Source organism: Mus musculus, chromosome 5 (genome assembly GCF_000001635.26).
Source record: "Mus musculus strain C57BL/6J chromosome 5, GRCm38.p6 C57BL/6J".
In the NCBI taxonomy this organism is placed as follows: domain Eukaryota; kingdom Metazoa; phylum Chordata; class Mammalia; order Rodentia; family Muridae; genus Mus; species Mus musculus.
The window spans coordinates 39051912-39112859 of NC_000071.6; the positions used below are offsets into that span (position 1 = coordinate 39051912).

The window sequence follows — 60948 nt, forward strand, 5'->3', positions numbered from 1 at the left end:
CCATCATTAGAGTAGATCCCACAGTCTTGGTCTGTCATAGGTCAAAGGAGCAAAACAAAGATTGGGAGAACTCACTCTTGAGACCACAATCTGGTTTTCAAGACCTTTGCCTGAAGGTCCATTCTATTTTTGCAAGTCAAAGCAAAACATATATATCAGCTTTCTCCTGCTCTATGCATTCTGTCTGGGATAAGGTCTCATTTTTGCTCCCAGGCAAATGCAAGCTAGCAAGAACAAAGGTCATGTTCACAGAAAGTCAAAAGAACGAGAATCTCATCAATAATGTAATGGCTAAAAATCTAGATAAATATTACCATCATTGAATGATCTCAGGTCTCTACAGGTCTTTGTGACCTGGCTTAGCTTTCCAGCAGCCTGGTGTTTAGTTTCTTCCGATGCTGGGCGCTTTCAGGAATAACAATATATTCCTCTGAGTTGCTTGTGGATCCCAGATCCCGAGGTGTATCTATCAAGAGGTCAAAAGTTCATTTCCATTACAGGAATAAAGATACAAGAGTCTTCCTGACTGAGCTGGTCTCTGATCCCTCTGGCTCCTCTCTCCTCAGGCCGAGGTCATTACAGCTGAACATAGTGAACAATGTGTCCTTGGAAGCAGCATTCTTATTGCACCAAGGAATCTGCTCCATCAGGGGAAGGAATACAAGGAAATTTAAAAATCATCGTGCACCGGCTGCTTACAATTTGTTGACAAATAAGTAGGAGAGTCAGAACTTATCACTTTTAATTCAGAATATATCACCCTGCTCCTATAGGCCCAGCTCAGTGGGAGAAGGGGCAGTGGAAATAAACAGATATAAGGTGAGGTATTGGCATCAGACAGCCTTTGACCAGAGACGGATTATGCTTTTTAATGAATGTCGTGAAGTTGGTGAAGTTTGAATACCATTTCTAAGGGATATAGATCCAGGAAAGCACTTCTTCAGTTGTATGCACTTTTGTTTTTGAAGTAGAAACATCACTGAAGAAAACAGCTCCCATATGTTCTCACTTTGAAAATTTAGAATAATTAGTGTGCTTTAACGAGTCAGTAGATCTGTCTTCCATGTGAGCACCATACGGCACATGCAGTAAATTGGTGGTTTTCAAGTGTCGCTGGCAAGCCTTGCCTGGGACTGAAGCTCAGGTGGGTGGAGGCTGTGACAATGGGAACTTATTTATTCTGCCTTAAGTAGGTGGCTGCGTTTTTGCACTGCTCTGGTTTGCCACAGATCATAATAAACAGCTCATTACCAAGCCCCCCTTCACAAAACCCCAAAAGAACACAGTGAATGTGTCAAAAGGAAATAAATATTTACTGAAATAACTGACAGACTCACTCACAGATATATGCCAACTTCATGTTTGTATGTGTTATTTTTACTGCATTTTTTTCTCTCCAAGCCTTTCTAGAATGTCTTTTTTTCCTGATGGAGTAGCTTCAACGTAAACTAACTTCTGTATAAACTTCTTGCCCTGGTCTTTATCAATGTTTGGGACCTTGTTTCATAAGCAGGGAAGCCTGTCATGGATTTTGAAGTACTTTTGAATTTTTAAAACAACCTCTTATTCTAAGGCTTAAATCTAACTGTCCAGAGGTCAAGGTTGAGTGAAGTGCGTTTGTTTGGCTGCCTTTTTATCTCTTCTACAACAAGCACCAAATTACTATGCATCCCTGCAGAGCTGACGACCCTCAAATGGGCATGCGTTCAGTATCAGGGGTGTTGAAACACTGTAAGAGAGAACAGAAATAAGAGGCTGTGTCTTACGTGAGGACCAAGGCAATCTTATCTGAGAAAGAAGCATTTGAGATGAGTCCAGTAGACCCAGGAGGTGCTTGGGTCTGGGGAAAGTGACTGGGGAAGAGAGTCAATGCCAGTGTAGGGTGATGGCATGCTTGAAAGACCTGAGAGGGAAGAAAGAGTCAATTATTTGGAAAAGAGATGAGAAAGACTAGGGAGGAGAAAGAGAAGGCTAAGGAAAATTGAAGAAACCTATACTGAAATGAAAAGTTTAGGACTTCAAGATGGGTCTGCAGAGGCGGCTCATTGGTTAAGAATGCATACTGTTTCTACAGAGGATCCAAGTTTGGTTCCCAGTAACCACATCAGGTGGCTCCCAACTCTGTGTAACACCAGCTTCGAAGGATCTAACACCATCCTCTTTTATGAATACCCCCATGTGCCTGTGTGCCTCTCTCCCCTGCAATTAAAATTAAGTTAAAACCGTGTATGTGTATGTGTGTGTGGGGGGGGGAGAGCAGGGGGGTTAAATGAACTAAAGTGATTAATGATTGTTCTACACTTGTTCTACACATGGAGTGATGGAGCTGAAGGTATCTGATTGGTCAGATAGAAATTCTTGCCTTTGCTTGAGAGAGGGTTTCAGCATGGGCCTATGCTTGAACTCATGGTTTTCCTCCTTCCATGGCATTCATTCCCCTGAATGCCAGGCTCACAGGAATGAGCCACTATTCCTGGCTGGAGCTATTGCCTTTCATTAGACTTTTCAACTTTTGCCATTGAGCTATGTAAAGGTAGAAGATACCAGGTAGAAAGCCACCAGCAACGCAAAGGTAGGTGGCTTAGATTAAGGAAAGCAAATTGCATCCAGGGTCACTGATTATTGCTCTGTGACTAGGGCGGGTTTTGAAAATTTGTGTCAATATTCTTTTATATGTAAATTTATGGTTCATTGATTTTTGTAAGTGAGTTGTAATCGAAGTCCATTTTGTTCATTAATTGATGAATTAAAGTTTTCGACATACAGTCATTTTATACCTTTACTCCTGGTATTTTCAGTTCCCCATAGCATCTCTGTTATAGACCTAGATCTATTTCCTTTCTTGAAGAATCTCATAGCTCACTCTTTTCTGTGCCATTAGACTCTGGACAAATGTTTCCCCATGAATCAGTTGCTTTTGATGGACTCAACAGTACTACTTGAATAATGAGCTTTTATTCACACTACTGTCCATTTCTCCTCTTCTTACACGCGCGCGCGCGCGCACACACACACACACACACACACACACAGTGTTCTAGAGAAGATGAGTATTATATGAAGGAGTCTCAGGTGTCTCAGAGGAAGGTACTCACTGATAAGTGGAAATTAGCCCAAAAGTTTGGAATACCCAATATTCAATTCACAGGTCATATGAAGCCTAAGAAGAAAGAAGATCAAAATGTAGATGCTTCAGGCTTCTTAGAAGGGTGAACAAAATACTCACAGGAGGAAATATGGAGACAAAGTGTGGAGCAAAGACTGAAGGAAAGGCCATCCAGATAATGCCTACCTGGAGATCCATCCTTAAAAAGTTGCCAAATCCTGGACACTATTATGGATGCAAAGAAGTGCTTGCTGATGTAAGCCCGATATGGCTGTCTCCTGAGAGGCTCTACCAGAGCCTGATAAATACAGAGGCAGATGCTCAAAGCTAACCACTGGAGTGAGCGCAGGGTCCCCGATGGAGGAGTTTGAGAAGGGATTGAAGGAGCTGAGGGGGGTTGCAGCCCCATGGAGGGAGCAACAGTGTCAACAGGCCAGACCCTCCTGAGCTCCCGGGAACAGGACCACCAACCAAAGAATACACATGGAGGGACCCATGGCTCTAGCTGCATATGTGGCAGAGGATGGCCTTGTTGGACATCAGTGAGGGGAGAGGCCCTTTGGTCTGAGGTTGTTTGATGTCCCAGTGTAGGGGAATGTCAGTGAGGGAAAATGGGAGTGGGTGGGTGGATAGGGGAGCACCCTCATAGAGGCAGGGGAAGGGGTATGGGATAGGGACTTCTGAAGGGGAGCCTTGGAAAGGGTAAAACACTTGGAATGTAAATAAAGAATATCTAATAAAAATTTATAAAAGGAGAGAATCCTATTAAAAAGGTGAGAACTCAGGCTCTTCAGTGACATGTTTGTTAATAGAGTCACTTGGGTTCACAGTCAAGCCCATAGGAAAGAGAGAACTGAGTCTTAGCTAAGAGCTGGGATATTTGTTTAACACAGAGGAAAAAAAATATTGGTAATCAGCCGAGTCTGCTACAGACCATCTCAAATGACACCTTGGTTCCAGACTTGCCTGAGATGATAATGGAAACACTGGTCAAACCTTCCTTTGAATATGGCGTTTAGTCATAATAATTGGTTCATAATATGAACACTATCCTATATATTCAAACGTAAAGCTCCAGGATGCTCTGAGATTGTGTAACAATGAGTTAACTCTCCCCAAGCCTCTTAGTTTATATTTTCTTTCAGAGAATGAAGCAAAGGTATTGGTATTTCTCTCAGTTCATTTCCTGGTCTCTTGGGACACACATGTGATCTTTGAGGTCAATGTTGTAACTCCTTTTCTGAATCCAAAGATGACAGAAGTAATTTCAATAAATTCTCGTTGATCAATAGATGAATAGGTATATATGTAGATTGGATATGCTCTCTCTCTCCCTGTCCCTGTCCCTCACCTCCCCCCTTTCTCCTAAAAGTCACCGTGCACAGAACTCTGGGAATGAAAGAAGAGACACTGATGGATTTTTGGGTGTGTCAAAGCAGAGGGTTTTTTGTTTGTTTGTTTGTTTGTTTTTTTTATCAGTGTTTGAGAACATATGAAGATAAGCCCAACCTTCAAAATCAGTGCATGTCGATGCCAGAATTCTTTTCCCTTCTTCCTACTGTCTTACACTGGTCTAGTTCACCTCATTCTACATACAACACACTTAGCCCACTTCCAGGTCAGCCATATAAAAGCAAACAGCAAACACAAGATATTGTTTTCTTACATTCAAACAACATATAGACTTAATTTCAACTCAACCACTTTACCTTGCTCACTAAAATGAAGGTTCAAGTTTGTAGGGTCACATTCCATAAAAAACAGGTGGGGTCTATAACTCTCTTTTCTAAAAATTAGATTGCAGTGGATAAAGAGATAGAGATGAGATAATTGAAAGAAGAGTAGAGACACGGTGAGCCACTTTTAACAGATGTCATTTAATGATGGATCATTACATGCCTGGTTTAATCATCTGAAGTATGCTATTATCTTCATCTTGTGGATCCAAACTATGGCAGAACTTGTGCAGTTGGGGCTTGTTTAAGATGATAGATTGTGTGCTGCATCAGTGGAGATAATCTCAGAGCTAACTGATCCCAATACTTGGCTTTCTCTTTAGTTTTCTTTGCTTCTTCCTCTATGACACTTATTTTACAATCAAGCCAGGTATCTCTATGAATGTATGGCTTCCCCAGGTAAGGAGATGGCACCCCAGCAGCAGCTGATTAGACTAGAGTGGCTGTAGCTCTCCCCAAATTACTTGAACTGTCTAGGCTGGAGTTTTCCCAGTGATCCCCCATAGCTTGTTGTTATTTGACAATAGTTGGGAGCTGGAAACAGCACTTATCAGCTGCTCCACAATAACAAATATTTCGCGTTAGAATAGAGAGATGAAAAGGAGAGCACATAGGAGTTCTTCCCGTGGGGACAGCAGAGAAAGCATACTGTTCTGGGACTGGCTCTGATGATTGAGATAAGCGTAATCAAACAGGAAGGGCAAAGTGAGAACAGGTGAAGAGGAGAGCAAGAGGCAGGGTTTTGCTTGCAAGTCTATTGACTGTGTCCTTTGCCTTATAGAAGAAGCTTTGTAATTTTATGAGGTCCCATTTGTCAATTCTTGATCTTAGAGCATAAGCTATTGGTGTTCTGTTCAGGAAAATTTCCCCTGTGCCCATGTGCTCGAGGCTCTTCCCCACTTTCTTTTCTATTAGTTTCAGTGTATCTGGTTTTATGTGGAGGTCCTTGTTCCACTTAGACTTGAGCTTTGTACAAGGAGATAAGAATGGATTGATTTGCATTCTTCTACATGCTAACCACCAGTTGAACCAGCACCATTTGTTGAAAATACTATCTTTTTTCCACTGGATGGTTTTAGCTCCCTTGTAAAAGATCAAGTGACCATAGGTGTGTGGATTCATTTCTGTGTCTTCAGTTCTATTCCATTGATCCACCTATTTGTCACTGTACCAGTACCATGCAGTTTTATTTTATTTTATTATTTTTTTTAATCACAATTTCTCTGTAATACAGCTTGAGGTCAGGGATAGTGATTCTGCCAGAAGTTCTTTTATTGTTGAGAATAGAATGACTGAGAAGCACCTAAAGAAATGTTCAACATCCTTAGTCATCAGGGAAATGCAAATCAAAACAACCCTGAGAATCCACCTCACACCAGTCAGAATGGCTAAGATCAAAAACTCAGGTGACACAGGGCGTGGTGGCACACGCCTTTAATCCCAGCACTCGGGAGGCAGAGGCAGGCAGATTTCTGAGTTCAATTCGAGGCCAGTCTGGTCTATAGAGTGAGTTCCAGGACAGCCAGAGCTATACAGAGAAACCCTTTCTCAAAAAACAAAAAAACAAAAAACAACATCAAACAAAACAAAACAGAAACAAACAAACAAACAAACAAAAAAACCCAAAAACTTGAGTGACAGCAAATGCTGGTGAGGATGTGGAGAAAGAGGAACACTCCTCCATTGCTAGTGGGATGGAAAGCTGGTACAACCATTCTGGAAATTAATTTGATGGTTCCTCAGAAATTGGACATATTGCTACCAGAGGACCCAGGTATACATACCACTCTTGTCATATACCCAGAAGATGCTCCAACATGTAATAAGGGCACATGCTCCACTATGTTCATAGCAGCCTTATTTATAATAGCCAGAAGCTGGAAAGAACCAAGATGTTCCTCAACAGAGAAATGGATACAGAAAATGTGGTACATTTACACAATGGAGTACTACTTAGCTATTAAAAACAATGAATTCATGAAATTCTTAGGCAAATGGATGGGACTAGAAAATATCATCCTGAGTGAGGTAACCCAATCCCAGAAGAACACACATGGTATGCACTCACTGATAAGTGGATATTAGCCCAGAAGTTTGGAATACCCAAGATACAATTCAGAGACCACATGAAGCTCAAGACAAAGGAAGAACAAAGTGTGGATACTTTGGTCCTTCTTAGAAGGGGGATCAAAATACCCATGGGAGGAAACACAGAGACAAAGTTTGGAGCCGAAACTTAAGAAAAGGCCATCCAGAGACTGCCCCACCTGGGGATCCATACCATATACAGTTGTCAAACTCAGACACTATTGTGGATGCCAACAAGTGCTTGCTGACAGGAGCTTGATATAGCTGTCTACTGAGAGGCTTTACCAGTGCCTGACAGACACAGAAGTGGATGCTCACAGCCATCCATTGGACTGAGCACTGGGACCTCAATGGAAGAGCCAGAGAAAGGACCCAAGGAGCTGAAGGAGTTTGCAGCCCCATAGGAGGAACAACAACATGAACCAACCAGTACCCCAAGAGTTCCCAGGGACTAAACCACCAACCAAAGAACACACATGGAGTGACCCATGTGTGGCTCCAGCTACATATGTAGCAGAGGATGACCTTGTGGGACATCAATGAGAGGAGTTGGTCCCGTGAAGGCTCGATGCCCCAGTGTAGGGGAATGCCAGGACAGGGAAGCAGGAGTGGATGGGTTGGTGAGCAGGGGGTGGGGGGATGGGATAGGGGAGTTTTCAGAGGGGAATCAGGAATGGGGATAAGATTTGAAATGTAAGTAGAGAAAATATCTAATAAAAAAGAAAGAAAGAATGAAAAGTTTGTGGAGCAATGGAGGAAGATTGGGACAAGACCTTGGCAGCATCAACGTGGCAGATGCTAGATACATGTGTCTAGCTAGAACAAAATCATCCAAGCAATTTATAATTGCATAAATCAAAACAATAGGTCTTCAGTCACGTCGCCAATGTTCTGAGTGCTCAGGAACCACATGAAAAGTGACTAGCAACTACATGGGATAGCCCAGGTCTAGATAATCACAGAAACTTGTATTGGGCAAGAAGAGGTGAGATTAAAGAGAGCTGGCAGTGACAGTGGGCAGTTATATGGCACATGAGACTTGTGCTGACAGAGCTGTGATTTTAAGTGTCAGAGTTCTCTTAACTCACTCAGCAGGTAAATGACATCAGTCACATACACTTCAATTTTTTTTTAATTATCTGTGACAAAACATGCCTAAAAATTAATGTTCTATTCTAACCAGCTCAAGTGTACATTTGAATATAAGTCATGTTTATACATTTGCATATTAAGCTTGTTCACGTTGTTATATACCCAACCTCTAGAAATGTTACATAATTGAAATTCTGTACTCAGTAAATAACTCCCTATTTCATTCTCTATCCCACAACTCCTACCTGTCACTATATTTTGTATTTCTGTGAATTTAATTGCATTTGATAACTTGTGCAGGTAGAGTATTACAATATTTGAGTTTGGTTGGCTTGTTTGCTGACTGGCTGATTTCATGTGGGGTGATGAAATGGCCCTCCACATGAAAGAATTTCTTTCCTTTTAAAAGATAAGTACTACTCTGCTGTGTTATGGTTTAAAATGTCCCATGCGTTTTCCAAGGGTAAATGTGTGGTGTTTGAAGGGCTATTCAGAGTGGTGTCCTTGGAAGGGCTGTAGGTTTACAAGGAAGAAGAGCCTTGTGGGAGGTCCTGTGGTTATTGAGGGAATGCCCTAGAATTGCAGTGCTTAGGACAGGGCTAAGGTTGATTTGTCTCTGCCCAGTTCTCCTGTGCTCCTGGTTCAACATGTAATCCCTCACTCCCTGGATCCTTAGCAACCCTGACCATGGTATTCTGCCATCAATTGCTATAGCCAGTGTCAGGGCCAAGCCCTTGAACCTCAAAATCTTGAGCTAAACCTTCTTCCTCCTAGTAGCCTTGGTGTTTCGTTACTGTGATAAGTGACTAATTCACACCACAGATATGTACATCACCTGAGTGCCAACAGCTCCTGGCTCCCGTCTTCCTGATAGAGGAATAGGGCAGAATCTGGCTTTCAAGTAGGAAAGCTACCCTTGAGCTGTGCAGGGCATCACTGTTGGACAGTGCAGCCCAGATAGAGTGGATTTGCTTCTGTCTGACCTGACTTGGTCCCCAGCACCAACTGAGGTTAAGGAGGCTTTGAGCAAGTTTGCTACATCTTTTTAGGAGGATTGAAGGCAGCTGTTAGAAAACCATCAATCTGTTCAAGGTGAGTGAGGTAATTCCAAATTACTGAGAATCTCCTGCTGCCTTCCTAGACACTTCTGTGAGGCTCACCAGGCATTCATTGCCATAGAGCCAGATGTGCTAGAAAGCCAGTGATCAACCAATATTGCATTTGTTTTGCCATTTGCCCCCAGATATTAGAAAGAAACTATAGAAGTTAAAAAGGGTTTGAGGGTATGAATAGGTCCCAGTTATTAAGGACTGCTCAATAAAGATTTTCAGTTGGAAGAAAAGCAGAACAAAAAGATTGACCCAAGCAATCATGGCAATGCTCAGGGAGATTGATAAATGAGATTCCAGAGAGAGAAGTCAGAATCACCAGAAAGGCTAGAGAAGGACCAAGTGCTTATTGTAAACAAACAGACATTGGAAAAATAAACTCTTGATTTGGAAAAGGGAAAGATTCCCTGTCCTTCCTTGGATAAGGATTAGTGAGGAGGGTGCTCCATTCCTCTGTATCCCAGGAACCCAGGGTACATTTAAGGTAGGGAGCAAATCTGTTAAATTCCTGCTCCATGCCAGCCTGCCCCTACTATCCTGTAATTGGGAGAACCTAGGCATTGGGACCTTGGAAGAGGCCAGTGGCCTACCTCCTCAAAAGACATGATCCTATTTCTGCCAGTTAGCCAGCTTCTTTCCCACAGTTGAGGCTACAGCTCTGTTAGTGGAAGAACATGACCAGCTGACTTAGGGCCAGGAAATATTCCTAACCAGCTTACACTCTGTAGACAGGCAGAGTCCAGTGCAAAATGTCAGAGAAGCTGGCTGAACAGTGCTCACATGCTAGTGCCTTGTAGTAAGTAGAACTTCTGAACTATGAAATAGGGTGTTTGGCAAAAGAAATATACTGGTAAAATTCTGAGGGCTTGTCTTCATGTGTGAAGTGTCTACATGAAACTCTTACTAAACTTAAAATTGTGTTTATAACCATCCTTTCTTACTATCAGAATTTAAATACGCAATTTTATTCCTTAATCTAATGTGTTTATAATATAAAATAACTGTGCATTTGCAAAAACACATTCTGAACATGAGTCGTAGGTTGTTTCTATATGTAAGTATTTTCTCCTCGTTGACTCGCATTGATATTCTCCAACAGGCACCAGTTGATACACAGAAGTCCCTGGTTTTCAATGTAGTCTTACTTGTTTGTCTCCCTTCCTTAGTTCACACAGTTCACACTTGTATAAAGACCTTCTGCATGTTTCAAGGCTATGGGAACATTGTCTAGTGTTATTTTCTAGAAGACGGGCTCCAGACTTTCTGCATCCCTGTGGGTGGGGACTGAGTTTCATCCTCTTTCCATGTGCACCCAGAATCACCTGGGAGACACCCCCTCCCATGTTCTTCAGTGGCTCCACTCATCAAAGCCATGCATGTCCGCTTCTATTCTGATTCTGTTTTAGTTTTTGTACTACTACCCTCTTTCTTATATGCTCTCTTTGTGCCTCGCCTCTTGCTTTCTGTTAGAATTGCTTCCTCCAGTTTTGTTCTTTGTGAAGGTGCATGCGTCCTGTATGAAGAATGAATATTCAACCCATGTAATCCACAGCAAAGAACACCCTTTTGCCACATACTTAGAAATGTAACACTCACTCACTTACTCGCTCACTCAATGCTGCCCCTCTCATGTCCTCAGCTTCCCAGAAGCATCTTTGTAGTCATGTCCCCAATTTAGAGGGTCACCTACCTTCTCCTTCTGTTGTACATAACTGTCCTCTGAGCAAAGCAGTCACTGTCTTCATTAGCATTTTCTTGGTTGGTATTGATATAGGAGGGCTTAGTCCATCCTGGGCAGTGCTATCCTCCAGCAAGTGGCCTTCGGTTATATAAGAAAGGTAGCTGAGTCAACACTCCTCTATGATTTTTGCTTCAGTTCTTGCCTTGACTTTCTTCAATAAGAGACTGTAATGAGGAGAGGGTAGACACTGTTTGCAGCTCCACAGGGAGGAACTCTTGCTGCACTTTTTTGCTTGGCCTGGTTTGCAAGATGTGTTTAGATCTTTTCCTGCTGTAGACCTTGTGTTACTGATTATTTTTTCCCCTCTGGATTCAAAACTTACATTTGGATTATTCTTCATGAATTTTGTATCAGCCTTTGGAGAATGAGTGTCTGGTAAGTTTAGGGTCCTGCTATGAACCCAAATGTGTTTATCTGGGGGAGATAGTGTGGGAGGCATGGTGTCTCGGGTGTTCTTTCAGAGTAAAACATATCTTGAAGAATCCCGGAGTGGCAAGCACCCAGGCAAGGCTATTCCTGGTTTCTCGTTGGTGTATTCTCTTCCTACATGTGGTTATTTTAGTGGATGGTGAAGTTTTATTTTAATCTCTCTGTGTTGTAGTCTTCTTCTCACACATAAAAGGGTGTATGTAGTCTTGGATTTCAACAGTGGAAATAGCTACAGTATACAAACAGCATAATAAAAATAGCCAATGCTGCAATTTAAAATTTTTCTTTTGTTTGCTCTGCCACCTTGACCTGTTGCAGGCTGGCGCTGACTCTCAGTGAAGGACAGTTCATTAAAGCTTTGTTCTTTCCAATGGAGGCATCCACTGGATCAGACCATCTGGCTCTCTATTCTGTGTTGCCTTGATATCTTCTATAAGAAGGACAATTTTCTTCATGGATGCTGCATTTTGACCCCAGGCTCCTTCTGTTCTATCACTGCTATTAAAGAGTCTTGCCTATAACTATGGTTTTTGTTAAACTAACGTGGTACCTGTTTAGGAGGGATGAAGGAATGAAGGTAGTGCCTGATAGATGGGGTCATACCATGTTTTTCTCTTATTGTTCCTGGACTGTGAAGGGAAAAAATCGTGAAAAAAAAACAAACAAACCATTCTCTTATCAAATGGGGACAATGTGCATGTGGGAGAAGGAGCCTATAGAAGAACAAGGAGCAAGCACGCTGGGCAGAGGTTTTTCAAGTTCGTTAAGAAACATGCTCCACTATGTTCATAGCAGCCTTATTTATAATAGCCAGAAGCTGGAAAGAACCAAGATGCCCCTCGACAGAGGAATGGATACAAAAAAATGTGGTACATTTACACAATGGAGTACTACTCAGCTATTAAAAAGAATGAATTTATGAAATTCCTAGGCAAATGGTTGGACCTGGAGGGCATTATCCTGAGTGAGGTAACCCAATCACAAAAGAACTCAAATGATTTGTTCTCACTGATAAGTGGATATTAGCCCAGAAACTTAGAATACCCAAGATATAAGTTACAATTTACAAAACACATGAAACTCAAGAACGAAGACCAAAGTGTGGACAGTTTGCCCCTTCTTAGAATTGGGAACAAAACACCCATGGAAGGAGTTACAGAGACAAAGTTTGGAGCTGAGACAAAAGGATGGATCATCTAGAGACTGCCATATCCAGGGATCCATCCCATAATCAGCCTCCAAACGCTGACACCATTGCATACACTAGCAAGATTTTGCTGAAAGGACCCTGATATAGCTGTCTCTCTTGTGAGACTATGCCGGAGCCTAGAAAACACAGAAGTGGATGCTCACAATCAGCTATTGGATGGATCACAGGGCCCCCAATGGAGGAGCTAGAGAAAGTATCCAAGGAGCTAAAGGGATCTGCAACCCTGTAGGTGGAACAACATTATGAACTAACCAATACCCCTGAGCTCTTGACTCTAGCTGCATATGTATCAAAAAGATGGCCTAGTCGGCCATCACTGGAAAGAGAGGCCCATTGGACTTGCAAACTTTATAGGCCCCAGTACAGGGGAATGCCAGGGCCAAAAAGTAGGAGTGGGTGGGTAGGGGAGTGGGGGGGGGGTATGGGGGACTTTTGGGATAGCATTGGAAATGTAAATGAGGAAAATACCTAATAAAAAAAAGAAATAGGTTATCTACAGATACTTGTAAAAACCATAAAACCCCCAGACAATGAAGAGCAAATCCTCCCATGTTTGAGAAGGTGGGGGCCTCTTCCATCTGCCCGAATGGTCTGTGCACTGTGTAGCTGCTAAACATTCTGAGCACTGAAGAAATGAGTCCAGACAGACTCATCAGCTCCAGATTCTGTAACTGTTTAAAACTGCTGTGTATCTTGTGCCTCCACCTCTGTTTTCCTCCTGAGTGTGATGCTCTTATCTATGAGATTGTCTGTGTCAGTATGAGCATAAGCTGTTGAAGTGTCTCACTGGGGTCCCTGAGCCTTTAAGAATGCTTATCCTAAAGATCACCAGCATCATGCTCGCGATCTTCAACCCACACTCCCGTGAAGCCGCTGAAGCTCCTTCCTTTACTGCATGCAGCTTAGGTTTCGTGATTTACTATTATTTTTTATTTTGAAGTACTTTTATCATCTGATAGATGCAGGGCCTACTTGCTGCATACTTTGTATCCTGCTTTCTCCATGTGCCAATTCTCTGGAATTTTGCAGTGCATTGTTATGGTAGGCTGAGCATTGGCCATGTACTGTCCCCCACGACTCCCACATTAGAGCCTAAAGCCCCATGTGTCATCAAGGAGAGCTAAGACTTTGAGGAGATGACTGCCTCTTGAGGGTTCCACTTCTTCATGGTGTTAATGCTCTAATTAAAAATGCTAATTAATAAATTCATTAATTAATCTTCTTATAGAGGGTGTTAGAAGGAGATGGCTATACCTTCTCCCATGTGAGGACACTTAAAATGCCATTTTGAAGAAAAGCTCCTGACCAGACACCAAATCTGCTGACATCTGGATTTTAGGCTTTCAATTTTCAGAGCAGTGCAGTTTTGTTACTTATAAAACATCCCATCTAAGATATTTGTTAAGCAGCTCTAGTAGATCAAGGTGATTTCCACTGAGTCAGTGACACCCCCTGAAGCACAGACCCACCTCAGACGTCTCCAGCTTTGTACATGAGTTTGACTTTTCCTTTTTGGCGGATGGTCCTGTTGAGTTGTTGCTACGTGAGTAAATTTGTGTGGCCATACCAACAATCTGGATGGAAGTCCACTCTGGTATCACCAGAGCCTTTCATTATTTCTCCTCTTTTGAAAATTACAAGAGGCTAAATTTGTGTAACTTTCTATATAGTGTATTATATTGCTTTACTGTGGAGGAAGGGTTATATTTTAAACTTGTTCTTGTTAGTCCACATTGCTTAGGAGGCATCTGTAAGACCTTTTCTTGTTTTTCACTATACAATTAATACAATATAATATTGTATTATTATAGGCCCAGAATATAATACTATTCTGTCTGTCTATTGTTACACAATAACATATCCCAAAGCTTAGCGGTGCATAATAGTCTCCATTTGTTTTCCCATACACGGAAGCTGGGCAGTGATAAACAATGTGTCTCTATTCTCTGTGGCATTCACTGAGGTGGCTGAGCCCAGGCTTCTGCCCAGTGGAAACCATGTTCACTCATAGCATGGTTGCTGGGTTTAGCAGAGAGCTTGGACATTGAAAATGGAAGCAGCCTACTCCTTAGGCCTGGGTCTGGCATAGAATCATCTACAAGTATTAGGAAAACGAAAAAACAGCTGTAAGCATAGAGAACACATACTTCCTTTTTGAAGGGAGGAAGTGTCAACATTTTTGTGATCATATTTGGAAAATTACTGCATTTCTTTCTTACATAAGAGAAAGTGTCACCTCAAAAGGACTTAGGATTTTAAAAATATAACATGTGTTAAAATAAAAATGAGGTTCAGAAACTTGGTATTCTGAAAAACGAGGTGTTGAGAAATAGTTGCTGTAAGGGAGTGCAGGTGTGTGGACACATTAATCAGAGCACACATGTGCATAGGCAACACATTAATCAGTGCACACACGTGCATAGGTGTGGACACATTAATCAGTGCACACATGTGCATAGGTGTGGACACATTAATCAGTGCACACATGTGAATAGGTGACACATTAATCAGTGCACACACGTGCATAGGTGTGGACACATTAATCAGTGCACACACGTGCATAGGTGACACATTAATCAGTGCACACATGTGCATAGGTGTGGACACATTAATCAGTGCACACATGTGCATAGGTGTGGACACATTAATCAGTGCACACACGTGCATAGGTGTGGACACATTAATCAGTGCACACTCGTGCATAGGTGTGGACACATTAATCAGTGCACACACGTGCATAGGTGTGGACACATTAATCAGTGCACACACGTGAATAGGTGACACATTAATCAGTGCACACACGTGCATAGGTGTGGACACATTAATCAGTGCACACATGTGCATAGGTGTGTACACATTAATCAGAGCACACATGTGCATAGGCGACACATTAATCAGTGCACACACGTGCATAGGTGTGTACACATTAATCAATGCACACACATGCATAGGTGACACATTAATCAGTGCACACACGTGCATAGGTGTGTACACATTAACCAGTGCACACACGTGCATAGGTGACACAATCAGTGCACACATGTGCATAAGTGTGTACACATTAATCAGTGCACACACGTGCATAGGTGTGTACACATGTGCATAACTGCCCACACATGCACAGACACACAGGTATTAATGCACACATGCATAAACATACACACATAAATACATGCATTAATGCACACACATGCACATACAAACACACACACACACACACACACACACACACACACACACACACACACACATATATATATATATATATATATATATATATATATACACACACACACATATATGATGAAAATGTATATTTTAAAACATCAACTAGGATGAATTTGGATCTGGAATTTTTCATTATATGTGAATAACTGTTGTTGAAAAGAGGAAGGTAATGAATACACGAGATAAAAGTATGAGAATTAAAACTTTTTATACTAATAAACTTTGAGGCTCTATACATAAGCCTCCAAACAAGGAACTGACAATATAGCTGATTCTAAGACAACACAACCTTCCTGTCCAACAGCAAAGACAGTGCATTCCTTCTTGAATCTCATTTCCAGTACATTTATTCTGAATCAAGGGGTTGAATGTAATTTCCTTTAAATATGTTAAATATGAAAGGCAAGCAATACATTTAATTTTATGATGAGGGTATTTATCTCTTTTCCTGGCAATAAAGTATTTTGAGTATAACTTTGGAATATTAAACACCAATGGCAGCAAAATAAAAGTTAAGAATTTCTATATATACAATAGCTTATTTTTATCTAGGAATCTCCATTAAAACTGAGTGGCTCCAGTTTTAAATGAATGATATTAAAGATTGGGGTATGTGTTAAAATGTATTATAATTATAAATATTCATGTTTCCCATAAAGCTTGTAGAACAATCACACCATGACTGAAATTATATATCTCCACACACATTTCCACCTGAATTTCCTAATTATGATTTAAGGTTGGAATATTTCATAGGTATTCTTAGTTGTTGAAATACTTAAATTATATCTGCATTTTTGAGGCAAGGATCTGTTTTATAGTCCAGCCATCCTGGTACTCACTCTATAGCTTAGGCTGGCATCAAACATGTACTAAAACTCTCCTGCCTTAACCTCTGCAGCCCTGGAATTCAAGGCATGATCCACCAATACTGGTTTAAATTGAATTTTTTTATATGTGACTGCAGTCTTTTACATCTTTTATAAGTTTGAACATTTGATTGATTCTATCAAGTCTGAGTATATGTAGCATTAAGATAATGCCCCCTGAGAAACAGGCATCTTCAATTAGTTTATCGCCTACTAAAATGAGAAGACAGATAATACAATATTTTTTAGACCAAATATCAAGAATGTGTGTGTGAGTGTGTGTGTGTGTGTGTGTGTGTGTGTGTGTGTGTTTCTGCTTGCAAATCGCATAAAATCTCAGGCTCTAGAGCTCTTTCTAATCCCTCAGAGGAGAATTTAAAACTTTAGCTTGTAGCATGTTAAGATACTGTCAGTTTGGAAACTATAATTGCAACAAATACATCAATACAGAATCTGATTTGTACTGGTGAGAAAATGTTATGTATGAAATGAGTGTCCTGATATTATCAGAGATTAAATCACTGGAGGCAGCGATGTTGTATTCAAACCAGGACACAAATACAAATATCTTGTGCTTAGTACTGCGTACCATATCGCCATAAGAGGCTTAGACAGTGATACCATCAAAGCACAGGCAGGGCCATGAAGGCAAACTGCTGGAAGCTTTGGGCCTGCCACAGGCATGGAATTATTCTTGCTTAGTGTTCTGACAAGCTGAGAGGCCCCTGTTTTCTGGCCTCAGCAGTGGTCCTTGTTAAAAGTCCACCAGACAAGGCTAGAAAAGTCAGAAACCCAGCAGAACGACTAAGTTTGTGCAGGCACAGACAGTGAGAAACTAGAGTTGGAAAAGTGAGCCTGTAAAACATCTTTACCAGAAAGCAATGATGCTTTCAGGATTACGGGGATCATTTGGAAGTGACAGGGAAGTCACTCACACCACAGTTAGAGGGAGAGTCTACTCTCGACATTATTGGACCTCTAAAGGATCCACAGAGAAACAGATTGCCTTGGTTTCTTTTCTATTGCTGTGAAGAGGCACCACGACCAAGGTAGCTCATAAAAGAAAGGATTTAACTGGGAGCTTGCTTATAGTTTTAGAGGGTGAGTCCATAACCATCATAGTGGGGAGCAGACAGGCATGGTGCTGGGGTAGTTATTGAGGGCTTACATCTAATCTACAAACAGGAGGCAAAGAGAAAGTCTAGGGCTGGCAAGGGCTTTAGAAACTCAAAAACCCACCCCCACTTCTCCCAACAAGGTCACACACAGCCTAATCTTTCTCAAACAGTTCATCAACTGGGGAATCAAACAAACGTTCAACATCTGAGCATATGTCGGCTGTTTTTATTCAAATCACCACACTGATAAACAGTAGGCTGTGCAGTCCCAGATCCAGGACAATGATTAGAAGAGGACAACTGGTTGGGGTCTCCACAATCTCCATATGGAACTGAATAGAAGGCAGCTATGATTTTCAGCCTTGTGATTCAAATTATGTTGTATTATTGACTCACTTATTGTGCCAGAGAAAATTACAGGGATTAGCAAACAGAAAACCTTCGCTTTGCATATTTTCTGACTCACTGGGAGCCTTAGTAGAAGGACCCTATAAATTAGGAACCCTAATCAGAGAAGGGTGAATAAAATATCCAAACTGCAATGGGAGGTCATTTTATGTATTTTTCAAACATTTTGTTAGTTCCACAACATTTAGATGAAAGATCAAGGTTTGGGGCTGGCAAGATGGCTCAGTGAATAAAAGCTCTTGCCAACAATCCTGGTGGCTTGAGTTCCATCTTGCCTCTTACGTGGTGGAGGGAGAGAACTGACTCCCAGCAGTTGTCCTCTGACTTCCGCATGCTCCATAAAAAATCATGATTCATAGTAATAAGTACATAAAAACTCAGGTGGGAGCTACAGCTTTTTATTAAGGGTAATTAAATGTTCTGTTAACTTCAGTCTAGCGAAGGGAACATTCTACTCTTTAAATTATGAAACTCGATGTAGTATCTGTGAACTGAAAAAGACATTTTAAAAAGCCACAAGGAGCCCGGGGTCTTTGTGTCTATGAGGGTGTGGAGAGCAGGCAAAAAGTCTGAACTAGAAGTCTGATCACTTTCAACAGCGCTCGTTGCTATTCTTCAGCATTTGCTTGGTATGAGCCTGACACACTCAAAGGCTCACTGCTAACCCAGATATCTTTCCAGTCTGTAAGGGGGCTACCCGGCCAGCCCTGACCTCTACTGCAACCCTGCTGGGACACTGCAACTGTGCAAAGAAACCGAAGAGAATGAGCCTTCAGCCGGGTTGCCCACTGGGTTTCTTGTTGACCCTTCTATAATGTATGAAATGCAAGTTAACACTATTCTGTACTGCAGAAATCCATAAACAAGCCATGGCCACATAAAACCCCTCACTAAAGACAGGCGAGAACAGTCAGGGTGGGTTCACTTATTAGTTCCCTCAGCCGATACTGCTGCTGCGCAGAAGGACATGAGAACGGTAGTGCTGGACACAGAGAGACAACTCGATGGTAAAGAGCATGGGCATTTCCGCAGAGGACTGGGTTCCCAGCAGTCATGTTGGGTGGCTCAAACCACTTGCAAATCCAGGGGATCCGTTGCCCATTACTGGACTCCTGCATTTGTGAGTACACACAAGCAAACACACACACACACACACACACACACACACACACACACACACACACACACCACCCTTTCTTTCACATATAAAGTAAAAATAAAAAAAAAATAACCAAAATGTAGAATCTATGTCTGACTATGGAATAGATATCCTGTCTCTCCCTTCTTCCTTGAAGAGGCTTTCAGATAACAGAAACAAAATTTCTAATCTCTTCCTTACTAATCTACAAGACAGAGAGAACACACTTTCTCGGGTGAGCCATGTTTACACTCTTTCCCACTGAGTATTGTGTCTTCGTACATGCCATCCGCAAACCTGAAGCATGCCCTTGAGCTCCTTTCTCCATGAGTAACTTTTCTTCTAACTCTAAATCTTTCAGGTCTTTTCACTAGATGTAGACTGTCTATGGACAACCTTAAAATTTCTATAAAAACTTCTTCTTTTAACTTAAATAAAGAAGGAAAATACACATAGAGAACAAATAGCAAACAGAAACTCCAACACCCCACAAACCTATTGAGAGGAAAGGAGAGTGTTTGTGTTGCATTCCTTTTAGTATGCTTAGCTTGCTAAACCATGTGATATTTTTAAGTGGGTTGTGCTAGATATTGATTTAAGCATTCTTATAAGCAAGGCTATATGACAGGGACTATTATGTCTGAATATCCTCTTATCCACACTCAACCATAAATCATTTATCATGCATCATTTAGAGTAAAATATGGCAATTTAAAATTATTGATCAGTTACTTCTGTATGCGAGGCGATGCTTACGAGCTTCTATGAACAGCAGTGATGGAAAAAAGTAGTTAAAAAAGAAAACCAGTATTAGCCTCTATAGTTTTTTTAAAGGTATTATTTATAGTTTTAATTGTGTGTGTGTGTGTGTGTGTGTGTGTGTGTGTGTGTGTGTGTGTGTGTGTTTCTGTTTGCACATGTGATTGCCCACGGAGTCCAGAAGAGGGTGTCAGATTCCCTGGAGCTTGAGTTACAAGTGCTTGTGAGTCTCCATATATGAGTTCTAGGAATCAGATTCAGTTCTGCAGAAGTGTATCTCCTCTTAACCACAGCCAACTCTCTGGCCCCCCACCACTGTATTTTATTATACTTTACACCAGAGTCGCAGAAGCATGTTATAGTCATGGTCTGTTAACCTTCACATCAGCCATGAACTTGATAACCCTACTTTATTCTGTTTTAGAGATAAGGCAATAGTGAAAATTAGAACACTGATTAAAAGTCCTCTTTATTTCAAAGGATGGCTTTTATAAATGTAAATATAAAGTTTTAACTAATTTAATTAATAAATAACAGATGTATTACCTGGTAACATCATCAGGCATTCTTCTTATAGAAATTCAGGTTTAATTATACATAGATAAATAATGATCAGGTCACACTGGCAGAAGGAATTTATTTTTCTAAGAATGTCATATACAACACATTTGCTCTTTTTTTCTGTAGTTATTATTTCTTTCTATAAAGTCAGATTCTATCATTTTTATTAACTTAACCCTGCTAAGTTCTGTGTAAGTACTCTTTATATATAAATAATTTCTATTTCTTGTTCCATTTTTACACTATAAATGAGGATAATACCCTAGGAATTTCATTAAATTGTGATTCACTAAAAATGAATTAAAACTGTACATGAAGCAAAAGTGTAGTCCTTAGAAACACTTATTTTTGTGAAATTACACTGCTTTAATAAAATGTTAGAAATGTACTATGAAATAGTAATTATGACTGCTTTACAAATGAGACACGCAAAACTTAGAGAGGACCGATAAATTGCCAAGTCACTAAACTTCAGGGTTGAAAGAAATTTCATTTAAAATAGCGTTGGCTCTGTTACATTTGGTGTCTCTGATATACATTTGGGAGGGTGGGACAAAAGACAGAAGGAGAGTCCCTTTTCATGTGATGCTGTTGAATTTTCACACCATGAATTTACTGGAACGCTGTGAATAAATTGCTCTCTGACAAAAAGCACATGAGATAGACTGTCTTTGGGCCAATTTTAATTCCAGGCATTATCAGATGTTGTGGCTTCTTTGAAAGCAGTTGAAGGGTGTTCTCAGGTTTGATTCAGTAGAGCTATTTATTATATCTCTAAAGTTTTAATAAAATTGAACTATTTCCGGGGCTGTATATCCGAAATTTCTTTGGATTAAACATGCAGGGTTCTGATACCAAGGGTTTGCTCTTCCTGTCTCCTTCTTGGTTTTGCATTGTTTTTAAAAAAAATCAAGTTGCTTGTGTTCATAATTCATGAAACAGAACACATCTCACTTTTCGGAAAGTGACACTTAAGCAACCTCAGCAGAGTTCTGGAGAGACCCATCACACATACCTGTTAGATTCTGATCCTGTTGGGATGCATGCTAAAACTCCTCCATTTTCCTTTTCTACTAGATACAATCCAAAGACTTGTCATGCCATACCTCTTGCCTTCTCTTCAGCTTCGTATTCCATTACTTTGTTCCTCTAGGTTCATGTTTTTGCAATGCTGGCTAGCTAGTGGTTTCTAGAATATACCTTGCTTTCTTCCAACCTATCGCCCCCTGCCCAGTAGTAGATGCTTCATTCTCTAAGGAGTTAGCTTCATCTCTCTGGCTTTCTTCCATTAGTCTTCACCCAGAATTTCATTAGAGCACACAATGCTCAGAATCTTTAAGTGTCCCTAGGCTTTAAGTTCTGGTTGATTCAAAGCATCAAAGGCTATTTTTAGATCTGAAGAGACCTGGCAGTCTAAGGTTCACATGATGACTTATTGATGTAGGGTCTGCTCTTAAGGAGCCTTCCAGTCTGATGAACAGATGAATGATGTTGTAATTGTACTGATGCAGTAACTCTTACTAATGAGTCTTTCTTCTTCTAGTTAGTCATGGTTAAACTTTCCTTAGTAATGTACTATTGTGGTTTCTGTCTCTTTACTAAAACCTCATCAGGGTCAGAAGAGAGCCAAGTGCTTTGGAAACACAAATATCAATGCGATAATTAGTGTTTAATCATCAACTTGATAGAATGTAGATTCACTTGGGACATGGGCCTCTGGATATGCCCATAAAGCATTATATTCATTGTGTAATGTGAGGTGTAAAGCTTCCTCCACTATGGGCGGCACCATTCCCTAGGGGGAATCCTGGACTACAAAGTGGAGAAAGGAAGCTGAGTAGCAACATGAATTCAAGACCCTCAACTCAAAATAGACCTCAATGCCAGCTACAACCACTGTGCTTTTAAAAGTACAAATCTGGTGCTCTGTTGAACATGGAACTACATTTAAAGGTGAGGATATTAGTGGAGAGATTTGAGATTTGAAGAAATCTCAAAATCTGTTGGTTCAGAAGTCTCTTGCAATAGTCAACTGCTGCAATACAAAACAATGGTTTCTATTTGATTAAATAATTGATGTTTCCAGAAAAATTTAGAAAACAACCCAAGTGTATGGAATCCTTTGGATTTGGATTTGTTGTTGTTTTTAAGGGTATGCATGCCAAATTGAATTTGTTCCCAGGAATAGCAGGTCACCTGCTTAAAGAGTCTAAACAAACACTATAGGACATGTGCACATATAGCAAATTAGTCTGTCCTAGTTCATGGACATTTGCCTCAGCCTGGTATCCTGCTTATACTGTCAACCTCACATAACCTGAAAAAAATATTTAGATTGAGTAGCTGTTTTTATTAGGTTGGTCTATGGCCATAACTATAGAAGGTTATTTTAACAGATTGATTCAGTAGGGTCCTGCCCATTTTATCCCTAGTGTGATGGTTTGAATAATAATGGTACCCATAGGCTCATATATTTGAGTGCATGGCCATCAGGAAGTAGTTCTATTTGAGAGGAATTGGTTTTCAGCCTTCTTAATGCTGTGATCCTGGCCCTCAAATATCAACTTATTTCATTGTTCCTTTATAATTATAATTTTGCTACTGTTATGAGTTACAATGTAAATATGCGATGTACTAACCCCAAAGGGATTGAAATCCACATGTTGAGAACTGCTAGATTAAGAGGTGTGGCCTTGTTGAAGTAGGTAAGGTCTTGATGGTCAAAGTGCATTACTGGGCTTGGGGGTGGCCTTTGGGCTTTCAATAGCCCAAGCCAGTCCCAGTAGCTTTCTCTTCTCACTGCCTGTGGATCCATAGGTAGAACACCTAGCTACTTCCCCAGCACCATGTCTTACTACATGCCATCATGCTTCCTGCTATGATAGCAATGGACTAAACCTCTGAAACCATGTCAGCCACAGTGAAATACATTCCTTTATAAGAGTTGTTGTGGTTATGGTGTCTCTTTCCAGCAGTGGAACACTGGGACAGACACCTAAGTAGTCCTAGGCTATATAAGAACTAGGTGAACAGAAGCATGGAAGTGAGGAAACAACCAGTATTCCTCCATGGTTTCTCCATCAAGTTCCTTTCCTAAATACTCTCAATGATGGGATGGCACGGAAATGTAAGCCAAATCAACCCCATCACTCCTCACAGTGTTTTGGTCATGGTGTTTGTAAGCAACAAACTGAGGCTAGAACACTTGGCTCTCTCCTTTTATAGATGGAGAAGCTGTAGCTCACAGGGCAGGGTAGGAAACAATAGCTTGAGATACACCTCACTCAGTCCTAAATGGGATGTCTTCATCAAACTCCTCCCTTTAGGGATCAGGGATCTATGCAAAAGAGGAGGCTGAAAGATTGAAAGAGATGGGATGGATAACACCAGGGATCCAGACACAGCAGGACTGATGCACATATTAACTCACAAAGACAGCTAGTACAGGTTCCAGCCATATGGGTCCCAGTGAAGTCTCACTGAGTATAGTAACTACACTGAAGGGCAGGGCCCACACCTGGAAATAGATGGCCAACACAAAATGATGTCAGTAGTATTGTTCTAGACTTTTAATCTCCTATGGCTTTGTTTTAGGTGTTTTGGGTTTTTTTGATTGTATATTGTGGTTTCTGATTTTGTTTTTATGAGTTTTATGTACATGCGTTTCTTGTGCTCTTTTGTTGTGTTGTTGTCAATTTTTTTTTTAATTTAAAGACAGGTTTGCCTACCTGTTTGTTTTTTAAAGAGAGACAACGAAAAGGCATGGAGTTGGCTGGGAAGGGTGGTTCGGGAGGATCTGAGATCTGAGAGGAGTTCGGGGAGGGAAAACTAGGGTCAGAATATAGTATATGAAAAAAGATCTCTCTATGAGAAAATCTTGCCCCATGGGTTTACCTAACACTCTTTCATATTCTCTCTTCTCTCCTCTCCCCTCTCATACTTGGACTCACACCCCAAGTCCTGTACATTTCAGGCAAACGTTCTATCAGTGAGGTAAAACCTTACCCCACCTGCCCTTTACACTGTATGCTTAACGTCTTGGTTTTATGGGTCAGTGACCTGGTGACCCGGGATCTGAGGTGTATGAAAATCTTGGGCACTCTCCAGCATCCCCAGCTGATACTGAGAGAACAGTTAAAGTGCTGAGCCCTCCTCACTGATCACAAAGTAGACTTTAATTAGTAGGAGCGGCTGTGCTCACCCAGTAGGGTGCCGGGGAGTCTGCTTCAGAAATAAAACCTCCAGCACAGAAAAGGAGAAAAGGGGCAGCTGGCGCCAGATGGTGTGGAGCTTTAGGTGGTGTGCAGTGAGCCATTTCTGACTCAAGAAGGTCTCATAGGGAGCTGATCTGTGCTAGGCGCCGCTGCCCCAGGGCAGCCCCTGGCTTTCTGTTCAGGGACCTCTGTAGCAAACGTTTCTCTAGTAGTTCTCTGCCAAAGAAGAGGCTTGGACGGTTCCTCATTGGTTAGGAAGCAGAGTGGGAGATCTTTTAGATCTCCTGAAAAGACTGCAGACAGAGGAGTTCTGGAAAAACACTGAGTGTGGGCATCTCGAAGCCCACAAAGTGACATTGAGGACTCTGCCTAGGTTCTAGAGGAATCTGTAGAACAAAGATGCCCCCGTAGACTGTTGTGAACTTGGACCTCTGAACTTCTTGGCGCTGTACCAAGGTCATTCATAACCTTTGGGGCAGTGCAGAAAAACCTGAAAACAGGAAAAGAAGGTATTAGGGACACATGGTCAGGCAGGCAGTTCCTCCTCTGAAATCTATGCTTCCCTCGCAGGAAATTTGCAAATAGTGTTCAACTCCCAGATATCCCTGCTCCAAGGTGTATCCTTTCTTAATTCCACAGAATGTACTAATTGTTGTGTGCCAGGCACTACTCCACATAAAAATGATACAGTCCAGGGGTCTTGATTCCTATTCATTTTCTCTGCCAGTTAAAGTGTTAGCATTCTGTCTAAACTCCACCCCACAGTTACCTGGAAACAGCCAGGTAGTCCTGGCCCACTATAAAAGGAGTTGCTTGCCTCCTCTTCTCTCTCTCTTGCTCCTTCTACCTCTCTCTATTGCCTCTCTTACCTCTCTCTCTCTAGCCTCTTGCCCTCTTGCTCCCCTTCTCTCCCTAATTCCTTTTCCCCCCTCTCTCCACGTGATCATGGCTGGCCTCTACATCTCTACTCTCTCTTTCTGCCTTTCTCTGCTTCTACTGCACTTTTAACTCCCTTCCCCATATCCTGAATCAACTCTATGGCTGGTGCCTCAGGGAGAAGGGGTGCCTTGGCATGGGCCCTGACCCTTACCCCATATTTCACCACACCCCATAGAACATATCTCTATACCTCTCTCTATCTTTTTATAAACACATCATAAAGAATGGAAAGGCAGGAAATCTCAAGCTCAACAGGTAACAGCAGAAAAATCTCAAGCAGGATACCTGCAGACAGAATCATCATTTGGAGACAGGTATTTTGTGGGGGAGGGGATGAGGAAGCACAAAAATGTAGCAGACACAGAGAGAAAGACCCTGCAAAGCAGAATGGAGAGTCAGAAAGTCTAAATATCCAGACTCTTCTCACGGGCTGAGGCTTGTAATGTCTCTGAAGAGTTTTTTGTTTCCCCCCTGATTTAGAGTTGGTCAGTTTAGTGAAATCTAGAATAGTTGATTTTTACACAACTGTTTAGTAACATGTCTCAATCCTGCCCCTCTTATTGAGCCAGTCCATGAGCAGGCCACCTGCTGGGGGGAGCTGGTTGCCTACAAAGCCTTTGTTTTAAACTGCCAGGCTTTTGTCTTGATTTTGGAGGAAGAAGTCAGCCATCTTGGAAGTTCACTCTCTTTATTACTAGCACCTTTCTCTATCTGCCTGTCTGCCTGGGAATCCATGCCATTCCTGTTCTCTCAGTAATACAATAACAAATGAGATCAATATTAAACATGTAAGTACATCAGATCAGTTTGGAAATTAGGAAGTTGTGGCAAGCACTCACACACACACACACACACACACACACACACACACACACACACATTTCTTAGGATCCTAGAGAGGGAAGAATTTGAGAGAAAAGTCACCATTTTTGTTATTATGATAAACCAGCCATCTCTGGGAACATGATGTTGAGATTAGGCCTTGATGCTTAGAAAGCCTTCTGGGGAGAGAAGTAGATACCCCATGGTAAGAGACATTGGTAGGAACCTGCAGGCACAATGGTTTTATGTGCTCACGAAGCAGGCCAGAGGATGGTGAGGATATGCAGGGATTAAGTCTTGGGGTGGTCAGGGCGCATTGTGTTCAGCCCAATTGCCATAAATATGTTGTCAGATCTTAATTCATATCTTAATCTATATCTGTTGGGTTCAGGATGGACCACAAATAGAAGGACAGGAGCTTAAGGTCAGGGCTTAGATATTTGTTTGGAAGGCTAATGAGTATAATCATCTGATAAAGACAGGAATGATGGTGAAAAACTTTGGAGGTGTCTTTTAAAAGATGTTGCCAGTCCGGGCATGACTTGTGTCATGGCTCTCTTGTGTCGACCTTGTATATTTTCTCCAATTTTAACAGATGCTAAAGCAGGGTAAATAACTCCTATGCAGAATAGATCCTAGGGATTCCATGAAAAGCACAGAGAAATATTTAGTATCCTAAGAACATCGACAGTTGAAGGCTCAATAATATTCTGAAAATGCACAAATATTTATAAGCCTTTGTATATAAAAGGATAGCAGGGATCCGCAGGAGGGATGTGACTTTGTTGTTTGTAGACATCAGACTAGGACTGTAGGAGTGGCCTGGGATTGCATTGAATAAATCTGTAGAGAACAACAGAAATTTATTGCCTCCATTCTTGAGAGTAAACATTCCAGATCAAGATGCTAGCAGGGTTAACACATCCTGAAGACTGGCAGGACTTTCAGCCCGTTCCTCAATTCTTTATATCAGTCTGTGGTTACAGAAGTATTTATCATTGCCATTCTTTGGGTGGGTGAGACGGCTCAACTAGTAAATGCTTCTGTGACACAGGTCTGGCAACCAGAATTTGATCCCTGCAGCCCACATAAAGGTAGGAGAAGAGTCTACAAAGTTGTCCTGTGTGTTATACCTAAATCATGTACACTCACAAACAAACAAACAAACAAACAAACAACACCTTGGCTTGTGTTCATATGATGCTAGCTCACTGAGCATTTTTCTCTATTCTCCCTGTTTAAGAATTAGATCATGAATTGTGTTGGATCAGGACCTCTGCCATTAATGACCTCACATTAACTTGACTATATTCATTGAAAATATTTTCAAATGATTTTGATTCTGAGGGATCAGGCGTTAGGCACTTATACTTTTTAAAGGGGAAAACAATATTCATCCTATAGTAAAGATCAATGGAGAAAGTTGATAAGAAGTGTGTGCGTGCGCGCACGGCGTGTGTGTGTGTGTGTGTGTGTGTGTGTGTGTGTGTGTGTGTGCGTGCGTGTGTGCATGTGTGTGTGTGTGTGTCTATATGGAGGACCAGAGGTCAATGTTTTTCACCCTGCTTAATTTCTCTCTACCTTTGTTTTTGAAACTGGGTCTCAACATTAATTAGAAGCTCAATCATTGATATAAATGAACTGGCCAGCAAATACTCTGAATCTTCTTGTCTTCCCTTCTCCATCACTGGAATTACAGGTGTTTCTACTATATCTAGCTTGGAAAACTCAACTACCTAACCAACTAGCTAATTATCCATCTACCCATCTATCCATCTACCCATCTATCCATCCACTCAACCAACTAGCTAATCATCCATCCATCCATCCATCCATCCATCCACCTATCTATCCATCCATCCATCCATTCATCCATCCAATTAGCCAGCCAGCCAGCCAACTAACCATCCAACCAACTATCCATCCAAACAGCTAACCAACTAACCAACCAACCAAAAAACCCCATCGGTTTTAGGGATCAGTCATGTTTAGTTTTTTAATGTTCCATCTTCTGAGCCATAGATGGTTAGATACTCCTTAAACTCAAGGGGTATCTATTTTCAATTAATCAATATTATAGCAATGTGCAGAGTCTGCCTTTTCCAATAACAAGACTTGGAAGATTTCCAATATTTGGAAGATTGTAAGAAGAGGTTGATTGGTATCTAGCTAAGACTGTTAGGGAAGGGAGTATTTATCTTGCATAAGATAGAAATGATCTGTGTAGTTCTCAAGGTTTTTCCACCACAAAAATGTCATGTGGCTGCAATGTGGATGAAGCTTGCATACATGGTGTCTAGTGAAAAAAAAACCAGATACAAAAGACCTTATGGCTTAAGACTTTATATGTAAAATATCCAAAGTAGGCAAATGCATAAAAACTGGAGCATATAAAAGCTTTCATAGAGTGGGGACAGGTAGATACAGGGTCACTCCTGGATTGGAAGAACACTTCTTTAAGGGCTTTTGAGAATGCTTGAAAATTAGGTGGTGTATTCCCAAGCATGTAGCTATACAGAAACAACCACTGAACTTGATGTAAAATGCACTTTAAATGTGAACTTTAGGACATGTGCTTCTTAAAAGCTATCTTGTGATGTGACATTGCTTCCATTTTATCATGGAAACTTAGAGATATCAAATGATAGTGAGGTTCTGATGGGAAATATCAGGGCTACATTTTACTGTTTAATTTTTTTTTACTGCTTACAAAGACAAGATATCCATGGACAGCCTGCTAGAATTTGGTCTTGATAGAGAATCTTTCTCATGGTTAATGCCCATTTCCCTAATGATGTTTTATAACTGAGTCTGCTCAGTGACAGCAAAGGGTCCTATACTTAAACATCTATAAGAAATGTTTCTTTCATGGTAAGAAAAAGCAGAAGAAGACTTCTTTTATTAGCTTTTTTTTTTTTTTTTGCAAAAGAAAGAAAAGTTGTGGTGAGATAAGACAAGTACTAAGGTGGTGTGTGGATAGCTGTGTGTGTGTGTATATGTGTGTGTGTGTGTGTGTGTGTGTATATGTGTGTGTGTGTGTGCGTGTGTATGTGTGTGTGTGTGTGCGTGTGTGTGACTGGATATATGGTATACAACCTTGTATAAGTCTCCCGTTTCTGTAATAATGATGTACCATAAATCACAGACTAGACTGGCAGCCATTTACAATCACATCTGAAGGTAATGAGTTCATATGTAGGTACAGTGTGTTCTTTCAGCATGCTAAAGTCGAACTGCTGACCAAAACAATGACTTTATTGGGTGCTGACTGTCCCCTTTTATTGCTTAGAAGAATTCAGTTCATTGTGTTTGTGGGATGAGCTATTTTCATGCTGACATTCAGGTAAGAGGTGTTCCAAAGTCTTGAAGCCAGCCGTAGGTCCCCATCACTTGACCCCCAGCAGACAATGACTTACTCATAGTGGCTTACTCCTCCAGGGCAGGAGGGGGCACTCTCCCTCAGGAGAACAGAGTTTCTCTCTATGATGTAAGGTTGCCATAGCAGTGATTGTTCTGTCATGTTTTCCAAGTAGCTGGACCTAACTACACTGCATAACTAAGTTAATGTCCTATCCAGAGTCACTTCTACTCTTAGGAAAGAAGATCAGATAGTATGTATGTATACACATCCAGGTGCTCAAATTTCAGGGTGGGTACCAAATATTTTGCCACCTAATGATATGAAATTGTAGTGATCTGAAGTAAGGTCAACTTGCTTTGCATCCAGAGCTTTCACCAAGTCCATGATTTGGAGGGTTGCTCAGAAAGACCTTTCTTAAATACACATAGAGTGCAAGGTACAGAGGTAGCCATAATCTTCAAAGCTGAGGTAGATTTTTGTCCTAATTCAAAGAATTTTTTCCTTCTCTCAACATGTTCAACTGAGTTCTTCACTGATAAGTGACAAAGGCTTAAGGAGTAGTTACCACTTGAGTAGTTAGTGTGCTAAAATTTAGGTCTAACTTTTGAGCACCCAACTGTGTTAGTTGGCTGAGGCTGAAGCAGTAATTTGTGCTCTTACAGTTCTAGAGCATGAACGTACAAATCAAGGTGTGTAGAGTGTATTAACCCAAGCCCATCCCCTCTTGGCTTTCAGACAGTTGTGTTGTGCCTTCATAAGCTCATCTTCTTAGGGGTGTGTATGGCCTGATCTCTTTTTATGATTTGTCATTAGATAAGGGGACAACCTACTGCTCACTTGATATAAATTGATTGATTCCAGGTTTTATTTCCACATACAGCCCAGACGCAAGTGAAGCACTGGGACATTAGGACTTGCGCATATAAACATACAAAAGACATTGTTCAGTTGCCAACACCAATGGGAGTTGAGGCACTTGGAAGTGTATTTTCATATTGCTAGAGAGAGAACCAGCACCCAAGGTCAAATGGCTGGTCAAGGCGCACAGAGGCTCTGGAGCACACACCTCAGAGCTGTCTCACCTACGTTCTTCCATGTGTCCCAATTTGTATAAGAGGTTGAAATTTACCTCTGAGATATTAGAAGAAAAGCTATTAAGTTGGGACACAAGGAAGAGACTCTCAGGAGGCTGTCCTTAAAATCTGCAGCCCCTTTTTAGGGACATAAAATGATTTTTGGTTTTATTGCTGCATGAATGCTATTCAAAGACTTTTTGTTTTACCTCATCCTCTTGTTTTATGATGAATTTGTGCGTGAAAAGACTCATTAAGGACATCATTATTCTGCATTTATCAGTAATGAACTGTCTGTGGCACCTATTAGCAGCAAAATGGCCCAAGTCTCTTTTTGAATCTGTCTACATTCTTCTTCATTATTTACTGCTCCACTCTCATTCATTTAAAATGGATTTTTCAGAGTGCAATTTTACCCCCAATTGTTCTTTTATTTGAGAGACAAATATTAATAGAATTCATAATCCTCAAGGAGGCTGCTTTGAATGTTCCAACATGAAATTGACTTTAAAATTTGATTTGGGCAAGGGGCAGGAAGGCAACACCTTAAATCCCGAGATACCACAGAAATTTTGCATTAATTAGTCTGCTTAATTTTCAGAGAGACTTAGACATGGGCAATAATGTCCTCATTTTACCAAGGAACATAGATGGGTGTTCTTGTTTTGCTTATTGATCCAACATCAAGTCTACTGTCCAGACATGGGTGGGAGGCTCAAGAACAATGGCAAAATTTCCATTACAGACCAGGTTTTCTGAACTCTCCACTTGACCCAGGCTTCTACCTGAACTTGTGAAGCTCTGCTATTGACTCTGCTAACTGTAACCCAGCAGAACCTCAGCTGGAGTCTGTGTAAACAACATCTTCCAATAGAGTCTGTCAACTTCTGTGCAAGAGAAGAGACTGTTTAAAAAAGTATTCCCCACTTGCTTTTGTTTGTTTGTTTGTTTGTTTGTTTTTTCTTTTTGGTTTTTTCGAGACAGGGTTTCTCTGTATAGCCCTGGCTGTCCTGGAGCTCACTTTGTAGACCAGGCTGGCCTCGAACTCAGACATCTGCCTGCCTCTGCCTCCCGAGTGCTGGGATTAAAGGCGTGCGCCACCACGCCCGCCCGGCGCTTTTTTTTTTGAAAAGTTTCTTTTTCTCCTAACTTCCTGCTTACTAATTAACATTCCTTTGGAGGATTATAAAGGGGGGGATACCATGGCCCATGAAGCTCCCCGACACAGTATGAAGTTGAGATCCATGTTCGGCTTCATTCCAGTTAACTTAGGAAAAAGAAAACACAATCAATGATTGACAAAGCCAATTCGTCAGAATTATTTTAAAATATTGATAGCTTTTATGTGTGTGTATTTTGCCCAAACTTCAGAGTGTTAGCATTTCACAAGCAACTGGGGACTTCAATGTTATCATCTGAGGGCTTGAGGCCAGCTGAGTCCTACTTCATTCTGTCAGAAAGAAAGAATGTCTCAGTGTCACACAAAGAAACTCACTATTAAGGCAAAAATAGGCAGGGCAATTCTTTTTTGGGAAAAAAAAAATGTCGTAGCTCACACTGGGCTAGCAAACACACCGTGGCAGGAAGTTCCCTTGGGTTCTATCCAAACACAGGTACTGACCTGTGTCTTTTTTTTTTCCATTTTTTATTAGGTATTTCGCTCATTTACATTTGCAATGCTATACCAAAAGTCCCCCATAGCCACCCACCCCCTCTCCCCTACCCACCCACTCCCCTTTTATGGCCCTGGCGTTCCCCTGTACTGGGGCATATAAAGTTTGCGTGTCCAATGGGCCTCTCTTTCCAGTGATGGCCGACTAGGCCATCTTTTGATGCATATGCAGCTAGAGTCAAGAGCTCTGGGGTACTGGTTAGTTCATAATGTTGTTCCACCTATAGGGTTGCAGATCCCTTTAGCTTCTTTGGTACTTTCTCTAGCTCCTTCATTGGGGGCCATGTGATCCATCCAATAGCCGACTGTGAGCATCCACTTCTATGTTTGCTAGGCCCAGGCATACTCTGACAAGAGACAGCTATATCAGGGTCCTTTCAGCATAATCTTGCTAGTGTATGCAATGGTGTCAGCATTTGGAAGCTGATTATGGGATGGATCCCCGGATATGCTAGTGTCTACATGGTCCATCCTTTTATCTCAGCTCCAAACTTTGTCTCTGTAACTCCTTCCAAGGGTGTTTTGTTCCCACTTCTAAGGAGGGGCATAGTGTTCACACTTCAGTCTTCATTTTTCTTGAGTTTCATGTGTTTAGGAAATTGTATCTTATATCTTGGGTATCTTAGGTTTTGGGCTAATATCCACTTATCAGTGAGTACATATTGTGTGAGTTCCTTTGTGAATGTGTTACCTCACTCAGGATGATGCCCTCCAGGTCCATCCATTTGGCTAGGAATTTCATAAATTCATTCTTTTTAATAGCTGAGTAGTACTCCATTGTGTAGATGTACCACATTTTCTGTATCCATTCCTCTGTTGAGGGGCATCTGGGTTCCTTCCAGCTTCTGGCTATTATAAATAAGGCTGCTATGAACATAGTGGAGCATGTGTCCTTCTTACCAGTTGGGGCATCTTCTGGATATATGCCCAGGAGAGGTATTGCTGGATCCTCCGGTAGTACTATATCCAGTTTTCTGAGGAACCACCAGACTGATTTCCATAGTGGTTGTACAAGCCTGCAATCCCACCAACAATGGAGGAGTGTTCCTCTTTCTCCACATCCACGCCAGCATCTGCTGTCACCTGAATTTTTGATCTTAGCCATTCTGACTGGTGTGAGGTGGAATCTCAGGGTTGTTTTGATTTGCATTTCCCTGATGATTAAGGATGTTGAGCATTTTTTCAGGTGCTTCTCTGCCATTCGGTATTCCTCAGGTGAGAATTCTTTGTTCAGTTCTGAGCCCCATTTTTTAATGGGGTTATTTGATTTTCTGAAGTCCACCTTCTTGAGTTCTTTATATATGTTGGATATTAGTCCCCTATCTGATTTAGGATAGGTAAAGATCCTTTCCCAATCTGTTGGTGGTCTTTTTGTCTTATTGACGGTGTCTTTTGCCTTGCAGAAACTTTGGAGTTTCATTAGGTCCCATTTGTCAATTCTCGATCTTACAGAGCAAGCCATTGCTGTTCTGTTCAGGAATTTTTCCCCTGTACCCATATCTTCAAGGCTTTTCCCCACTTTCTCCTCTATAAGTTTCAGTGTCTCTGGTTTTATGTGAAGTTCCTTGATCCACTTAGATTTGACCTTAGTACAAGGAGATAAGTATGGATCGATTCGCATTCTTCTACATGATAACAACCAGTTGTGCCAGCACCAATTGTTGAAAATGCTGTCTTTCTTCCACTGGATGGTTTTAGCTCCCTTGTCGAAGATCAAGTGACCATAGGTGTGTGGGTTCATTTCTGGGTCTTCAATTCTATTCCATTGGTCTACTTGTCTGTCTCTATACCAGTACCATGCAGTTTTTATCACAATTGCCCTGTAGTAAAGCTTTAGGTCAGGCATGGTGATTCCACCAGAGGTTCTTTTATCCTTGAGAAGAGTTTTTGCTATCCTAGGTTTTTTGTTATTCCAGATGAATTTGCAAATTGCTCCTTCTAATTCGTTGAAGAATTGAGTTGGAATTTTGATGGGGATTGCATTGAATCTGTAGATTGCTTTTGGCAAGATAGCCATTTTTACAATGTTGATCCTGCCAATCCATGAGCATGGGAGATCTTTCCATCTTCTGAGATCTTCTTTAATTTCTTTCTTCAGAGACTTGAAGTTTTTATCATACAGATCTTTTACTTCCTTAGTTAGAGTCACGCCGAGATATTTTATATTATTTGTGACTATTGAGAAGGGTGTTGTTTCCCTAATTTCTTTCTCAGCCTGTTTATTCTTTGTGTAGAGAAAGGCCATTGACTTGTTTGAGTTAATTTTATATCCAGCTACTTCACCAAAGCTGTTTATCAGGTTTAGGAGTTCTCTGGTGGAATTTTTAGGGTCACTTATATATACTATCATATCATCTGCAAAGAGTGATATTTTGACTTCTTCCTTTCCAAATTGTATTTCTTGATCTCCTTCTGTTGTCGAATTGCTCTGGCTAGGACTTCAAGTACAATGTTGAATAGGTAGGGAGAAAGTGGGCAGCCTTGTCTAGTCCCTGATTTTAGTGGGAATGCTTCCAGCTTCTCACCATTTACTTTGATGCTGGCTACTGGTTTGCTGTAGATTGCTTTTATCATGTTAAGTTATGGGCCTTGAATCCCTGATCTTTCCAAGACTTTTATCATGAATGTGTGTTAGACTTTGTCAAATGATTTCTCCTGATCTAAAGAGATGATCATGTGGTTTTTGTCTTTGAGTTTGTTTATATAGTAGATATGTTGATGGAATTCCATAAAATAAACCAACCCTGCATCCCTGGAATGAAACCTACTTGGTCAGGATGGATGATTGCTCTGCCAAGTAGGCAATTAAGGTTAACCAGGCAGGGCAACAATAAACCGGAAGCTGAGAATAAGAGAATGGGTGATACAAATATGAGAGAAGAGTAGTACACAGGGCACAGGGTTTTGTAGTTGATAACTAGGCGTGTCTCTTATTGTTGGTAGCAATCTCCTAATTCCCGTACCTCCCTTAATTAGTTACACAAGTGGATAATAAACATAGCCTACCTTGATGAATCACAGTTTTTAGTATTTTATACTTATTCAACTCATTTACTCCTTATAAGCCCACGAATTGTCTGTTGTCACTCTCACCAATATATTGATACCTCCTTTCTGTTCCTGGCCCTCTTCCTCTACATAGTAATTTGTTGAGAGTCACTTGCACAGGGACATGTGACTAATGACTGTGACTCTGTATTTTATACCCTGAGGGAAAAACACCAGGACCTAGAGTAAGAAGCTATATTTTGCTTTGGAGAAGCTCTGTGACTTTATAGCTACATTTACTCATGAACTGATCAGTTAATAGCCACTTTGAAAAACATTTCCTTAAAGAACTTGGTGTTTTTCATTGTAAACAGCATGTTCGGTGGGTTGGAGATTGTGACCTGAATTTTGGAGACAATCATCTGAACTGATCTTTCCATTAAGGGAAATTAAAATAGTCCCATGATAAGTAGGGGGAAATGACCATATTTTGGGATAAATCCTCCTCATTTCTCGATCACACGAATAACTCCAGTATTCATATATATGTATATATGTGTGTGTGTGTGTGTGTGTGTGTGTGTGTATGTCGACTTCAGATTTCTTGGAACTGGAATCATAAGTAGTTGTGAGCTGCCATGTTTGTTCTGGGAATTCAACCAAGGTCTCCTTTTCAAGAGCAGCAAGTTCTCTTACTGTAACTCAGCCATCTCTCCAGTCCTAAGCTCCACATTCTTTAGAATTTCCCTGATTCAGAATTATGAAGGTATGTAGTTGAAAACGGCGAGTGGTTAAGAGTAGAAAAAAATCCAGACAAATGTTTCCAGTATTGTCATAAACTTTTTCGTTAAGGTCATTTTTATACTTTCACATCTCAGGAAGTCACATGCTCTAGGATGTGCTGAGTCGGTCACTTTTTTCCTGGCAGTCAGGGGACCATGTTGAAACTGCTTAACTCTTGTGGCTGTTTGCAGTCTTTGTGAGCAGACAAGGTTGTATTCAGTCCCTCCCTTCACTTTTTCCACACTGGTCTACTCTTTCTCCCAAGATGCTTGACTTTTGGTTTGTTGTTTGTCTTATCTGAGTCTCAACTGACAGTATTTTGATAATGAGAAGAGACAGAGTGTGGCTTCTGGAGTTGTTCTGGCTCTCTGTGATGGTTTCTTTCTTGGTCACAACTCTTTCCCACTTCCATTTTTGATGCTTTTCTGGCTACCTTAAAGTTGTTACAAGGCCTTTGATAGCTCCCAGATCTGATGCTTTCTGTCACTAATATTTGGTAGTGTGTGTGTGTGAGCACACATACTTGTGTGTGTTTGTGTGTGTTTGTGTGTGCTTGTATATGTGTCTGTATGTTTGTGTGTATATGGGTGTCTGCGTATGCATGTTCCTGTGTTTAAGATTTTGTATTCAGAGGAAGACAGAGGAAGAGAGGAAAAGAAATATTTTCTTTTCCCTCTCTTTTTAGTAATTCTAAAACTAAAGTTGAAGAGAGAATGTAGTTGTGAACAGCAAGAGGCCCTTCTCCCAAGTGGCTGGTTCCCCTCTTTCTGGATATGGTTCTCCTGGACATTCCCTCTCTCTCATGTAGTTTTCTCTACCACAGTTTACTTCCTCTCTCTCTGGTGTGCTAGTCTCTTCTATAATGTAGCCTATTTCCTGTCTCCTTCCCATGTGCTAGTCTTTTCTATAATTTCCTCTCTCTCTTGCACATAGTATTTTCTCTTCTATAGTATAGCTCTGGTTGTTTTCCTGAATTGTGACAGAGGTGCTTTTAAAGAAAAGATTTCCCCCTTAACTTCCAGGAAGAATTTTTTGCTGGGCAACCTAATGGGAAAAACTGCTCCTTTTCATTTCTCCCCTGCTAAGCACCCAGAGTGTCTTCCTGACTTCTATTTACATTCTTCCCTAGGTGGTCTCATCTTTACCTATAGCTTTAAATAACCCCAAGAAGCTGATGACTCCACAGTTTGTATCTTTAGCTTCAAGAACTCTTCTGGGCCAAAGAATTTTATTACAGCCCAGTTGACTGTTCTACTCAGCTAGCTGAAGGAATGTTAGCTGCAAGCCTACCTGACAGAGGCCTTTTCTCCAACATGGTAGGACCACTACATGGAGCTCACGGCAAACACAGCAGTTGTTCTTGGCTACATCTCTTCCTTGCTCCCAAAATCCATGAATTGATTCATGTTGTCTCATCTCTGCTGATCTGCCCTTGTCCAGACCAATGCTATCTAGACCCTTGAGTAGTAAAAATGATTTCTGACTTCTTTCTCACCCTACAGTCTATAGTTGCAGGCTTTGTTTTAAGTTTCCACTGGATTGTTATCATTCCCTCACAATGTTTAAAAATCTCCCAATGATTCTGCTTTGTTCCCAGAATAAAATTTGACCTGTGTGTGCACACAGCCCTTGAAATGCAAGAGCTAGTTTTTGATTTATTTGAAATTGTATTTATTCAATTCATTGCTTGATAATCTCAAACATGTATATAATATATTCTGGTAATTTTTACCTACCCTATTTACCTCCAACTCCCATGTTCCCCAGGCCATCTCTCATATCCGTGTCTTTGTTTTCCATTGTGACACATGAGTTTAATCCGAGCCATATGAGGGTCTTTGGCCTTGGAACCCTCGGATGGACTCATTTATGAGCACACAAATGAAGAAAATCATCACTTCTCAATAAGGTTCATCGTTCCCCCCTAAAAGCGCATACACTTTCCAATAGTACATGCCTCCTGTCCCTTAGTACTTATGTCCAGATCATTTTATCTCCCAATACTTTCTTCTTTCTTCTTTCTCTTGATCTTACTTTTCCTTGGGACATGGCTGACTCCTTCAGTCATTGAGCCTGCAAGCCCATCTTCTGCAAGAAGGTTTTTATGAGCACACATGGAAAGGGCTTTCTCTCCCACTGTCTGCACCTAATTGGTTATTCTCACTTCCTCATAGTCCTTGTACAATCTAAAATACTTTTACAGTTCCACAGACAAGGCATCTTACCAACCCCAAACACATGCTTCAGTCAGCTTACAGTCCATCAAATAGATAAACAAAGACGACACAAAATATATGCTCACAGAACATGTGGTGAGAATAAGTGAAAGAAAGAATGAATCTGTATGATTTATATTTACAGGTGGATCTTTGTTGCTGTAGAGAAGGCTCCTTTTCTTTGCCAAAACTTGACATCACAGCTCCTTTACACAATGGGCATCGTATGACTCGCCTAATTGTTCTCAATTCTTTGTGTGTGTGTGTGTGGGGGGGGGGGCAAAGAACAGTTTTTGTTTGGATTCTGAAGGGTCCATTATACATTGGCAGGTGTTCATGACTGCATTATGACAGAGGAGACACAGCTGAGACAGTGTCATGGAAACATCAAATTTCTGGTTTCATCATATCTAGGGGAACCTTTATCTTCACAGATGATTTTCATGTGCAACTCATCTGGTTTATGCTACCTTTCTTGGCCTTAATGTCCACCAATTATATTTTACATCTTGATACCAAAAAGTATCCCATCTCACGTGTCATACCCATGGCTATCTTTGGCCTCCATAGTCTTTGAAACATGTTGCTCAATGTTCTGACTGTAAAGTTAATGGTATTTATCTTTGGCTTTGAACAGGTTCTGTGCCACTTGTAAGTTGTACTTATTGGACATATAATAAACATGCTCTCCACAATGTTTATAATTGATGTAAGGACCATCAGTATTGTAATAGATCCAGTCCTCACTGGATACCTATGAAGGAAATGAGAGAAACTATGGATAGGATATAGATCAGTGCTGGTCCAGAGAATATCTGCAATTAGATACAGTGAGATTATAGTTGGTATAACCCATGTTAACCTCCAATGATGTCTCAGGTCATTGTATGTCTCCTCTCAATATAAACACCATTTAATCAAGTTTAGACAGGATCGTTGCCTTCACAAAGCCACAACTCAAAGCTTAGTAAGGTTCTTGGCTCACGAGGAAGGCGATTACCTGTTAGCTGAATGAGCAGAATCACGGGAGCTTGCTTTGCCTTTCACTAAGAAGCCTCTCCTTAATAGAACTCCTTAATAGCATTCTGTCCACGGGGAACAGGGGATATTAAAATAAATCCCACCATGGTTTTGTGAGTCAGCAAGGATGTTTTCTCAAAACGTTAACTTCTCTCTTAGTTGACAGCATATGCTTCCCTCTGTGGAACAAAATATAAACTTGAAAATTAAGTCTTCCAAGTGTCCATGGGCAGTTTCCAGGCATTAAACCAAGTTACAGGAATGCAGAGAATCTGGAAATGGAATGGATATGAATCTGCACCTGAAGCCTGAGCCCTACACACCAATCTTTTCCTACTGTTTCCTCAGAACAAGCACCACTCCTGGAGAATTGCTGTATCTGACATGGTTTGAGTATTTCCAAAGTGTTGTATGGGGGTATTACATGGTTGGTTTCATAGTCTTGAGGTTCTATTTTCTTGAAGTATGCTTGGTAGTAATGAGGCAATAAGGGGTACATCCTAAATTTCAGTGGCTGCTTTAGAATAATGCCTCAGGAAATTTGAGCTCTTCTTCTCCTCCCCTAACATTGCCCACTCCCCCTTCTCGCTCCCTTCTTATCTTCCCTTCCTTCTTTTTTCTTCTTTTTTTCCGTCTCCTGCTTTTCTTTCTCCCTTTCCTCCTCCTCCTTTCTTTCACCTTCTCATCTCTCTTACTTTTTGCTCTTCATAAACTGTTTAAGATCTATATTCATAACATGTGTACATCTAAGAATTATGACTACTCTGTACTTATATATGAAGAAGTACAGGTTAGTAAAAAAAAGTAAAAAATAAAAAGTAAAAACATGGCATAAATCAGAAAAATAGATTCTTATCGAATATTTGTTCTTTAAATGTCAATCACTTATCTTGAAAACAATGGTGTCAGATAAATGTTTATACTCTCATTTAAAAGCAAAGATAAAGGAATCAAGATAATTCAACGTTGTAAAATTTGTAAACAAGTGACCCAACATTTGAATTCAAGCTTGTCACATTTAAATAAAGTAACTTGTATTGTACACTGTCTTTGATTATTTTGTTAGAAACTTAAGCTCAATTTATTTCCAAAACATGGTCATTTATTGGGTAGGGCATCATTGTCATGCCTCTATATCCTGCAGCAAGTAGAAACGTCAGCAATAGGGTACCAGAGAGACTATTTCTTCAATATTTTATGCTATTTATGGATAGAATGTTTTTGTCCCCCACACCTGCTAAAGTCATATGCTGATGTATGATAGTGTTTGAAGATGAACCATTCTGAAGACAAGGATTTGATGTAGTTAAGCGAATAGAACAATTGGGATTAAATATTCCATAGGAAAGCTTTTCTTCCTTCACACATTCTCCTCCTCTTCCTTTTCTTCCTTCTCTTCTCTTCCTCCACCCCTTCTCCCTCTAGCTGCTTGTATGAAGAAGATGCCCTGCGAGCAAACACTGAGGCTGATGCCTCAGGATGAAGCAGGTTAGTGAGGTTTCATCAAAGTGTGGACAAGAGATGAAGGAGATCAAGAAGAAACTAATGTGCCCAGCCCAGTGGGAGCCAAGAGACCTTGCAGTCTTCATAGACAGAAGCACTGATACCCTTTCACTAGAAAAGGTACAGTGCCAAGGTACACACAGGCATGTGTAGGCATGCCTTTTAGGGCTCCTTTACTAGGTTCTTATACCTCTGGCCTTCCAACCCTTATTCCACTCTAATCCCTTCCAATCCTCCAACACTAGGTAGGAGAGAAGGAAGGTTAGAGGAGAAGGGGGCCCAGACCTCTTTAAACTATTTCCTGCTGATTACTGGTGTCAAGTTCTTAGGGGCTATGTTAACCTTTGTCCTTAGAATAGCCAATCTCTTCTAGTCTCTTTGCTTGTGACCACTTGACACACCACAGCAGCAGGAACCAGCACCAGCAGAGGGGATGCATCACCTCCTCTGAGCAAGGGCTGTGCCTTTTAGGCCTCTGGCATTTATACCCTCTGAAAGATTTGCAGAATCACAAACTTCACACATTCACAGAAACTATATGCAAGTGGTAAAAATCATGCTCCTAGTAGAAAGATAGGCAAATCAAAGTCAGCAGCTGGGAAGCAGCCTCTTATCCTGTACCTGGGATTAAAACAAAACCACATTCAAATTGCATAACTGGGGTTTTAAAGAAACCAAAATTCTCACTATAAGTGTGTTTGTGGAGATCAGCGTTCAATACCACACTTCTACAGTTCTCCACATTGGTTTTGAGACAGGGTCTCTTGCTGACCCTGAAGTCATTTCAGTTAGAATGGCTAGCCAGTGATCCCTGGGATTTGTCTTTCTTCGCTTCCCAGCAGTACTGGGGCTGCTGCTATGCCCAGATTTTGAATGGGTGCTAAGGATATCAACTATGGTTTTATGCACAGAACCCTATCCTCAGCCACTATTGCATTGTCTTACATTGCACGACCTTCCTGAGACAGTCCTCTTTAAGTAGGTAGTTGAACTGCTAAATACAGGAGCTTTCTATAGAAGCTTTCAGTAGACAGGAGCAGCAGGCAGCAGACAAGAAAAATAGTGTGCATCCTTGGTGTGTTGTTGTCTTCCCCTCAAAATCCTCTCATTGCTATTTCTACTGGTTTCAAGTTCATGTCCTACTAAAAAAGCGTGCTTACATTCTACCAATATTAGGTAGAAACATTGGTTGATCATGATTCTTCCCTCATTTTTATCAAGTTTGTACACCAAAATCACCCTTAAGCCAAACTTCCAAAACTCAGTACATTCTGATCTTGCAGTCTACATGAACAGTAACTGTACAAGACTCACAAACACAGTTTTTTCCTTTATCTTTGTGGACAATAAGCAACAACTGCCTTAGTGACAAGCTTTGTGGGTACCATTTGGATAGATATAGTCAAAGGTGCCGTGGTATACCCAAGAAGGCGTAGCTCTGGGCAACTGAATTTTCCTGTAAAACAGAGGCCCTTTGCTCATGGGTGTTTCATAGCCCAAGCGTCTGCACCATAATTGATCACCATAAATGTTTTAACTAATAAAGGATGTCCATTAAAACAGTGATATATCCAGAAGCAGTTCTATGGATTGTCTTCTATCACAACTTGCTTAGAGTGGTAATTGTAATGCTTTTGGTCTAACTGTAATTACCTAGATACCCCTATGTAATGTATGTCTATAAGTGGAAATATTCCAGAGTGTTGGTCACCTTTAACATTCTCTGGTCCTAAATTTTCTTCACATTGATGCCTTCTGCCACTTTGACCTCTTTTGGCGTATACTTCTGGTCCTGAAATGCTAATTTTCTTCACAGCATCTGATGGAATGCCAGGCACATACCATCCCCTCAATAACCAGCTGTTGGTAGTTTGTACAATCGAAGCTGGATCCAATTCAATGTCTGGAGTTTTTATTTTAACTGTCTGATTCAGTAATGTGCCAAGGCAATTTTATATCATAGATGAAGCTGATTTGTAGAGGGAGAGGGAGCTCTGATTATTGAATGCCCGCCAAGTGGCAAGCCCAGAACAGAGGTTTGGTATGCAGGAGAAATCAAACCCCCTCTTCTCAGAAAGTTTGAAAACAGCAGCTGAGTGATTTTGAGGAAAATTTCCAGGTTACTAGCCGATGTAGGATGAAGACTAAAACCAAATGTGCCTGGGGTTGCAACTAGTGCAAACTCTGTGAGCAAATTATTCAGTGAATCCTCAGGTCTTAAAACCTTGGGCAGAGTGACTAGAGACAAGACTTTTGGATCACTGTGTGAGTTGGGAGTCCAGTTCTGAAGACAGAACACATGGTTTCCATTCAGGTAATCATTGAAAGATACTTTATCAAATCTCTTGCTGTCTGAGTCTTAACAATGAGACAGCATCCTCCATTCATGCTTGTAAAACTGCCAATAGGGTCACTTCTCCTCATTTTGTTGAATTGAAATCAGATGATTCACCTAGTTGCTGAAAGCCTTTTCATCTAAACAGGTGCCTTTAATTCTTAAACTCAAGGCATGGCTCATTTGTTAACTTAGTCTTCATCATGTATTTTCACTCATGTACCCCAGAGTTCCTCCCAAAACTAAAACTCTCAGGGTTGACCTATTGTACAAGATATTATGTGACTTAAAAATGTCTGACTTATTCCTCTCTGCTCTGGTGAGTAATTACTTATTCATCTTCCTTTGACTATTACCCTAGGATCATCACTGTTTCTTGTTTGCACTGAATGGGGTTTTGTTGTTGTTGTTGTTGTTCTTAGAGGTATTTCACCACTAAGCCTTTCATTGCCTGGTTTTGGTTTGCCCATTGTAACATTGTTCAGATCTTTGTTCTCACTTATCCAAAAATGTCTTAATTCTACTTTTATCTTAGGAAATATGGTCATTTGATATCAGGGTTGGGTATAAAATATTAGTTCGAAAAATTTTTCTTTTAGGATTCCAAAAATAATTTCCCCATTGTTCTAAAGGGATGGGAATCACTTGCAACATGGTAGAGAGATTTGTGTAAATGCATTTGCCAAAGCTTCCTCACTTTTTATCATTAGGATCTGAACAGCTTATTGTATATAAAATATAAATTAGTAAAAAAAGAAAATGAAAATAGGAACCATATTAGCTTTAAGGCCACTTCAATCACAGGACAGGAGGTCAAGGACTTGAGTAGAATCTGAGTTGCTTTAAAAGCTGTCTTATTACACAACTCTTCTTTGGATAGAACACTGGTTCCCCTTCTTTGGGATACTATTAGGATTTAAGGAACATGATAGATGGCAGTTGTCTTGGGTGTATGTCAGCCATTTGAGTTGGGCTCAGCTTTTGTTTTCTTCACTTCTTCCTAAATATCAAGCTTTGATCTTTGATATGCATTAGCCCGGATAATGTGGGGAATTTTTTTGATATTTTATCCATTTATGTGGCCTAACTAAAGCCATCAGCAGTTTGCTATGTCTCTTGGGCCACATTCTGGTCTTTTTCCATCTCTTGTGTCAAATGATTCCACTGCTCAAATAACAGAATCCTCTAGCTAAATCTTTCTCCAATCCCTTGGAAGCCATTCAGGAGAAGTCAAAGTAGAAAAAGGAGTACCTATTAGCTCTGAGTCTCTGGGATTGCCTGCCTGTGACCTCACAGCCATATCTACATCACTAAAATCTGTCCCTTGATGCTCTTAACTGACTCAGGGAACATTCAGCTGTCCCTATTTGGGTTACTCATCCCTGTTTCCCAGGAATGTTAAATGGAGTACAAATACATGAAGTCGAGCCAGTTCAATGATATCAGCTTTGGGTCAGGAGACAAAGACTGGTCCCCTGTTTCTGTGGTGAGCTCTAGTCTTGAATGTAACAACAGCCCCTGCTGTCTCTCATAGCATAGACATACTGTGACATTTAAGATTAATATGCCAGAATTACCATGGCACCCAAGTCTCTCCACTTCTCAAAATGCAATTTTTAAGCTTTCTAAGCTCAGAAATACATTGCTGCCTATCCGTCTATGATCTAACATTTGGAGGAAGGAGCAGAGAACACCTGTAATGTGACATTTGCTCCCCTCCTCACCCCTCAGTACAGCAGAAGGTGCCCTTCTCTGTCTATCTGAGGCTACCAAATTGAAATGAAAATGGGAAAAGCTCTGGGGCCAGAACCACATACATGTTTGAAGAACAGTTCTCTTTTCATGTTGTGTTTGAAGGAAGTTATTTCTTTTCATGCTCCTTCCTTCCTTTCAATTAGTTTATTTTCTGTGGAACGCTGGAAAGTCACTCCTGCAGCATATATTAAAATGTGTTCCTGACATTTTAAGAATAATTTTTAATAATGGCTGTAACTTTCTGTCATTCTGGGTAGTATGGTAGAAAATATGTAAATTGGGAAAAACCCAAGTGAATGGTTTTCAGTGTTTAAAATTTTGTTTTATACCAGTGTATGTTTAGCAATATTTATTACTACAACAGTGCATAAACTAACCTGTTATTCTAATACTAGTTTAATAATGATGATGATAATCATTGAAATTAGATAAATGAATTAGGTCCTACTAGGATTTTATTATTTTGTTTTATATATTTAAAAATTTCAAAAGATATAAATGATTGTATTTTTCACATTTTAGAAATCACTTTAGAGAGTGAAAATAGAATAATCTATCTTGCCCAGTCCTAAAGTTAGAGGTTTTAATCCAGATTCAACTGGCTTGAATCTCAGCTTTAAAATAAATATTGTTCAGGAAGAGGCAGTTGCTCCCTGTGCCCACTCCCTTGCCTCTGCCTAGTTTCCAGCCATCAGCTCCCAATATCTGGAATGCTTCATTTAGGTCACACTGAGCATGACTCCTGTGGCTGACCAGGAATACTGGACTAGCCTTGCCCACTTCCTGGCTGTGCTGGGGGAAAAAAAAGACAACGGGGAAGTTGTAACAATGTCCCCACACACATGGTCTATGCTGTTATAGAATTCTCCAGGATCCCTTCATTTCCTATTTTCCCAAATAAGAAGCAGGAAGAAAAAGAAGAGCCTTATTTAGAAAGAAATTCTGAAGGCTCCAAGGATTGAAGAGTTGTGAAGTGGACACAGGCTGGGAGAGCTTTTCTCACAAAAGGAAGTACCTATGCACCTATGCACTGAGAACTACAGTGTAACTGTGGAGGACATGTAGGATGGTGAGGGAGGCAGGAGAGGAGTCTGGGATGCATGCCACAGGAAAGATTGAACAGGAGGAGGCAATAATAAAGTCACCATAGAGGCAAGGAAGATCTGAGCACTGAGGAAAGTGTCGCTACAAAGTGCTTTTCTCAGAGTGATTTCAGTCATTAACACTGCAACACAGCAGAATTAGAGAATGCATTGTTTGTGTATCATATACCATAGGTTGCTGGGTTAGAGAGATAGTCCTGTGGTTAAGAGCATATGGTTATTGTTCTTGTGGGGAAGTGGAGTTCAATTCCCAGCACTCAGGTTAGGTAGCACATAACCACTTGTATTACCAGACCACAGAATTTGACATCTCACATAAATAGTATTTGCAATAGAGTTGTCACATGGGAGATGGGCTTCTGAGAAGCCTCCCAGGAGGTTTCTTGACTACATTAACTGAGGTGAGAAGACCTGCCCACTCTGTGTGGCACATACTCTGACTTGGGATCCCCAACTTTATAGATGAATGGGTGATAGATGAGTAAGTGTAGACTTTCACTGCTTTCTCCTTCTTGGGATGAGGAAGTGGTGTGACCATAGCACTTGTCTCTGTGACTTTGCAGCCATGAGAGGTCAGGGTATTTACTATAGCAAGTGAAAAGAAGCAAGGCAGACTTCAGTCTCCCTGGAAGATTCTCCACAGGAAGAACTATTAGTTCCCATTTTATAGATGGTGAAACAGAGGCACAGAGCTGCTTAAAGTATTGAAAGTTGATAGAAGATGCACACCTGAATGTAGGAGAAGAAAACCATACTTGGACAGTAAACTCCCTTTAGCTACTTCCCTTTTACAGAATGCTGGGTGTTATATAGAGAGCTTTGAAAAATGATCTCTGCCCCTGACCAGGGTTGAAGTTCCTGGATCTTTGATGAAGTCTTTTCTCCACTCATACCAATTCTGTAGCACTACGGGGGCAGGACTTCTGACCATTTGGAAGTCACTAGCATTCAGAGACCAGTGTGTCCTGTTGGCATTTGCATTGACTTCCCCATTATCTCTTTCAGCACTTTGAACTACACGCTCTGTTTAGCACAGATGGGCAGTGAGCCAGGAAGAAACCATGACATCTCACTGCTATTGAAGACTTTAAACTCTTGCCAGCCTTAAACAAAAGCAAACGTTCTACAACGGATCTGCTACTGTCAATCAATAAAGACTGATTGGCTGATTCATAATGGCCCTCCAAAAATGTTCCTGTGTCGATCCACAGAATGTGTACCTTTTGCTACATGGTGAGAGGGCCTTTAGAAATGTGATTAAAGATCTCAAGAGAGGCTAATCCAGGTGAGCTCAAAGGAATCAGAAGGATCCTTATAGGAAAGCAGAGGAGGATCTGACAGCGAAGAGATGCAGAGGCAGAAGCAGAGGCTGGAGTGACAAGTACTGAAGAGGGAGTCGATGGGGACTGTGTGCTAGGCAGCAGAAATGGCTTATAGAAGTTGGTCAAGTCATGGACATAGCTTAGTGCCTGGAGACTTCAGAAGGAGCCTGATCCTGTGACCCACTTGGGATTTCTGACCTCCATACTCTGAGAGAGTAAATGTCTCTCTCACTCATAATAATTGGCAGCAGAAGTAGGAACAACTGAAGGCGCCGGCTAACAATTTCATCTGCATGGTCTCTGGGTAGCTCTGTGTATTGACATTCCAGCCAGAAATTGAGTGCCAAGTATAGGAATTTTAAAGTAGAAGTGTCCTGAATTTGAATCCTGGCCGGGTCGCTTACCGGCTTCACGGCTGTGGTACATTATCTTCTATGCTGCTTAAATTATTCATGTGTAGTTTGGAGCTTGCACCCGCTTTCTCCCAACACTCTAGCGATTGTGTCAGACGGCACATCAAATGATCTGAATTCTGGCCTTTGAATTATGCATTTGGTTTATTCTCATCATATTACCCCCTTCTGTCATTCAGGAAGTATTTCTTTCTAGATAATCCTAGCCAGTCACCAGTATTTTCACTAAATTTCTAGACAGTGTGGTTTCTTTGGTAAGTTGAAAGTAGTTCTTGGTTTAAGATTTTGTAAAGGTAAGAGAGCTGGTGGAAGAAAATATGCCCTTTCAATGAATCCATCTGTTAGACATGATGAAACACAAATGTACAACCCTCAATTCCCCTTCCCAGGACCCTTGCTGCTCTGATCTGATCCAGTTCTAACCTCAACAATGGTAGCTACCAGCTTTCTTCTATCTTGACCTTGGGTGTTGGTTTTAACTACAAAGCGGTGCATCCCTAAGCCGGGGCTTTTGATATCCATGCCATGGTGTTTCTCTGAAGTTGTGGAAACTGATGCCCATACTTTGCAGGCATTTCTTGTATTCACTCACACATTTTTTCCTCTGTGGTGATCTCTGGTGCTCCCTGCTTTCTTCTTCTATGGAGGAAGGCTTATTTACATTTTTACTTGTAGGATAGAAAAACTAAAACCTTGGGGGCCAATCATGTCTCTTGTATTTCAATTACTAAAACCCCCAGTCATGTCTCCCACAGCCTTTCCTGGTGTCTCCATCACTGGTGTTCTCCACAGACCACTGAGTCCAGTCAAACTAACTTCTGCCTAAGACACCCATGATAAACTTGTTTGGTTTCATGGATGTTCTGCCAAATAGTTTTCTGTCTCATACATATAAGAAGAGGTAGGTCCTGATAACTAGCACTGGTCTTTCTCAAATTCAGAACCACTGTGAACTAAATCCCAAAGCCATATCCTGCTTGATGAGACATTCTACTACATTCTAGGCTAATTAAATTATTCCTTGTGATACTGAGGACATCCTAGAAAATATAGGCTTTCGTAGCATAGGCCGAGTATTTAAAAACCACAAATAAACAATTAAATATGCCATTTTTCATACATATCCTGCATACTTCCAATACAATGAGTTAGAAGAATGATACTTTTATCATTTAAAAGTTGTTGTATCCATACCACCTGAAAGGAATGATAGGATAAGCCAGCACGGTGTCTTTCTCTTTTGCCTCATTCACATCTTTGTTTAAGTCTTGCCTGGGCTCTGAAGTAGCATCCATTTTAAAGTTGGTTACCTGCACACCTCCAAGGCACTTAGGTGCAGGCACATCTTCAAGAACTGAGGGTCAGATATACAGGAAGCATTTATCTTGGGGCTGAGAAGTAAACATCATGAAAGTGGATGTTCATTATGAGAACTTATGTTAATATCATCACAAAACACAAGGCTACAAGTAAATGATGCACACATTTCCTTTAATAACTGTGTGTATGCTGTATGTATATGCACATGTATGTGTATATGTGCACATACATGTGTGTTGGTATTGTGAGCATGTATGTGTGTGTGTATATGCACGTGTACTCCTTTGCATATGTATGCATGTGTCTTTATGTGCACATGTGTGCATGCACATGTGTGCATATGTGCATAAATGCATATGCACATACTTTTATATATGTGCATATCTGTGTGCATATATACTTGAATGTGTGAATATATAATCAATATGCATATGTACATTTGCACATGTTGTATATATGCATGAGATGCATGAGTGAGTGTGTGTGTGTGTGTGTGTGTGCATGTGTGAGTGTTTTAAGGAAACTCTTAATACATAGAGCTCTGGGTTAAGAATCACCCACTAAAATTTACCACTTGTACCTCCCAGGTTATTATGATCCAGCTGAACAGATATTAATTAGGAATATGGAATCACTGTCCTTACTTAGCAAGTAGTACTAAAGTCAGTCATTCCTTTTAAAATAATGAGAGGTTGCAGGCATAGATGACTTTGGAAAGGCAAAGTTCTGCAAATGGAAAATTGCCATTGCATAAAAACTACAGTGGATAAAGACACAATGAAGCATCACTCTGCTTTTGTAGTTTTATTAGTTATTTTATGGGATGAGAGTTCACACCCACGCTGTCATGTTACTAACTGTTCAGTGTTTACTGGTACAATGCCATGAGGTTTGAAGTGCACTTCCAGTTGCAGGTGAAGGAGGACGGTAGTTTTAAGGGAGCCCCAGACAAGAGATGGATTAGAAACGTAGTTGGGTAAGCATTTAGAGACACAGATAAAACAGTTTCAAATACTAAGCCCCAGGCAAATGCCCTGCATTCCATGCTGAGATCACAGGAACCCATGTCAGGGCAGGCACCTTACGAAACCATCTAAGAGCAAGGTGCAAGAACATGAAGCGGGGAAAATGAGGGTAGGTGTGTGCACAGTTAAATATATCTATTCCCTCATAAAAAAGAAGTTCATTCTTGCCCTCTGAGCAGATATGTGAGATGGGTTTAAAGATGAAAGCAAAACAAGTTTATTGTAGTTACCGGGGCTTCTCTCTTGCATTCCATGCAACTAAAAGGAAGAAAGGAAGGATGACGACCGACAAAGAGCAAAGGATTCCTTTTAACACCCATAGGGCTAAAATGCAAGACTGCTAGAGAGAGTAGTCACCAAGTATGTCTCCTGACACTGATGGCCATTCATCCATTTTTGCCTATGTGATGCCAAAACCTCCCTTCCTCCCTACAATAGGACCTCTCTGGAGATGCAGAGCATGTCATGGAGTTCTCTAAGGGACCCTTTTCTATGTATAGATCCATCTCCTAGATTCTTCCTTATAAATTACCACAAACCACAAAGAATCAAAGATATATTTTCTTATAGTTCCAGAGTTCAGAAATGAAGTTGATAATAGGGCTGAGTTTTTGGCAAAAGCTCTCAGAAAGGATGATTCTTTGCTTCATTTATTTTCTGGTGGTTCTATGAGTTTCTTATCTTGTAGCTACATTGCCTCCATCTTTGTCTCTATTATCACATAGGATAACTACTATTGATACAGGGTCCACTTTAAATCCAGGATGGTGTTATCATGAAATTACTTGGGTAAAACCCATTTTCTAAATAAGATCATATTCACAGATTGGGTATTAGCACTTATAGCTTTAGGAGTCATTCTTCATGATGATTACATTTAATTGTCATTTGTCACAGTGTAGAAAGAGTCTCATCGAGGAATTTTCTAGAGCAGATTAGTCTGTGGGCACACCTGAGGAATTGTCTTGAATAGGTTAATGGATGTGGGAAGACTCAGCCTGAAAATGGATCAGAACTGAGTAGGAGCAGAGGGCGTGCACTGAGTAGTAAGTATGCATACACCTATTTGATCTCATCTCTTGTGTACAGGTGTGCCTAGATGATTTGACTTCCCTGAAATGACAAACCAACTACATGAGATTGTAAACCAAATAAAACCTTTTGTCTTCTAAATCTTTTCACTGAGGTGTTTATCACAGCAACACAAATACAGCCAGACACTTCTCACCACACCACACTGTACAGCCTCTAAACGCTTCAGCCTCTGAACTCATTATCAAGGTAGGTCCCTCTTGCTCCCATTGTGAGCAAGGCATTTAAAGTAAACAAGATAGAGCCAATGATTTGATTAAAGGGGTATGCCCACTAAAAGCCAAAGATAGGAAAGCGACCATTGTTCTCTTGATAGGACAACAATGTAATTGTGATTTGACAGGTCGGGCACCTTTGCAGACTGTTTTTCAGATGTTACTCAGTTCAATTCTTTCACAACCTACAGAGTAGACTTTGCTTACTGTTTCAGAGATGAGGGAGCTGAAGCACTGGATTCTGGGAAATTTGCTGGAGCTTAACACAAGTCACTAGTCACCTGGGATTCTCTGAAAGAAGGCTGGTGGTGGAGACTCTTCTTTGCTCCTGGCCCACTGTGTCACTTGATATTCTTTCCTTGGCATCCTGTGGGATCCAAGACTGGCAGGCAGTGATGGATGCTGCTCTCTCTACACGTTCAATAGAGAACTGTTTGAGTAAATCACGTGCTCCATTCCCATGCCACTCAACAGCAGCTCAATGTCTTGAAAACATTTTATGATACTTTGAAATATCCACGAGGTAATGTTGAACAAAAATCAAATAATTTAAGAATAAATATAGTTTTAAAAAGCAAATCAGACAGAGTGTGTTATAATGTTAATACTGGCTGTTTCTAGTCTGGAATATTTTCCCTACTCTCATTTTTTATAGTTTTCAAATTGTCTGTAATAAGTCTATATTGCTTCCATGGAAAGGTGAAATCAAGACTGCTATTAATTTGGGACAAAACATTTAAGAAAAAAAAAAACAACCAAAAAATCTTATCCTCAAGCCTGTGGAGGAATATAATAATGAGAATGTAAAATTCTGAAGGCTGTTGCTTAGAAAGGGCCACTTATGGACAATCTTACTGAAAGCAGACCTTATCACGGCATTTAGTCCAAAGCACAATAACATCATGCTTCCAACGTAATGGGTCCCATTCCAGCCACCACAAGTGGAAAGTCTGCTGTGAAGATACATATAGACAAAAACCAGACAGAGGTGGAGAAGTTTAAGAATCTTTTAGATGCCAAGGTATCCAAGGACTAATTACTGTCTCTGTCTTTTTCTGCCTAAATGATGTCATTCACTTTTTCTTGGTGACCCCATTTTATATTTCATAGATGATCCAACTTCCCCTTGCAGTCAGAAGGCTCTTCTTGCCCTTTATGTTTGTCTCCACATCACAGGTAATTCATCATTTTGGCATGTACCCTTTAATATACACCTGTTATGGCTTTGAGCAGCAGCAGCTTCCTTTGACAACAATGCCTTTGCTCAATAGCAAGATCCTGCTAGTTCATGGATTGGCTGCCTTGCCAATCCATGTGTCTTTTTTCTGGTTCAGTTCTTATGGATGCCGTGAGTAAGGAATTTCCCATAATTGGATGGTTTCCATAGCAGGGACTGTGAAAAATGAATATTCCACATGGTTCGTGTAGTAAGGAGTTTACCTTTCTTATAAAACAGGCTTTATATGAGAAACAGAAATAAGTGATTCCAGGATCAACAGTCCAACATAGAACTTCATTTCTAAGTGAAATGCAGGAAAAATCTGTATTAATGTGGCCAAATTGGGGAAAAAGATAAAGAGGTCTAGTGATTTCCCCACCTACCCCAGACCTATTTTGAAATACTTTATTTGAAGTTATGGTTTAAGTAGAAGACCAGAATTTTACACATACACACACACACACACACACACACACACACACACACACACACACACACACACACATACACACACACACACACACACACACACACACACACACACACACACACATATATATAATTTCCCAGTCAAATTGTGGTCCTGCCCATTATTCCATTATTAATCCATAATTTACTGTGGGTTAAGCTCTCTAGAGACCACCTCATAGACACTCCTAAAACAAACAGAATGTATTTATTGCTGACTGGTGGTTGCATTGGGAACTTGCCCAAATCATGCAGCCCTGAGGCTTATAGCCCTTTGTCTTTTATGCACAAAATCTACATTCTGAGAGTCACAGCTCAGTTATCAAGAAGCAGAGCTACAGAAACTAAAATCACAAGAATAGTACATTTAGGGACTGTTTTACTTAGGGTTTCCATTGCTGTTACAAAATACCATTACCAAAAAGAAAATTAGGGAGGAGAGGGTTTATTTGGTTTATACTTTCATATTTCTATTCATAATTAAAGGAAGTCAGGACAGGAACTCACACACAGCAGGAACCTGGAGGTAGGAGATGATGCAGAAGACATGGATGGGTGCTGCTTACTGCCCTGCTCCTCACGACTTGCTCAGCCTGCTTTCTTATAGAACCCAGGAACACCAGTCTAAGGATAATACCACCCACAATGGGCTGAGCACCTCCATACATTACTAATTAAGAAAATTCTTTATAGCTGGATCGTTTGGAGGCATTTTCTCCAATGACATTCTCTCCTTTCAGATAACTCTAGTTTGTGTCAAGTTGACAAAAAACTAGTCAGCACAGGAGCTTTCCTGGAACTATGGACTAGGTGTTTGTTCCTGTTTTGACAGGTGTTGGGCCTATGTGCTTAGTTTTAAAGTCAGAGTGTTGCCTCCACCATGCTGTCATGTGTGCTAAGGACTGGGAGTCTGTTTCAATTGTCTGTCCTGTAAGGTTGTCTGAGAAATTGTAAGTCTCTGTGTGTGAGAAAAGTTTTCTCCCTGGTGGAAATCTTTCAGCTTTCTGTTCTACCATTATGGGATACTTGGGTGATTTCCATTTTCGTGGGATCTGCTTTTCAATAGTCCAATAGTCAAAGTGAGGGGAACTAACATCTCATCAGATATTTCCCTGTCCAGGCCAGGCACACTTCACAACTCCCTGTTTAGGACTTTATTCATGAGGTAGAACATGTTAAAGCCTAGAACAAATATGAAAAATGCAAGTAGGACCCATGTAACCTCTTGCTTTTTAGTAATATTTAGAAGGGATGGCTCAAGTAAAATCTGTATTTTTCAGGCAGGGTCTAACCATAAAGCCTAAGTTGGCTTCAAACATATGATCCTCTTATTTATCAGGTAAGTGTTGGGATTATAAGCAAATGCTATCATATTCTTTATGATTTACTTCAACTCAATTCTGACAACCTTCCTTTTTGTCTCTGAGTTTTATTCTTGAAGATATCATTGATCAACCACCTACCATTTTTTTCTTTACTCTTTCTCATCATCAGGGTCTGCTGTGTCCAGATTGGTCTGATTTGATCCCATGTTGGGCAGGTGGTGACTGATGTCAAGGAGTTAGTGCATTAAACAGATGTAAGCCCATTTTGAGCAACCAAGAACTTTAGAGGGAGTGACCCAGAGGTCAGGCATACAGAGTCCATTCTGTTTGTTCTGTGGGTAATGGCATAGCTTCCCGATAATGTTCTTCATTTCCTCTGTAAGAAGATATACTGCCTCAGAATGTTAACAGACAACAATTAGTCAAAAGCTTTTACACAACTATCAAGAGCAAAAGTGTTTGAAGAATTTTAATGGACAATACTCATGAAGCTTATAAAAGAGTAAAACTAATTTAGAAGTTACAACCTTATTTATGAATTAGTCAATGCTCAATTTTTTTTAATCATGATGAGACACTGCTTGGGGTATCCAGTGTTATGGTGTCTAATTGTCTTTGATGAAGATAATAATCATAGTATAATTAGAAATGTGGAAACATTAAACTTGGTTAGCATCACTGACAATTCTAGTCTAGAGAACTTCATCTTCATAAGCCATTTTTAAAGGTTTGTGTCATAGAAGAACCTATAATATATACAAAACACCCAGCAATAGTTAGAATCAACACATATAAAAATTACTCACACACAAACATTCACATACATGCACATGCACGCGCACACACACACACACACACACACCCCTATTATTGAAGTAGATTCTTCAGCTCAATAGGATAATAAAGATAAAAAATTGGCCAAAAATGTTTTTTAAACTCTCAAGCAGGTCATGAGCAGGTGTATTTTACATGTACAATAGTAGAACACTTTGTTAGAGAAAGCAGATATATGCCAAGGCTTCAAATTGTAAGATTGTCCAGCTTGCATACTTTTATCTTAGCTGCTTTCTCTAGCCTTTAAGATACTAAGAGATCAACATTGTATCACACTTGTAATGGATCATTTGCAGAGTATAGGCAGGACCTCTAAAGGCTCATCATCATCCAACTTAAGCGAATGTCCATTGGTTTCAAGAGTCAGTATTTAAAGGAACTGGAGACAAGTGAGAGTCAGATCCAATAATACACTAAAAGATTCTATCACTGATATCCATTGTTCATGGGAAAGATCAACATTAAGTATCTGTGTAGAAATGGGAGGACTTCTCTTATTAGTAACATCTCTTGTTGCTCGATCATGAGTCTTGTCCTTCCATATTATCCTATGTGGTCCCATGTGGTGCACTTTTCCATACTTGTTGTGGTTGGTTCCAGCTATCCAGTCTGGCTCAGGAGCAAGGGGAAGCAGGGCTGTGTTCTGGCCTTCTGTGCCCACTGCTCAGGCTTGCCCTGGCAGCATCTCTGCTTCAGTTTTTTCTTCAGTTGCACATGATTGCTGAGAAAGCCATGTGCAAAGGTGAAACTTTTTCAAGACTCCAAACTAAAATCCAAATACTTATTCTTCTGCCCTGCCAAGAACAGCTAAGGAGCACTGATGCTAGGTGACACAGGATGTCAGAGGTTTCCCCATGAGGAAATGGCTCCAGTAGCTGGTAGGTCCTTCCATCTTGAATGAGGGTGTTGTGGAAGGAAAACATCCCCAAATATACCTTCAATTTCCTTCATGATTGGTGTGATTTTTGGTGGACTTAAGGTCCAGTCTGTGCCCAACAAACCAGTTTGACTACCCAGCCTTGGGAGGCCAATTTAAATGTCTAATGTAATAGTGAAAAGTAGATTTAGTCATTGTGGCCATATTGGGCAGATAGACAAAGCATGACCCCTCTGCTAAGCCTATCTTCACCAGAGTGGAACTTTTGACTGAAAAGACTGATGGCTAGTGAAAAGTTCATTAAAAAATGTGGGAAATGAGAAAAGATAAGGAAATCCAGTAATGCTCTTTTCTTTACATTACTACATAGAGCCAAATGACTAAGCATTTGCTCACTAGCACATCTTTCAAAACTGGGCACTTATTTTCACAAAGCATACAAAACGTAATTTTGTGTCTTAAAAAGACTTTGATGTGTTGTCTTGAGGGAACCACTAAAGGAAATCTATCTTGGCCTTTGTTACATTGGTGTGTCTATCCACTGATTGCTGAGCTGTGATTCTAAAAATTTCAGACAGATTTGACCTAATTGGCGATACTGTACATGAAATGAATTTCAGGGCTTGGACCTTCTAAACTGCCTGGACTAATTAACAGAGAGAAGAGTTGAACCTTTGCTCTGCTGGACTTCTTGGTAGTTACTAAGTGATTGGATCAAGTCCAGAAACAGCTGGGAAGATGCAAAAATTTCAGAACGTACTTTCAATATGCTATACCGAGTAAAAGGCACAGTCAGTGCTATTCCAGGTACACAGGAATTCTATTTAGTTTATTTTTAACCATAGTTCATATGTAATCTTAAGATTTAAGTATTCATTTCAGGTAAGGCTACTTAGATTATACATTCTCAGCTCAAGCTGAAGTCAATTAAATAAAGTCAGAAAGATACAGAAAATTTTATACTCATTGTGTGTATAAATTCTTTTGTTTTCAACTCATTATCTTTTTATTACCTTGGCCACTCCTTTAAGTCTAGACTGGGATTCTAACCCTAGATCCCCCTAACTAGGGTTTCTTCATCTATGATATGTGCCATTCACACCTGCTCTCTCTCTCTTGTTGTGGTTGTTGCAAGCATCAAGTGACTATGAATTCTCAGGCATTATTTTTTTCACCTAGGCATTCCAGTAATTTACTATATTACAGCAAAATACCACAAATTTAGTTGTTTAAGGTATCAGTGCATCACATCCCCCATTTCCATAGATGGCTGGGCTCAGCTGAGCAGTTCTTGTTTGAATTTGCTCATGCGGTAGCAGCCAGATGGCCACAGAGACAGGTCTGACACATTGACTTAGCTTGGAGCTAGTTGGGTTTTCCTTTTCCACATGGTCTGTCTTCACAAGACAGCAGTCTTTTCCTAGGTCAAGTTGCAACAAGAGCTGGAGAACCTTCTAAACGACTCCCTTAGATGCACCAACTGTCACATCTGCCGTCCTCTATTGATTAAACAAGTCATCAAGCTCCACCCAGAATGGAACAGAGGAGTAGACTCGGTTTTAGCATCTTGTATAGCATACATTAAAAAAAAAAAACTGTACTATGTTTAGATTACTAAGGATAATCTATTCTATGTTCCTACTTTTTGCTCCATTTTCCCACCCATCCTTTCACTCAAGTCATTCCTTAAACAAACAGTCCACTATCTTGGGTGCAGATATTCCAAGGCTGCAAAGACAGGTGCTGTCCTATGACCTAACCTAACCCTGCAGGTAGTGTTGATGGGGAGGACTGAGCATGAAAAATAAAGAACAAAATGAACAGCTGAGAGTAAGAGGTCTTGCATACACTGAATCTTATGCCAGGTACATTTATTAAGCAGCACCAATTCTTACATACTATTTGTGTGTGTGTGTGTGTGTGTGTGTGTGTGTCTGTGTGTGTGAGAGAGAGAGAGAGAGAGAGAGAGAGAGAGAGAGAGAGAGAGAGAGAGAGAGAGAGGGAGGGAGGGAGGCCTTCTAAACTAAAACAGACAATGTTGGCCGGAAGAACACAGGATACATCAGACATAGCTGCCCTATGACTGGTAACCACAACACAGGAGAGGAGTAAGATCCCAGAAATTGCAACCTTGACTCCTTTGAGGCTTTGGCTCCATTTCTGGACTGGACCTTGTCAAGTTTACCCCTGGACAAGGACACATGTCTAATGTTTCCTTTGTTCTTTCATCCTGTTCTCAGAGAAAGGCTTGAATCACCCAGTTTACAATAGTCCCATAATTTCATGAAGATGAGTGGGGAAGAGAGAAAAACCAACCAAGAAATAGTTTCTAAACATGATAAGCATAATTGATCACTGCACCATGTGTGATGTGACTCTTACTGAGGGGAGGTCCCAAAAGTTCTCTTTGAGACACACAGTCCCTGACAATGAGTGGCAAAGGATTAGAAGGCAGAGTAAGATGACCCCCTTCAGCAATAGTGAAGCCGACAATGCCACATTTGCTTAAATGCCATACAGCATAGAGGCTTTTCCTAATAGCTTCTCTAATTAAATTACACTTGGCCTTATCTCTCTTGGTTCCTGACCTCCTTTCTCTGATTATTTTTCTCATTGTGGCACTTAGCATACCTGACACACATGTTTTTTTTTCCTGGACTTTATTTCTTAACTGGCTCATGTACTAAAATATGAGTTCCATCAACGAGAAAATATTTTTTCTATTTTCTCTCTCCTGTTTCTTGAAAATGGCTATTAAAAAATTTGCAATCAACATATGTGTAAAATGAATGTGCATACATGATTTCTAGCCTCTCCTAATTTTTAATTTTTCTTTATATATTATAAACAATTTTTATATCCTATATCTGTTTGTTAGGCATGGAGACTATTGGGTGGGCATTAGGGAATCCTAGATGCTATTTCCACTCACAGTGCTTACTTCTCATTTGACTCAGAACAAATGATGCACCAGCCTTGTCTTGACTTCTTCAGGCCCATAGATAGGAAAGCTCTGGGCTTCTGGAACCTACCCTTGGCCAGAGGCTCCATCAGTCTTTGATGTTTTTGTACAGTGAAATCATTAAAAAGGAACCCAAAACTTAAATCAACTGATCTAATTCACACACAAAGGGGGCATGGAGAAAAGTAATAAGGTTCTCAGAGGCAGTGAACTGACAGAGTGTGTTCTACAGAAAAATCTGACATTGTCTTTATAAGAGAGATGGATAATTGAAAACAAATAAAACTTTCATCCTCTAGAGCAAGATTACATAAAGGAACAAAAAAAATCATCTAATACTTTTAAGGGTGACCAGCATATGGTGTGTCCTGGGCAGATCTAGCTTTGGTAAGTGAAGAACAAATATGAACTAACCAGTACCCCGGAGCTCTTGTCTCTAGCTGCATATGTATCAAAAGATGGCCTAATCAGCCATCACTGCAAAGAGAGGCCCATTGGACTTGCAAACTTTATATGCCCCAGTACAGGGGAACGCCAGGGCCAAAAAGGGGGAGTGGGTGGGTAAGGGATTGGGGGTGGGTGGGTATGGGGAACCTTTGGGATAGCATTGAAAATGTAAACGAGGAAAATACCTAATTAAAGAAAAAGAAATTAAAAAAAAAAGAGTTGGAGGTTTCTCAAAAACCTAGAAATAGTTCTACTTCAAGACCCAGCTATTCCACTCCTCAGCATATACCTAAAAGGTGGCCCACTATACCACAGGGACACTTACTCAGCTATCACAGGTTTAGTCATAATAGCCAGAAACTACAAATAACCTAGATGTCCTGTTGGTACATCTACACAATGGAATACTATTCATCCATTAAAAACAAAGACATCATGAACACCATCCTGAGTGAGGTAACTCAGTCCCAAAGGTGCATGCAAGGTATATATACTTACTTATAAGTGGATATTAGCCATGAGGTACAGGATACTTACACTAAAATCTGCAGACCCAAAGAAGCTAAGCAAAAAAGAAGGCTCAAGTGAGGATGCTTGGATATCACTTAGAAGGGTAAATAAAATAGTCATAGGAGGCAGAAGGAAGGAGGAAACTGGGTAGGACAGGGGACAGTGAGGAGAATGGGGGTTTTCTGGATCAGGTGTTGGGAGAGGTAGGAAAGAGGGCCAGAGGGCCAGGAGAATAAATGGAAATCTGCAGCTGGCAGGGGTGAGAGGGTGGGAGGCATCTTGAGGATGTGCCAGAGACCTGATAAGGGAGATGTTCCCAGGAATCAATGGGGGTGACCTTTGCTGAAACTCACAGTGCTGAGGATTAAGGCCACCTCCTGTAGCTAGGCAGGAACCCCATTGGAACAATAAGGGCATCAACCCATCCAGAAAACATTTGACCCCAATTTAACCTGTCTAAAAGAAATGCAGGGATGGGGATGGAGAAGAGAATGAGGGAATGACCAACCAATAACTGGTCCAAATTTAGACTCATTCTATGGG

At 40.7% G+C, this 60948-nt stretch overlaps 1 long non-coding RNA gene across 1 annotated transcript; it reads left to right on the forward strand.

Annotated features, from left to right (window-relative positions):
- The first annotated feature begins 30104 nt into the window (after window positions 1-30104).
- Window positions 30105-47549, forward strand: Gm46937. The gene is made up of 2 exons (XR_001785040.1): window positions 30105-30216; window positions 47382-47549. It is a non-coding gene; the product is annotated as a predicted gene, 46937 (long non-coding RNA).
- The last annotated feature ends 13399 nt before the right edge of the window (window positions 47550-60948 follow it).